The 72,089-nt window shown below is 41.4% G+C and overlaps 2 protein-coding genes across 2 annotated transcripts in view; both read right to left on the bottom strand.

The window, feature by feature from the left end:
• Positions 1-7,949: 7,949 nt before the first annotated feature.
• On the bottom strand, positions 7,950-28,357 carry LOC128122614 (hepatitis A virus cellular receptor 1 homolog). Its single transcript, XM_052758249.1, has 8 exons — positions 28,309-28,357; positions 25,873-26,211; positions 21,670-21,828; positions 18,731-18,799; positions 14,444-14,493; positions 10,961-11,072; positions 9,767-9,803; positions 7,950-8,064 (listed from the first exon to the last, which is right to left on the bottom strand). Exons 1-8 carry the CDS (start codon positions 28,355-28,357, stop codon positions 7,950-7,952), a joined length of 930 nt encoding a protein of 309 aa, XP_052614209.1.
• Positions 28,358-59,044: 30,687 nt separating this feature from the next.
• LOC128122615 (hepatitis A virus cellular receptor 1 homolog) overlaps positions 59,045-72,089 on the bottom strand; it is a 20,325-nt gene continuing 7,280 nt past the window's right edge. Inside the window, exons 3-9 of the mRNA XM_052758250.1 lie at positions 70,171-70,229; positions 69,960-70,059; positions 67,014-67,082; positions 65,724-65,773; positions 63,873-63,984; positions 62,506-62,542; positions 59,045-59,159 (exon numbers count right to left, since the gene is read on the bottom strand). Coding sequence (XP_052614210.1) covers positions 59,045-59,159; positions 62,506-62,542; positions 63,873-63,984; positions 65,724-65,773; positions 67,014-67,082; positions 69,960-70,059; positions 70,171-70,229 — 542 coding nt within the window. The remainder of the gene's footprint in view (positions 59,160-62,505; positions 62,543-63,872; positions 63,985-65,723; positions 65,774-67,013; positions 67,083-69,959; positions 70,060-70,170; positions 70,230-72,089) is intronic.

Consider the following 72,089-nt stretch of genomic DNA (forward strand, 5'->3'; position numbering starts at 1 on the left):
CTGTGTTCATTGCATGAGTTGGCTGTTTGAAACTTGGGGCCTATGCAGGATCGCTTGGCTCGGCCTGGGAGGAGGGGACTGGACCTAACTGGACTGAGTCTACCAGGTTGATCTTAGTCTGCAGGGAAGGCTTTGCCCTGGAGGAGATGGGAATGGGGGGTGGGCTAGGGGGAAGGTAAGTGGGGAGGGAGGGGAAGAACAAGGGAATCCGTGGCTGATATGTGGAACTGAATTGTATTGCAAAATAATAATAATAATAATAATAATAATAATAATAATAAATATTGATTGCTATGGTAATTAAGAGCTAAGTCTTGAGTGGCATGTTTTCATTTCTTTCAAGGAAATACCAAACAGTGAAACTGCTTAGCATTGTGCTCAACTGTGGGATGGTATTTTGTCAAAAACTGTGCCAGATGAAGACAGCTATTCCTATTTTATGGGTAAACTGAAGCACAAGTAAAATGTGATGACTTATTCAGACTTTTCTACTAATAAACTTTGTTATGCTGAAACTGGGATGTAGATCTCCAATGCTCACTTCCCTTTTGGTTTATTATTAATTTTTCTGCTTAAAAACTTTAGTTTTATTCAAGAATATAGGTTGGAGTGGGTGCTGGAAAGATGGCTCAGTGCTTAAGAGCACTGACTGCTCTTCCAGAGGACCCAGGTTCAATTCCCAGTACTTACATGGTGGGTCACAATTGTTTGTAACCTCAGTTCCAGAGGATCTGACTTCCTAATGCAGATATATATGCAGGCAAAACACCAATGTATAGAAAATAAAAATAAATGAATAATTTTTAAAAGAATGTATGTAAGTCATTGTGTAGGGTTAGTTAAGATAGGGTCAACAATGTTCAAGTTATCCTCCTGCTTCAGCTTCTTGACAGGTGTTGTTGCAGGTACATGCTATCAATTTAGAAAACCTTGCTTGGAATATCTACTTAAACCTGAGTCTGTGCATACATGTTCTTTTTACATAAATTGATTAAGATTGTATGTAGTAGTATTTGCTCTGCCCATGACCTTGGGCTACAGGGCCCAAAGGAGGTGGTGCTTCTGGCTGTTTATACATGACCTCTTAAAAGGAAAGGGAGAGTGGTCATGAACCCCTTCTCCCTGCTCCTTCTTCCTGGTGTAATGGAACAGCCAGATGGATTTGCTTCTTGTCAGATCAGAGTAGGACTTCAGCTGTCTGCTCAGTTCTGTATTTGTGAGTGTATTTCCTCAATTTACCCTAATAAATTTCCCTAACACTCCTTAAGCAGACTCCCATGGATTTATCACATTATCTGGCACCCAACCCTGTGGGTCTGAGCCCCACGTGCCCCTATTGGGGCTACTTTCATGACCAAACCTAATGCCCTCAGGCAGCTGCTGGTGAGTTTCTCTGCCTTGCAGAGCCCTCATGCAGCCCAAACCTCCCAGGAACTACCTGATTCCTGTATGCAGGTGACCACCTGCATACAGTGGCTGTGAGGGGAGTCTGTAGGCCAGGTGGCTCACATGGCTACAGTTCTTGTAACCACTGCCAGAAGCACCATGTCAGAGAAAAAGGTGCCTTTCTAGTACTGTGGTTGTAGTGGTCACAGTCCTGCCTTGTTAGAGACTACAAGAGGACTGTTCCTTTATTTATAAAACAGTTTGGTGTAGCTGCTTCCAATTCCAGGACACCCTGGACTACTGCCCTTGAGAGTGTGCCCTCCCTGGAGTCCTGGTCCTAAGCCACCACCACTGCTACCTACGACATTACCTATACATCCGTTGTTTTGTATATTACCTCATTTGTGGTGATCCTGTCAGCTCTGCCCAGTATTCACGGGTAGGGTGTGGAGGCCCACAAAGGTTTCCTAGTGAGATCTGAGCTTGCTTTACCCAGCAGAGATGCATTAGAGGATTGCTTGACCATGTGTGTAGTTACCAAGTATTTGGAAATCCCCTGTGGCAAAAGAACAAGACCTTGACTCAAAAACCTCCTGTGGTAAAAGCAAAAGCAAGAATACAAACCATGTAACAAAAATGGGAGGACAGTGTACCAGAAGAGCGGTATGGGAAATGTAATCTATTCCTAACCATGGCCTGATGTAGACAAAGGCAGTATGGGAAATGTAGGTTTTCAGCTCAAAATGGCAATATTACCCAAAAACCCTGTTAGAAAGCTTAGTCGTACCTCCTGAGTATTAGAAACAGGTGAACAGCTTGCCTCTCAGTAGATAATTAAAGACCTAATACAGTTTGTCAACAAGCTACTTTAAAATGTTTTAGAAAACAAGCGAAAGTGATCCTTACACTGGAAAATTGCTTCAGGTGTGAAAAAAAAACTTACGGGATAGAGTTGTGTTTAAGACACAAGAGGGAAACATTGACAGAATTAAAAAACTCTCATGGTAATCTTAAAAAGCAGCTTTAAAGAATTAAACGGCGCCTTTAATCCCAGCACTCGGGAGGCAGAGGCAGGCGGATCTCTGTGAGTTCGAGGCCAGCCTGGGCTACAGAGTGAGTTCCAGGAGAGGTGCAAAGCTACACAGAGAAACCCTGTCTCGAAAAACCAAAAAAAAAAAAAAAAAAAAAAGAATTAAACGGGGGGGAAAATTGTACCCTTAGTAAAGTTATCCCCTTAGTCACTAAATGAAGCTTGCTGGCTACCCACAGGAGTCTCATATCAAAGCTGACCATGAACTCCGAACTTAAAAATAAAGCAATGTTGAGTTCACTTATAATTTTTACTATGGTAACTTATAATTTGTGTACTTTCTATCTTGTTGAAAGGAAATAAGTTAGTTCTGTTATAAGAGTCTTTCTAGTGTAAATTAGTTCTGTTAAGAGCTTCTTTTTAGATATCCCTAAAATAGTTCTATAGAGTTTCTTCTTGAATATAAATTTGGTAAATAGTTCTTCTAAGGAATCTCTTCTAGATATGTGCTAAAGTCTGTAAAATAGACCTATAGAGTTTCCTTTTGAATATAAAGCCTGTAAAATAGTTCTACAGAGTTTCATTTTGAATATAATTTTGTAAAAAGTATAAATAAATATATGTTGAATGTGGGTTTGTGAAGGATGTAAATGTTGAATGTATGTCTGTGTAAAGTGTCAATGTTGAATATAAATCTGTAAAATGTATAAATGTTAAATGTAAGTTCACACTAGAACTGTTTAAATTTCTCCATCAATTTGTCTATCTGTTTAGACAAATTAGGTAACATTAGTTGTTAAAGGAATGTGTTTCATCTTCAAATATATTTGAACATGTTTTATGATAGGCAAAATACAATTAACAAAGGTGTCATAATTAGGGGAGTTTTTCTGTCTTCTTCCTACAAGTTTCAACTCCTTCTGTTTCTGTTTTGAAAGGGGTAGGCCTCCCACAAAGGGTTAAGCTTCCTACAATCAAGTTAGTTTGTAAAAGTGTCTTATAATTAGCATGGGTTTTGTTTACTTGAGTATTTAAATATTTAATTTAAAATTTTATTTAATTTAAATAGTTAAATATTTCTCACCTCTCCCTCCTCAAGAGTACCCTGGGGTAAAAGTGGGATGGGTCGACATTAGTAGCAGTTGCCTAGGTTAGTGTTTGATTCACAGAGCTTATTCAGGGAGCTGAGTCAGCTCACCAGAGTTGCCTTGAATGCTATACCTGCGACACCTGCTGCATGAATATCACTACTACACTAAAAACCGTCAGGAGAACTGGGACTTCTGAACACCTAAGACTGTTAGGACCAGCTCTCAAGGAGTTTATCTGAGTTAAAATTACTCTATAATTTTACAACTTAAACTAATTACTAAATAAACAAATTAATAAACTTTTTCTTTACAAATTTTGAATATTTCTCAAAAATGGCAGACAATATCACACTCAGGAATTTTAAAACTTTTTTGTTTGTACTATGAATGAAATTTTACATGACATGTAAGAATTTCCTGGGGTGTATACAATGTTTGTCATAATAACAATTAGCATAGTGATCCATCTCATATCAATAAAAAATTGTTTTAATAATGGTAGCAAAAATGAGACACTAATGGGATTGATACAGGCTTTACAAAGTGGTAATGAGGACTTAAATAGAAGGATTCTTTCTATGGAATCTGCTAATTTACCACAAGAACTTTAGTCCGTTAATAATAACTTAACAAGCAGACTGCTACATGTCTATCAGATATCTATAGGAAGACTGAAGTGTGGTGGTATTGTGTTCCCCAAAATATGTGCACCCTAATAAACATATCTGGGGGCAGGGCACAGAACAGCCACTAGATACAGAGGCTAGAAAATGGTGGCACTCACACCTTTAGTCCTAGCACTCCAGAGGCAGAAATCCCTCTGGATCTCTGTGAGTTCAAGGCCACATTGGAAACAGCCAGGCATGGTGACACACGCCTTTAATCCCAAGAAGTGAGCCTTTAATCGCAGGCAGTGATGGCTGAAAGCAGAAAGATATATAAGGCGTGAGGACCAGAAACTAGAAGCATTTGGCTGGTTAAACTTTTAGGCTTTGAGCAGCACAATTCAGCTGAGATTCATTCTGGATGAGGACTGAGAGTCTTCCAGTCTGAGAAAACATGATCAGCTGAGGAACTGGCGAAGTGAGGTAGCTGTGGCTTGTTCTGCTTCTCTGATCTTCCAGCATTCACCCCAATAACTGGCCTCAGGTTTGATTTTATTAATAAGACTCTTTAAGATTCATGCTACACTGAAGAACAGAGCAAGCATCACAATCTCAGAGCCCTGCAGCTACCAGACAAGAATCAGGAAGGAGGCAGGAGAGTGCAGAGGCTGATGGCCCCATCTAGTGGCTTCATCACACTAGAACCCAGGCTGATCTTGACAAATCTTCTAGAAAAGCTACAAATCCAGGCTATCATTGAAAAAGGCCTGGTTTGATGTGTAGTTCCCTCAAATTTAAGAAAAAGAAAATTAAGAAATTACAAAACAATATTGTATACCAAAGAAACTCTGTCTCAAAAAACCAAAAGGAAAAGGAAAAAGGAAAAATCATCATAATGTAAAAACAATCATTTTTAAAGGAGACAAGAGAAGCCCCTTTTGGCAAACCCAGAATGCAACTTCCTACTATCTGACCTCCCCAAGAAATCCTCAATCAGACACATATTCATTTCCTAGAACACTACAGAACAGCAGTGAAATATGGACTGAGATCCAGCATCCTATTCTCCTATGGGCTAAGTGTCTCTAACTGGAGTCAGGGCTTACTCAAACTGAAATAGAAATTAATACCTCTAGAAACTCTGCTTTCTCAACAACCAAACTGGCAATGAATATACCAATATACCAACACAACAGCCCTTAGTAACACTAGCAAAGCCACATACTTCTAGTGACAAACTGATGCACTATGAAAAAAATGCTTTGTGGTAGTCAGAAGTTTTCTCCAGTCCCGCCCAGCCCTGAGATCCCACAGATGCTTATAAAATAACCTCTCACAGGCTTAATATTATTTACAAACTGTATGGTCTATGGCAGGCCTCTTGCTAGCTAGCTCTTATATTTTAAACTAACCCATTTCTATTAATCTATGTTTTGCCACATGTTCCATGGCTTACCAATCTGTTGGCATATTGTTCCTAGGGCAGCAGGCTGGTGTCTCTCTGCCTCTGCCTTTCTTCTTCCTGTCCTTCTCTTGGATTTCCTGCCTGCTATAACCTGACTTGCCATAGGCGACAGTAGCTTCTTTATTAACCAAATAGAGCAACACATATTCACAGCATACAGAAAGATATCCCCCAGGATTTCTATCTAATCAAAATGGAAGGTTTTAGCTTTAACATAGTAAAATCACATATAATAAAACAGTTATCAAGCAAGAATTACAGTTACAATATCTAGTCTATTTGTATTTGGCAAAGTTAATGAAAATATTCTGTCTATACTTATGAATCTAAAGTTTCATATCTAATTTATCTTTTATCATAACCAAGGACAATTATAATTATAACTATCTAATTTTCAACTACATCAAAGACCCCAGACAGACAAAATATTACCTAAGTAAACCGGAAAAGGATTGTAAGCAAATTCCAAAAATCTAGAATGACAGAGGCAGCTGTCTGTCTGGATAGTCACCCAAAGTTCCTCCGCAACACTGGGCATCCATCATCAGCCTATAGGCCTGGAGTCTCTCAGTTGCTTCTCCCTGTGTCCTGTAGAATATCTGGCAGTCTCCTCTGTGAAGCAGGAACCTGAAGGACCATCTTATCTTGTTTTGGCAGAATTTAGTGGTCATTTTTCCATGGGTTCTGCATGTCCAGTCAATACAACATTTTGTCAAACAGTCCAGGCAAGAGTAGTTTCTTGCCCAAATAGCCAGTTCTGCCAAGGAGAAAATAAACTCTATATGGAGTGTCTTCAATGCCCATCTTCCTCTTTGAAGTAAATTGGTGCTGCCAGGAGAAGACGTGTCTAATCATCCAGGAAAGTCTAACTTTTTAAAACATTTAAATGCCATATTCTATAGGTCTTTGAAGTGTTTGAAGATTACTTATCTATCTGAAATGTATCTCTGCATATCTAGAAAACCTAATTAACATGACTGTAAGGTTGATTATCATAAATGATTCATTATTAGTCTGTATTTCTTAATTATACACTATAATTTCAATGAGCTGTACACACATAATACCTGAAACAAGAGTAGAAATATACATACAGTATAACAAAATTAACATTAAATTGGTATCAATAAACTAAAATCCATAGCAATGTAAAACATTTTGAACAAGTTGTTGCTCTTTAAAAGTAGATTCAAGCCGGGCGGTGGTGGCGCACGCCTTTAATCCCAGCACTCAGGAGGCAGAGCCAGGCGGATCTCTGTGAGTTCGAGGCCAGCCTGGACTACCAAGTGAGTTCCAGGAAAGGCGCAAAGCTACACAGAGAAACCCTGTCTCGAAAAACCAAAAAAAAAAAAAAAAAAAAAAAAAAAAAAAAAAAAAAAGTAGATTCAATAATCTATCCTTTTATTCTATCATGTCTATATCACTTTGTCTCTCTGAAATAAATTTAAATGTAAAGATGATCTGGAGACAATTATACGTTTAGAACTCTGAATGAAACCAGTGATAGTCCCAAACCTGGTCAATCCTGGAACAGGACTTCTCTCAGGCAGAAAGCCTGGGTCCTGCTCCCCCCTTTCCCCTTCATTTCTGCATTGTCTCCTTCCAGCACCTAATTCAGAGTCCAGTGGGTGAGGACAGGACACTGAGCACCAAGTCAGACTGCAGTGAAAATGAATTCAATCACTTGGTCCACTAATTTCTTCCCCTGATGTCTGCCTGGTCCATTCTCACCATGGCAACCTCTCCTGACATGAAACACCCATCCTTATCCTAAGATCAACCACATAACAATGCATCATATTTCAAGAGCTATGAGAAAGCATAACCAACTCTAATGGTGATGTTAGAATTCCTTCTATTTATCTATCAGGGAAATTAAAACCTATATGTGCCCATGATTTTACCCTTGGGGAAGGGAGGGAAAGTGACATTTTAAATTACAATAAAAATAGATAAAGCATGATCATAAAATGTTTCTAAATTCAGGATGCCATCCCACCTGTGCTCACTCACTTTTTAAAAAATTTTTTTTAATCCTATTCCTTTCTTAATGATTTTAATAACCAAGGCCAGAGTCTATTTCTGACACTACTGATGATTATGTTGACTAAAGGAAACACAAAATTTAAAAATGTTCATGTTTGAGAGAATGCACTGTAGTATGTGGAGAAACTGAGGCAGTGTGAACATAAGAATTAAGATGATGTTAACAGTGAGTTTGAGTATAAACAGTTGAGGGTCACCCTCTCCACCACTGCTGGATGAACCGACAGAGAAAATAGCCCTGGAGTTGTAAAGGGTGTTTGCACTGTCCAATCTGGTTGTTGTCTTTCCAGTCTCAGGCAGAAGACCCCTCAGAGGGCCACTGGGATTCATTCTGTATGGTAAAGACTGTCTTCAATAATGTAGACATTGTCTTCAGCTCTGGACTTCACATCTGCTGTATTTTGAAAAGTTCCCATCTTAGAGACACGGAATGCTACCAAGCTGCAGAGGGAGAGAGAGAGAGAGAGAGAGAGAGAGAGAGAGAGAGAGAGAGAGAGAGAGAGAGAGAGAGAGAGATTAAAGAAAGAACAAGAGGTCACCTTTCAGGTCTCAGCAGAACTTTCATTTACGATGTATGCTCAGGACTCCAAGAGAACCATTCACAAAAACTCTCACAGTGAACAGCACCACACAGGGCCCTCCTATTAAGTCATAGAAAAGTTTGTTTAATAGGCATCAGACTAAATAAAAATTATTTTTTTTAAAAAGCAGCTTATATTGGAGTCCTTCAAGATAATAATGTAATAAAACACAAAAGTTGGAGACCTAGGGAGACAGATATCTAGGTACCTAATCAGGATGTACATTTGGGAACTGGGCTAGGAACCTGATAACTCATGTGTTTACTTGCACTGTGACACTTTAGAAAGGGTTAGGAGAGCCAGGTAACCTGAGTGTGATTCCTGGAGGCCTTGGAAAGGGAGAAAGAAAGAGCCATGTCCACAGTTCCACAGTGTTGTCCTCTGACCTTCACAGGTGCCACACATTATCACGCTCCCATACACACATCATGTGCACAATAATACATAGTTTTTTTCTTTATTTAAAAAGAAAGGATCTGGAAACCTGCACAGCATATTCATCCTCTGACATTAAGCATGAAGTAGAAAAACATTTAAACAACAAAGCAGTGTCTTTGTACTGGATCTGGTGGTTTGTGGCCCAATTTCAAAGACTGCTGTATGACCCACATTCACAGATGCCACATTAACACAAACATCACGAACTGGACTGAAAGCAGAGAGCACTGCAGATGTTCACAACTGGCCCATCCCAACAGATGTGGAAGGGGCTTCACTTGGAGAGCTCATTCTTTGCCCATGTAAATCAGGGTAGGCATAGTGGGCTGACATTTGAGCTTCTAGAACTCATGGAGGAGCAAACCAGAGAAGAAAACAGAGGATCTCAGGGGTGATGTTTTGATATAGTGAAGGCGACTAGTTTGGAGTGTGGAGACACTGGCCATACTACAATTCTGTTACATGCCGGCAGCCTCAGAAATGATCTTCCTCAAATTCTTCTGCTCTCTTGGGCTTGCCCAAACAGTCCACCACCTAACCCTGTAATCTCACCATACTTGCCTAAAAGCATCTAAAAGGACCTTTCTGCTAGCTTATATGCCTTGTGATACAATTCATCAGGTTTTATTAGAATAGGAACTCAGTGAAAGAAAACACTGAGGAAAACAAGAGTGGATCAAGTCAACTCCTTCAACACCAGCTCCAGGAAGCAAAATGTCGAACTCAGCGACTACCTATAGGAGACGAGGATAAAGGGCCTTTTCTTCCTGTCCTACCAAAAATGCAGGAAATATGGAATGCAGAAAATATCTCTGAGAAATTAGGGAAACAAGAAAAAGACTCACTAAACTTTTATTTGGAATCCAATGTACAGAATGGGGGTCAAGTTGTGGAACACAGTGTAAGCCCAAAACAAAAAAGTCTGAGGCAGGAGGATTGTGAGTTCCAGCCTGGCCTAGGCTACATAGCAAGTTCCAGGCCAGCCCAGCCACATAATAAGACCATGCCTCAAATCAACCAACCAATCAATGAATCCAAATACTAAAGAATGATTTAGTAGGAATAGAGAGACATTCTCAAGACTGTTAGTTCAAAAAGAATCAACACAATCCATGCCAGCTTACCTTAGAGACTCTGACTTCTTTTTCATAAGGATGTACCCTAAATTGGGGTGGAAGGTGGTGAGAGAAATTGAAAGGAAAATTGAACATGTCATCAGAAACACTCATGATATTTTCTCCTAATCAAGGATATTGCGCCAGTTTTTGATTGGTAACTTTGGGTAATTCCTTCCTGTACCCTGCAGGAAGGAGATTCTTTCCATTCATTGTCTGTAATATTCATCCACATCTATCTAATCTGATAAATGAACTTGGTAAATTATTGTTCACTGAGACAAACAAAAAGTCTAGATTCTTTTCTAATGGGCTTCTAGAGAACAAGCCAGTAAAGGAAGGATAAACAACTTTGGACTAAGGAAGGGAACACATTTGTGGAATTTTACTCAATTTCTATATAATTCTCCCTTTTAGACATGCTCTGATATGTAGCCCAGGCTAGCCACAGACTTGTAGAATGCTGGTATTATAAACACATGACACTAGATCCACCTTAAACAATCACTTTGAATGGACACCTTTGAAATAATTAGAGGGAAACATCTGAAATCTAACAGGCATATTCTTATTCCCTATTTCCTGTGAAACAGATGAGTAATGATCTCTTGCATGGTGTTTTGTAAAGTCCATGGCTGAAGTTCTTACACAGGGAATGGACCACATGGAGAGAAAGACTGTGTACAGTTGCACAACTCATGGAAAGGGCCATGTAGGCCTGGGTGCCACCTTCAAATTATTTGTTCAGCATCAGTCATGGGGGTTCCCACCAATGTCTCATTTGCCTCTTTACTAACTATGTTCCAGAACATTCAACAGTATCATCATGGAAAACAAGAAAGATCCCATGGGTGGGAAAGGAGAGTACACATCAAAGTCTTACAGTGACCTAAAAAATATCAAGCCTATCCAAAATCTCTTGTGTCATAGTATGTAATTTATTTTATGGAAAATATAATGCTACTCTTATGATGGCAACAACTGAGACACAAAAGACAGGGTTAGGAAAGAACAGTATTGCCAAGATCTGCAGCCTATTCCTTCGAGCCCAGCACTTGGATGCTGGAGGCAGGAGGATCTGGAGTCTTGTATCTGGAGATATAAAACCATGTGAACTTCAAGCCCCTGAGACATGTACACTTGCTAAAGACAGTCAGAGAACCCTGGCTCTCCTTCCCTGGGGGCAGTTGTGAAATTACTTACTGGTGACAGCCAGGGTGCACATAAGTAGCAGCAGCAGCAGGGCATCAATGGAGATGCCGATATAGAAGTCATTAGTCGTGTTCTTCTGCCACTCCTGTGAAAGGATTGAATCCTAAGGAAACAATAAATAAAACAACAGTAGCAATAAATAAACAGCGGTAAACACAGGGGCAGCAAGTGAGAGGAACAGAAAACACGTGCTTCACCTTAACCTAGACTCTAGGTCCTAGAGCTTCATCTTTCCCAGCCTGTGGCTAGTCTGGAATATGAGGAAGACCCAAGGATCTGAGGTGGTATTGGGCAGTGCAACTCCAAGACAGTATGAATTCAGTGTATTTGATGATGATGGAAACGTGTTCTATGTTGATTGAGGTGATTACATGGGTGGATACCTCAGTTAAAATTTTAACCTCACAATTAATGTAGGTTCATACATCATGTATGTGATTATGTCTGCTTTAATAGTCAGTAGGGTATTCCCTAAATTCCAGAAATCATCTTATGATATTAAAAGAGAAAAAAAGAGTAGCCCATCTCTAAGTTCACTTGCTCTCAGTGTGCTCAGCTCCTGGTCTGGTCTTCCATCACAGACGCTACTTGTCATGTAAATGCAACTCAAGATTCCATGTCTTTATAAACATCTAATACCAAAAGGTCAGCGTGGAAACATATACACACAAATAACATACACACTGTGTAGGTCATATTAACATTTTTAGGAAAACATATATTATTAAATATGAATATATATAATATATAACATATCGTATGCAGTTGGTAGGAATATACTAACAATTGTATATTATATGTTAATATATTGCATATTATATAATTATAACTTATATATTATATGTGTTAATATATTAATATATTTATATATTAACAATTAAAGCAACAGAGACCATGAATTAGAAAGAAAACAAGGAGAGGGTATGTGGAAGGATTTGGAGAGGGTTGAAAAAAAAGGGAAACAATACAACTATATTTAATAACTTTCTAAAAATAGTAGGAAGACTCTGTTCCTGGATGCAGTCTGAATAACACCTTGTGACCAGACAAAAATGTAGAATCTCCCCTGATGCCCTGGTGCAGGTGATCAGGGATCACCACATACTGGAATAAGCAGGAGACAGGCTGGGGAGCAGGTGAGGCCCCTCTAATAGCTTAGCACTAATCTACCAACCCTAAACAGAGCCTATGGAATGGGTTTAACTGCAAGGAAGTAGAGAAATAGAGACCAGGTCCTTGTCCCTGTATGAGCCTCGTCTCTAGAGTCACAATCCCTGCTCCTCTGCCTAGTTAGGGAGACCATGGACAAGTTAGTTAACCTCTGTGAGCTCTATCTCTACATCTTCTAACAACCTGTTCAGTAGGGTTCTGAGGAAAGGGATTCTGTGTGGAGAATATAGAAGAAAATAAGGTTTGTTTGTTATTCTAACAGAGTCTCCTGGTCCTAGGCTGGCCTGAATCTCACTACTTGACAATGAACTCGAATCTATGATCCTCCTTTCTACCTTTCCTGAGTGCTTGGAGTGTATGTGTGTCTACTATACCCACATGAACATTTACTTCATAACATTTTCCTGATTATGAATAACAGCAATGCATATCCTCTCTCATTGTTCTTAACAAATTTTGTTCAAGTTTTTCATTAAACAGAATCCAGGTAGTTGATGTATTAGTTCAAGATGTATGCTACAACTGATAGATATGGGTGTGCATACCTTAATACCAGTACCTGAGAAATGGAAGCAGGAGGGTCAGGAATTCCAGAGCCTACTTGGGTACATAGCCCTTTCAAAGACAGCCTGAGTAAAATGGGATTCTGTCTCAAATAAACAAACAAAGAAACACCCTGAAAACAAAGTCATGTGCTGCTGTACATTGCTTTCAATGCACCCAAACATAGCTTGATATCTTAAGAGTCCAGATTCTGCTATGACTTATTTTGAATTTAACTCTAAATTTTTTCTTCGGGCTGCTAAGAATGACTATTACTCAGATAACTGAGGCAAGAACAGCCTGGATATGTAGAACCAGAAGTCTGCTCCCTTAGCAACATATACTTAATGGTTTCTAATATTTAACTAGTATATACAGATTCTTTCCATATCTGCCAGACCACTGGATGCTAATGTCAATTAGATCATTACATTTTAGTATCAACCTGGGCATGTGACAATGGCCTATAACCACAGTACTCAGTAGGCAGGAAGATTGTGAATTCTAGGCCATCCTGAGGTATGAAATAAGATTGTTTCTCAAGGAAGTGGGTCAGTTATGTCCATGCCTATAAATTCAGTTCTTGAAAGACAGAGGCAGAAAGGTCAGGAGTTCAAGGTCATCCTCAGCTATGCAGTGAGTTCAAGGACAGCTGGACTACATGAGACTCTGTCTCAAAAAACAAACAAAAGAAACTTACACTCAGCTTCTACTTGTTATGATCTGACTGTCAATAGGCACAAAAGCCTTAGGTTATTTGGCCCTACGTAGATTTCCACCATATCTTGAGGGTTTTATGGTTGCTGGGTGTTTGGGGCACTCCAAACCAAGGCTTTGTACATGCTAACAAGTGTTCTGCTGCTTCCAACAGCCAAATAATCCTCACAACCCCCTATCTAGATTTTTTCTTACTTCAACCACCATTTCTCCTGCACTACTTACACATACTAAGTCAAACCTTGCTTCTTCCTAGAGCCAAAAGGGAAAAATCCTATTACAGATGATTTCCCTCTGCTATTTGTAGGATAGAACTCTGGCAAGAATCTTGAAAGCAGAGGGCCTTAGATATTTTCTCATTCGGAGTACACAGAAAGTCTAGGAAAAATCATGCAAAATTAATAATGTCTAAGACCTTAATACCTTATGTGGAGGTTTGTGTGTGGAAAAGATATCACCAGTGGGCTCTATAGAGAATAGTCACTGAGTAGAAAAACAATATTAGGAGGCTGTAAATGAACATCTTGAATTCAAACACCCTTTGTAAGCATCAGATTCTTCTATTTAATTTCTTTATTTTTATACATTTATAAGTTCGTTTATCTACAGTTTTAGTGTCAGGGTCTCTCTCTATGTAGCCCAAGTGGCCTAATGTTCCAGGCTGGCCTCAAACTTCTGATATTTGTATTAACTTTCTGAGTCCTAAGAATAAGGAATATACCACTATATCTGACTCTTTTTCTTTTCTTCTTCTGCTTTTTTTTTTTTTTTTTTGGTTTTTCAAGACAGGGTTTCTCTGTGTAGCTTTGCGCCTTTCCTGGAACTCACTTGGTAGTCCAGGCTGGCCTCGAACTCACAGAGATTCGCCTGGCTCTGCCTCCCGAGTGCTGGGATTAAAGGTGTGCGCCACCACCGCCCGGCGCTTCTTCTGCTTTTTTGATGCAAATATCTGTGAACTAATTTTACAAAGTCTTTAAATACAAATTGTTTCCCAGAAGATATACAAGTTAATATGTCTAATAAATTGGGGAGGAATATACTTACAGTGTAATTACTGCAAAAGTCATCTGAGGATGTCACAGTGTAATTCCAATCTGTCCAACAAGAGGAAAAATTAATTACAATTACAAAAATTTAGATCTTATTCTACATCTGTAAATATTACCCACAAGGCCAATGTATCTTATAATATGTGAGGGTTAGGATTAAATATGGCAAGACATTCACTGAAAAGCAAGATTTGAACATTTAGATATTCAAAGTATATTTGAAATGTCTATTTTATAACAAGTAATCTATTGTCTTCATTGTTTCCATGTGTCTATGTATGAAACACAGAATTCTCTTTTTGCAAATATCTGGCATATATGGGTTGTGACATCCTGACAAGGATCCCCTTAAGCACATTTTACAGATGAAGCAGTGAACATCAGAATACTCCATACTTCTAATTTTACCAAATGACAGACATCTTGGTTGGCAACATACACACAGTGCCTGCCCATATAATAAGTTGAAATACTAAAGGTCTATGGGAGTCCCCAACTGCTAAAACTGGCATTTCCCATCATGAATAAAGATGAATGACTCATAGCCTTCCTCATACTCACATTACCATGTTTACATTACTCTCTATGAGAACCCTTACAAGGAGCCAAAGGCAATCGCTATGTTAAGTCAACATCTACAGTCTGGGCTCTGTTTGTGACTTAAGCCCTTAAGTAAAACCTTCCAGGAATAGGAGGAAGTGATTCAGTAAGGTAAAGCAGAATCAGACCAAATTTGAATTCAATGCTGACCATATTCATTAGCAAAGTGACCTTCATCATCAAGGTCCTGCCCATAAGTACTGAGGAATACATGCATGAGCACTCAACACTGTTGGAAACATTTGTGATGTTATTATTGTTATGTGATGGAAGGAACAGGGAGCAGGAGGGTGAATACTGTGGAATTTACTTTAGAAATATCATACTGTTTATCTAATGAGGAGCATTCAACAACTTGTCAAAAGAAGTGTACCTAGAATTGGGGAATAAATTGGAAGGTATGTGTCTCCAAAGAGGAATTAAAGAGTTTCCCCAATCTTGCAGTGACATAAATTGCCAAGAAATAATGAAATGGGATGGCATGTAAGATTCCTGGCAGACACAGCTATCAAAGGCAGAGAGTAGGCCATGTGACATCCAAATCCCATTCAGTCCAAACATTTCTTGCTTTTGCAAAATGTTCATCAAGAAATGGGTGCCATGAGCCAGGAAGGAATCAGCCCAGGAGCCTCAAGTTAAAAGGCCCAAATGTCAGAAGTCTCAAGGAGACCAGGGACACAGGTACTCCAGTCCCTGCTCCACTCTGGAAAGCTCCCCTCTGACCAGGGTTAGATGACATGGCATTACATACACTGAACTCCCTCCTTCCTTCTTCTTCACAGATGAGGACGGTGGCAGACAGCAGCTCCTGCTGCCTTGTGTTTCTATCTGTTTCTTTTTGTTTTTCTACCTGGAAACAGTTCACACTAAGGATTTCCCTCTCAACATCCAAAGGTCACAATTATCTAATCCCTTCTGATTCTGTGGGTTCACTGCATATGACTTTAAATTAACTAATGTCTCAGAAAGCCTAGAAAAATGTAGGCCACACTGGGATGAGAAAAACATAGATAAGCAGCACCTGAGAATATTGAGTCACACACACATACACACAGGCTCCTTCACACACAATCACTCAGGGTTCTGTAAGGCCCAGCCTTGTTTGGATGAGCCTCAAGGACACAGGAACCTGGTTTAAACCACAAAGGCCAGCATGTGGCAATCTCAACTTACCATGATTGATAGTATAGAGCTGGCTGAGAAAGATGGCAGACTTCAGCATCACCATAGTTGATTAAGCAAGACATGCCACTATAGTTTGAAGGATAAGAAGTAGTATAGGACCCAACCAGAGTGTGGAGAGTGGGGCCAAGAGAGAGTGAGAATTAGGGTCTCAGTGCTGCAAGCCTATTTTGGTGCTGCCGTTGGTATGCTCAACCCACCTTGGTCCATTCAGGTTGCTATAACAAAATTACTTAGAGTAAGTAAACTAGAAACAAAAGAAATGCACTGTTCATAGTTCTAAAGGCTGGGAAGTCCTAGATCCAGACACAAGCTGACTGAGTAATTGCCAAGGCTCCTTTGTTCATAGATGATTCTTTTTATGTGTCCCCAAGTGAAGGAAAGGGAAAACCAGCCCCATCAGCCCTCTTACAAAGGATCTAACACTGTGCACAAACTTCTTACTTTTATAATGTACTCACCTTCCTGATGACCTCAGTGCTTAATCTACTGTATTGAGGATTAAGTATTACCAAAGAAATTTATGGGGACACAAACATTCAGACCACAGTGAAACCTCAGACATCCCATGTGACCTGAGATTGACAAGGCAGAAGAGAACACTCTGCTACACTGGAAAAAGTATAAGTATAAGCCTAAAAATACGACTGTTGATAGAGCATTTATTAAGATGATGTTGGTGTATTCGGCTATAACAAGGTTATTGTAGATACCAGGGAGCTGGGTTCACTAGTTTAAGTCCCAAAGAACCAAGTCCAGTGATGAGCTTGGGAATCAAACTGAGTCATTTGCTTTGTAAAAGAGGCAAATGAATGTAGATGTTCCCAAGTCATAGCAGCTACCTGTTGCAGAATATTCCTTGACACTGTGTGAAGATGTGTCACTGTGATTGGTTTAATAAAGAGCAGAATGACCAATAGCGAGGCAGAAAGAAGTCAGATGGGACTTCATGGGACAGAGAGGACTGGAAAAGGAAGAAAAGCAGAGTTGCCAGCCAGACTGAGAGGAAGCAAGATGGGGAGTACAGAGTAGAGGTAACTGAGCCACATTAAAAACAAAAGTAGTTCAAAAGATAGGGGTTAATTTGAGTTATAAGATCTAGTTAGGAACAAGCCTAAGCTAAGGCCAAGCTTTTTTTTTTTTTTTTTTTTTTTTTTGGTTTTTCGAGATAGGGATTCTCTGTGTAGCTTTGTGCCTTTCCTGGATCTTGCTCTGTAGACCAGGCTGGCCTCAAACTCACAGAGATCTGCCTGGCTATGCCTCCCAAGTGCTGGGGTTAATGGCGTGTGCTACCATTGCCCGGCTTAAGGCCAAGCTTTTATGATTAATAAGTCTCTGTGTCATTTTTTTGTGAGCTGGCAGCCCAAAGGAAAATCCATCTACAGCTACTCGCTTCCAGTCCTCCAGGCACTATGCCTAACACTTTAGCTGTCATCATATCTATCACTTACCCCCTTTGCAGATATGACACAAGCCTCTCATCACACTTCTCAACCACAATATTCTGTAGAATTGATTGCAATAAACTGATTTTACATTTAAAAAATCAAGTGGCATTATGTTCATTGAATAAATAATAGAACAAATTCATGAGATTACATATTTCTATGTCACACAACTGTTAGCCAAGTCAGGAACAGGATAGAAAGTTAGGAGTAATCAATGAGCCACAGAATGGAAGCCTGCAGCATGGGGGAAGGAAATGGTTTATTGTTCCAGAATGAATAGGAGGGTGGCTGTATTGTTTATTCTATTGACAAAGTCAAGAAGCTTCAGGGAAACACTGATAAAGGACAGAATTTCATACTGAGGCAGTCAACACTGTTCAAAGACATCACAACCAAAGTTGGCATAAGCAACAGGCAAGTCACATTTGTTGAGGGTCAAAAGATATAGACACTCATGTTTCTAGCCTTTCGTTCCCATTCCTCAATATAAACAAATATCCCTCTGAAATCTACATCACAATAATGTTTATGGAAGAATATTATTTAACTATACGTTTGTTGTAAATTTGGAGCATTATTTCCAAACCAACAGCAGCAGAAGGGATGATGCAATTCCTAGAAACCACCAGAGATCCGACTTGAGAGCTACCACATCACATGTATACTCAGTGTAAAGAAACCTAAGTGCTTTGCATGGAGAAGTCCATACACATGCCTCAGTGTGCCCTATTCCTTTCCCAAGCATCTGTTTTCATGATGAGCAGGTGCTTAGGATCTGAGTTAAATATCTTCAACACTCCATTACATTGACTGTCCCTGAAATTCTTTTCCTCAGAGAAGCCACACAGCCTAGTTTGGCCTTAATGGAGGTGTTTGTGGGGAAGAGAGCAACTGAAAATGCTGGGGGAGAGGGAGTGTAGAATGGAGCTGTGTCTCTGTCCCTGCCACCACTTATAATGTCAGATCTGTATTGTTGCAGAGGTTGCCTATTCTTCACCAGCTTTATCAGGATCTGGACCTTCCAAGGGGATAAGGGAGGAGAACTGAGTTACCTGCAAGAGTATAGGATGGGGTTTCTGTCACCTCAGCTGTTGTCTGATGTGGATAAAATGTAGTGGGTTCTGGAATGAGAACAATGCAAGAACTGTTTCAGCTTTGGAGTTTGGCCCCCCACCAAAAAAAATAGAAACAAAACTTACTGTCACCTCCCCCAGTGCCTCCCCCAGCCTACTCACCAGGAATGGCTCCTTCCCATAAATTCCTGTACTAAGAGTGACTTCCTGTGTTTTCTGACTCATCTTCCATTACTCACCAAAGGCTTCCACATGGAACACTCTAGTGCAGCCTGTGTTTCCCTTTTCTTCTGGAGTCCCTACATTGTTCTCACCCACAGCTCACTTCACCTGCAGGACTGAGCACTTGCCTCTCTGGGATCCTCTAAATGCTTCCCTTTTCACAACAAGGGAGGATCTTGGAGTAAGTTGGTTGTTTCCAGACTGGAATACCTAAACCTGGGCTTCTCATGGCTCCTCAGGGTCTCTCTGGATCCCCTACCTCACTACAACCTGATCCTTACACTTGATCAACACCCTCCTGTTCTGCACTACTGTCCTCTTTTGTCCTGACACTCAAACATGTGAGAGGATGTGACTGTCCTTCTGAACTAATGACAGGACAACACAAATGTCAGACGGTCACACATTACACAATCCAGTTTATGATAAAAGGCATCATGAGATTAATTTCCTTCCCGAGTCTGGGTCACTTTCTCCTGTTCCTACTACATCACATCCTATAGTCCACGAAGAGTGTCTGGGGCAACTAGGATGAGATAAGACACATATGTGAGGATATGTGTCCTTTTTACAGTAGCCAGAGTGTTGCCTTCTCCCTGGACTGGATAGTCAACCCTCAACTGCAATTCTTTAGGAAATCAACAATAGAATTATAAGATTGTATTAAACACCCTCCAGGAGGTTATCTGGGCTCAATGGACCAAAACTTCTCTTCTAAATCTCAGTTGTAGTTTCCATAAAGTCAATAACCTGTCCATGTTCTTCAAACTCAGCCCATGAACCCATCCCCTGACACAGACAAAAACTAAGTATTGAAAAGTTCTGTCAGTCCTGAGAGATCTCACAGTTCTCTAGTGTGTGCAGTGGCCTGGAACAGAGGGTTGTTCTCACAAATCCTGTGCTCTAACATCCCAGTTATAACCTAGAGCTCTCTGAACACTTGGTGTGTAGCCCAGTCCTTTAGGGTCCTCCTGCTTGAAAGTACCGGAAGGCCAATCAGAGGACAGGAAAAAATATTACCCATCAGATTACCCTAAGAACAACAACAACAGAAAGCTGTGTGGCTTCTTCTGCTTGTCAGCATCCAGCCCTCCCTCAGGGGACGGACAGTTTCTAGGAAGCTCGAAAGCCCCTCTCACAGCTATCTTTTCACTCCTAGGTGTACAAGGTTTAAACCCAGACTTGCCTTCAGGATGGCATGCTTCTCCCCATCTGTAAGTTCAGTTCCCTATGTAATAATATTAACTTTACCTGGAGGCAATATGAAGTATGAACTACATGGCTTCATCAAAAGCATGAGCATGTTAAATCACTTCCTAAAGCCTTCTAATAGATGTGTGTTTTTTCATTCCTACAAAGGACTTACACTGTGTTTTCATGTTACATGAATAAATTGAGAGATCCTTAAAGTAAACTTTACAAGTCATTTATTGCCTCTTTAAAAGCGTGGTGTTGCCGGGCGGTGGTGGCGCACGCCTTTAATCCCAGCACTCGGGAGGCAGAGCCAGGCGGATCTCTGTGAGTTCGAGGCCAGCCTGGACTACCAAGTGAGTTCCAGGAAAGGCGCAAAACTACACAGAGAAACCCTGTCTCGAAAAAACCAAAAAAAAAAAAAAAAAGCGTGGTGTTAGGATCTCTTTCCAGTAGCATCCATGTTCATGGCAGAGGTCTGGCCCTGGAGTCAGAAGAACCAGCTTCCAACCCAAGTGAACAGGGGCAGAGTCTGAGCCCCTTTCTGTCTTCATAACTTCCACCATGAACTTTCTGACTCTGTTAGTTCCTTTCACTGTAAAATAGGGACAGGTCACAGCTATATAGGAATCAAGTGTCTGAGAATTAAGCATTACATCATGAAGCGTGTAGCATACTGCCATATGCTCATGAAGTGCTAAATGTTAGCTTCCCTGAACTGTGGCCTCAGCTGGCTGGCTCAATTTCAGAATGGATGTAAAGGGTCAAGTGTCTCCCCATCCTGACCCTAGTTCTCAGTCATTCCTTGGTTTTTTATCAGAAAGTCATGTCTAGCTGGACTGGATTCCCACCATCCTCATCAGCTATCCTAGATCAATAATCCATCTCAGTTGGCTAGTAGTGTGTGGTAATATATTGTGTCGTCGTCGTGTCCCCCCACCCCCTGCGCCCGCCAATATATTGTGCACCCCATTAAAAAGGCCATACTGGGGAACAGAGCCAGGCATGGTAAAACATACCTTTAATCCCAGCAATAAACCATAGATGTCTGGAGTTCTGTACAGACAGAGAGGAACTGATGTAGCTGGGCAGAAAGAGAAAGTGAGATGCAGAACAGAAAGACATATAGACATGGGTATATAGGAAGTAGGTATCTTTGGCTGAGGATTATCAAGTGTTAACAACATGGCTGGCTTCTTTTTGGTCTTCTGATCTCTCAGATAACCTTTATTAGGGTGCACAATATATTGGGGGACACAATATATCACCACAACAGTGAATCCCTAAGGAGTCTGATATGGAGAGACAGGTGTCATCCATCTACAAGCTCTTGTACAGCAGAGGGTGAATGCAACTTAAGACTGGGAAATTATAGACTTTGTGAAGCTGTTGTTGGCTCAGCTAAGAACTCGTCACCTATATTATATTTCTGACTTGACTCAGTGTCCATGTCCTACCGACTCTTATGAGAAGGACTCTGGGTCCTGAACCACATTGGGTTGTACCTGGTGTGTGAGTCTGTGTGTGTGCTGGTGTTGGAGGAGTAGAGGTGGAGACTCGGGGTGATGTAGGTACATGGGTGAGTCTTGTTGAAATAGTTATGGGTCTTCCTGAAGATGTGGGTCTTCCAGTAGTTGTGGGTCTTGCTGTAGTTGTGGGTCTTGCTGTAGTTGTGGGTCTTCCTGTAGTTGTGGGTCTTCCTATAGTTGTGGGTCTTGCTGTAGTTGTGGGTCTTGCTGTAGTTGTGGGTCTTCCTGCAGTTGTAGGTTTTCCTGTAGTTATGGGTCTTGCTATAGTTGTTGGTCTTCCTGTAGTTGTGGGTTTTCTTGCAGTTGTGGAACTTCCTGTAGTTGTGGGTCTTGCTGTAGTTGTGGGTCTTGCTGTAGTTGTGGGTCTTGCTGTAGTTGTGGGTCTTGCTGTAGATGTGGGTCTTGCTGTTGTTGTGGGTCTTCCTGTAGTTGTGGGTCTTCTTGTAGTTGTGGGTCTTGCTGTAGTTGTGGATTTTCTTGTAGTTGTGCGTTTTCTTGTAGTTGTGTGTCTTCGTGTAGTCGTGGGAATTGCTGGATTTGGAAATCAAGATGAAACAAGGATCAGTCAACTAGAAGAGACAAGAACTTCTGCTATGGCACCAGTGAGAAGCTGAACCCTGAGAGACTCCTCTCCTGAACTTCTGTTCTTCGTCACTGACTAGCTGCACTGACAACATGGTTCTGAGAACAGAGTCCATGTTCCTAAGGATATACTGTATAAATGACAGATGTCAGATCCTCAGATCCCCAAGCATCTCTATGAGACTGAGAGGGGGTGGACGCTGGGACTGCTCTCAGTAGTGACTGACTTCACCCACAGCTTCCATGCCCGGCATGGTCACTTCAATCAGTCCTGAGGGGACACAACATACAACTCTGAATCTTAGCATGCAGATCCCACACAAGCTGCAATGCAAACGGGACTTGCACATTGGGGTATAGAGCAGACATTGTCTTCTATGGTTTCTTCCAACCTAAGAGAGACAAGGTCAATATCCCTTATCAAAAAAAATATTTGGTTTCAGAATTTGAATTTTTCTTAACAATTTTGAATAATTGCATATAGAAAATATCTCATGGGTCAAGTTCAAGTATAAACATGGATAGATGTAGCTCTCATTTGCCTGCACTTTACATATACAGCTTTAAAGAAAGTTTATAAAATTTGATAATTCTGCACATGATAATTTCATGGCATTGGATTTTCCAAGTGTATTATCAAGTCTGTGCTCAAAAGTTTCCTGATTGTGAATCACCAAGTCTAGGTACTTTTGGATTAGTCAGGTTCAACCTACAATTCACAAGTCAATAGCATCCAAAGTACTGCAAGCATCCAAGCAGCTACTGGTGGTCTTGGTATGCAGGAACTAAGGCAAAGTGGTGCTGAAACCTAACAGTCAGCCAGGCACTCAGGCTTGTGTGTGTCAGCAGACATACGTTCCCCGTGAGGTAGCTCCCTTGACCTTAAATATGGTAACTATAAAATAAAACCTCAGCCAGGAGGAACAATTTCTTTGAAAACTCTCCTTTATGTGGGATACAGTGTAATTCCTCAATCCAGTGTGGGCTTACCATAAAATGAAGAAAAATCTGTAGTGGGAATAGAGTTTCCCCTTATATTCACTACATTAATTAATTTATTTATTTGTGTGTTTGTGGGATGTCACAAATGTGGATGCCAGGGGATCACCTTTCAGAGTCTGTTCTCTCCTTCTGTAGGGCCTTGACCCCCGTTTTGGGTAGCTGTTGCCTTGCTTGCTGACCTTGACCTATGCCAATCCCCTGCCAGTTTCCTCCCTCCTAAATGCTTAGGGGAAGTTCCTTGCTTGTGTATCCTGCATATTGGGCATTAACAGCTAGGATGCAAGAATGTAAAACATCAGTAGTGATCTTCTACCCTCCGGGGTTCTCCCATTGTGCTGTAAGCCTGTATTTAAGACCTCCTCCCTCCTTCAATAAATGGCATTCGGCATTCTGCTGAGGCAAATGACCCGCAGTCTCTTGTCTCTGCTTTTTGATCCACAGCCCCTCGCTCGGACATGGTGAACAGGTACTGGTAGCGCAGGTGTTACCGCTACATCCTTCTGTCATGTGGGCCCAGGGATTGAACTCAGGTCATTAAGTTTCACAATGGGCACCTTTCCCCACTGAGCCATCTCACTGACCCTCAAGCCCCTTTTATGTAGAGGGTCAGATGAAAGGATTTTTGTCTCAGGGACATAAAAACAGGAGTTCAGGAGCAAGCACTCATGTCAGTCAGTGTGAAAGTCACTGCTGACAACTTAGCAAGGAGTGGGTGTGGCTGTGCTGCAATAAAACTATTCTCAGCAGCAGGGGGTCTCTTTATAATCTGGTCTGGTTAGTTTGCTGATCCAGTCTAATGTGTGGGCAGAGGCCTGAGCACAGTACACACCCTCCCTGGAGAGTGTAAATCTCTAAGGTGGAGAAAAGCAAGCACGTGAACAATCTAGTCAGAAGATCACTGTGAGAACAAAGCCAGGAAAGAATCACCAGCTCAGGAGCTTTGCTTTTCTTGCTTGGGCATTTTTTCTCCCAGGTAGATGGGGAAGTCCAAAGGAGGTCATGAGGGTCCCAGAACAACTGAAGAGGAAGCTCTGTGTGTTTAAACTATGAGAAGATGTGGACTTATGGATATTGTAAGCACTGACCTGCTAAGGAATTTCTAAGCTCCATAAAACCTTCAATTAAAGAACTGAAATTAGTAATTTTATGCTGTGATGCCACACATAGGCCCCTTCTGCTGCTGAGAATCTAGCCCCATGGTTTTAGGCAGGAATGTGTGCTAGACAAGTGACTTCCAAAGCCACAACCACAGCCCTTTCTAGCTTATTGTGTGTTTGCAGTTCTAGGGATGGAGCCCAAGGCTTCAGGCATGCTCGACAAATTTCTAGACATCCCCTAAGGCCTTCTTTACAAAAGATGAAAAGAGATCTTTCTCTTGCTTTCTCTCTCTCCCACATCCCCCTGTGTGTGTGTATATGTGTGTGTGTGTGTGTGTGTGTGTGTGTGTGTGTGTAAGGTTTATTATAATATGAATGGGTACCCTTCGAAGCCACTATCATTGATCTTCAGCTAGGTAAGTAATATAATTTCACACTTGCGACAGGCACTCAGAACCTTATGTCTCTTCCCCAAAGCTGTCTCTATAGATCATTCTTTGCACACTCTATAACCAACTTTTTCTGGCTTCCCTAAGAGGCCTCTCAGGCATAGTTTTGCAAGGCAGTTCCTTGCCCCATCAGAATGGACCTCATCCTAAGGAGGTGGTATTGCACATGTCCATGCTCTCAACACTGGGGAGGCTAAGGCATGGGCAAGAAGTTCCAGGTCAGCCTGATTTACCAAGCAAGACCCAGTCTCAAAATCAATTAATCAATTAATAAACTGCTGCTCATCTGTTAGTACACTGCTGAGTGACAGGGAACAGGTGTTGGAGGGAACCTTCTTCTATATGGACATTTCCAGTGTGACAAGATGAGAGACCTATTTCAAAGGCCCAAAGGCAGGGCAGACAGGCAGCAGAACTCTCCACCTATGATGTGGCCTGTGCTCAGCAAGGTCAGCTGACCATTGTTGAAATCAGCTCACAGAGCAGCAGACCCCTACCCTGTCTGCTTTTCAGGTTGGAGCTGGAGTGGCTTTACAGTGTTGACCATGGGGATTCAACATTCTAAGAGAGACCCACAGAAAAGAGACAGTTCTTAAAGTCACATACTTCCAGCTTAAATAAAGCTCTCCACTGTGTTTCAGGATGGAGAGTGGAGGCAGTATCATGACCAACAAGACTGTCCCAAGTACACTTAGGACCTGGATCCTGACTTAGCTCATGGTCTTGAATTAAGAATGATCTTAGGACTTCATCTAAGCAAATAAAGTCATCCTGTGCCTCAAAAGAGAATATTTAAGGCTGGGTTTGGTGGCACATGCCTGTGTTCCCAACACTGGAGTTAGAGACAGGAGGATCAGGAGAGCATGGTCGTCAGAGGACAGCCTGAGATACAGGAAATTATGTCTTTAAACAACTCAAAAGCAAGTGTTCAATCAAACATGTTTCTAAGAACTTTCTGTTTCCATGTTCTAGGAAAACAACAAATTATTAGCAAACAGAGGACTCAGTTTACTTGAAAGAAATAAACAAAGGAAAGAAAGAAAGCTTACCTGGTCTAACTTCCAAGGAAAAGGTCGATATCTGATCATTGAACCATCCAGGGATCTTCACTCGACAGCAATACACACCACTGTCACTCTGAACAGCATTCTCTATTGTCAAGGACACGTTTCCTCCCGAAATATGCCCCTTTAGCTGGTATCTACTGCTACTCCGATAGGTGACACGGTATCCATTGGTCTGGATAATTATGTTTACACAATTAAAAGCTGAGCATGTTCCTAGACCCCAACAAGTGGTAGTGATTCCTCGGGATGTTGAGTAAGTACATGGCAGTGTGACAGGGTGATCAATCACCCCCTTCACTACTCTATGAGAACTCACAGCACCTGTGATGGAAAAAAGGGGGGAGGGGAAGAAATGTAGAATTAGTACCCAGCATTTTCCTAAAATATTATTGCTTTTGTTGTTGTATTTCAGAAAAATATGGGGAGGGGGGGCTTAAGTGGAACCCCAGCTGCAGACCTTCTTCATTTACTGTTTTGTTTTTGTGTTTTATTGTTTAAGTTTGGGGTTTTTTGTGGGGAAGGCATGAAAGAGAACAGACAGCTTAATGTTTGTTGTTTTCATTTGGCTTCCTGAGCCAGGGTCTCATTTTGTACCCTTGGCTGGCCTTGAACTTTCTGCATAAACCAAGCTGACTTTAAACTCCAAGAGCTCCACTGACTCTACCTCCCCAAACCTAATATTAAATGTCCAGTTTTATAGTTTGAATTTGAAGACTGTAAACAGTTTTCTCTTAGCATATTCTTTCTTAGTGTGATTACTTAAGGCTACATTTGTGAACAAGAGAACTAATTCTGTGGTAGGATATTCACACAGATACTTTTCATTTCTTTTTTCTTCTTCAGTGTGTGTATTTCTTTTGTACACAGGGTCTTGCTATATGCCTCATACTGGCTTAAAGTGACAATCCTCCCATTTCTGCCTCCTGAGTGCGGGGGTAATTAGCAAGTGCCACTGAGACCAGCTCAAATGTTTCATTATTAAACATTTAAAAGTTTATTTCAGAAGCTGGGCCCATAACTAATGCTTGTAAACCCAGAACTCCCTTGTAAACCCAGAGTACACTTGTAAATTCAGAACTCACTTGCATACCCAGAATTCACTAGTATACCCAGAACTTAAGAGGTTGAGTGAGCAAGACAGGCCTAGGATTTGGAGACCCTGTCTCAAACCACCCCCCTCCACAGTGCTTTGACAACAAAATCACTAACTCTTCCCACCTCTCCAATCAAAGAGCAGAGCCAGGGCTTTGAAAAAGCATTTTTGGCTTCAAGGCAGAACCTTAGTAACTTCAAAGTCAATCTTCAGAAAGGGGTTTAGAAAACCACCAGGAGGGGCTGAGCTTTATTCTGAACTTTACGATTAGCACTTTAGGAACCAACAACAAAACATGAAATCAACCAAATCAACAACAAAAAAAAAAAAAAAAAAACACTAAACAGAAGTTTTTTCTTATGAGTTGGTGACATTCCAGAAATTAAGCAAGATCCACTAGCAAAGTAAGACCACACAGTCAGAAAATATGTAACCAACAACTTAATGATGCAATTTAAAAACTGAAATGATTAATATAATTCTTTTGGGGATGATGGAATAAATTTTCTAAGACCAACAGCTTCCACAGCAGCCTTTAAAGGAACTCTGAGGACTGAGGATAGAGCTCCATGATACAATGCTTGGCCAGCCCATGCTAGCCCCTGTGTTGGATCCCAGCACAGGAAACAAACAAATAAACAAACAAAAGCACAAAATAATGAACTGTGAGATTCCTGAACCAATCACCTATATGCAGGACTAGGCTGTGAGGTTAGGACATGATCTAGAAAACACATTAATAATTGCATAAAATAAGTATATTCTCTCTGAGATACTCATTTCTTGATTTTGTCAAATACCTTTTTTAGGATCACAAATAAAAACACGCTATTTTAATTAATTCACAGAAATATATTTTATTTCTCACCAGTGATCTCAACTTTTAGGAGAATCTCAGACCTAGAGGCAGAAGAATCAAAAGTTTGAGGTGATCCTCAGCTAGCTATTAAGTTGGGGGCTAGCCTGGACTAACTTAGACCCTGTCTCTAAGATAATTATGCTATTCGTTCTTTTACACTGCATGGAAGACTCTGATTCTTACTTTTTGTTAACAGTTGACTAACATATACACACACATGCACTCACACTTACTTGTCTATCACATGAATACATGTGTTCTCACTTTTGCCTGACATGTTCTTGGGGATCATGTTTATTTAGCCATGAGTTTTGAAATTCTTACAAGTTAAGAAAGTTCTTTGGAGCTACAATTTATCCTGGTTCTCTGCTCACAACATAAGCCATAATAAAAAAGGCCCGAGGATTGTCATTTCATCTGCCAGCTCTAGCCTCCTCAGCATGCCCCAGCTCACCTACTCACTTACCTGGGAGAAGCAGTATAAGGCCTGAAATGAAGACTTGAGGATGCATCATGGTATTGACCTGAAGGACAACGAGAAGACATTGGTTAGCTGCTGCACTCAGCACACTGTGTCAGGGCATGGATCCACTCTGACTATGAATCACATAGGCCTCTCTGCTAGGGACTGCTGTCCTCCCAAATCCCCTCTTCTTTCCCCGTCCTCCCTCACATACAGCCACCAATCTCACTTCTGGTCATGACATATAAAGGCAGCAAACAGAGTAAACTGAAGGCAGAGACAAGAGTGTGTTCTCTTGGTAGAACTCTAAGCAGAGACCAGCATTCTAATGGCAAAGATGCATTTGCCTCCTGGTGGACACAGAGCTGTTTCTGACCAGTAGATACAGTGGTTAGTCCCTGAATCTCAACTACCTTAATCACTAGCAAGATATCCTGAGCCAAAATAATGCCACACATGGTGTCTGAGACCACATCTTCCTGGGGGATGTCTAGAGATACCTAGAAAAGCACAGGGTAGATCAATACCTTCCATTCACAGAGCTCTTCCATGCCTAGATTTCCTCCTACATAAAATAGCAAAGATGCATTGCTCAGCTCTTTGGAGAATCTGCTATGAAGGAGACAATGTACTGTTTACCCACAGGCAGCAAATCCTTGTGGAACTCCTAAAGCAGCTACTTTTAAGTCCATTTATGATGGACGTTACTTGTCTTCAGACTCCAACATCTGGATTTCAATGTTTGTTTCTTAATTGGTAAACCATAAAAACATGAATAAGTGTGCCTCGTACTTCATTAACTCTACTTCTAGTCAGAAGATTCCATGACTCTTCTCAGAGAGGAAAGTGTGCCTTGTTACCAGTCTTAAAGATAGTAATGGCTTTCATGAAGCCTCCATGAGCTCAGCATCTTCAGGCCTCGTTCCCTGCAATATTCACACTAGCAGCCCCTGTACTGAGAAGACATCAGAAATCTAATGCTGCAAAATGGTGGCCAAACAATGACTTTCGTGGGCATTTTAAACATCTTATTTCTTTATTACAAGACAACTTCAAAACATATAAAACCAACATGACACACAACTGTCCTACTATTTAACATAGTACCAACCATTCTGTCCCTTTAGAGTTCTATTGAGGAAGGGTCATGTACTTGGGCATTCACTGTCTCAGGTTACCTTCTTGACACATGCTCACTATCACTGAGATATCTCACAGGATGTCTTATGGCCTACTTGCTCATAAAATGAAAGGAACAGACAGTGATGGCTAATAACTTTCTAGGTTCCCAAAGAAAACCTTCTCCACATTCTGGAATCCAACTGAGTAACTAGGTGAGGTCTACCATGGAGTAAGCACCTTGCCGGTGGCTTGAAATCCTTTTATTTTCTGTCTCCACTTGATACTTGAGAAGAATACTTGAGTCCTTCTCAACTACTAAAGTTTGAGCTGTAGTTCCCTGTAGAATCCACACTGTGAAGATGCTGCCAGGAAACTGTGAAGGGATGGAAAGTTGAAGTTCAACAGCCAAAAATACTATTATTTCTCTCTGGTCTCCTCAGTAGCCATTTACTACCAACCCCTGCATCTAGGCTAGCATCTTTAAGACAATCAGGAACAACCTCTGGAAGTACTGTTATATTTTCACACAGCTAACCTCAACCAATCCTATAGCTAAGAATTATAGAACATCAGAAATCTATATAAGAGATTTTTGTATTCTGTTGTATCCCATCTGCCCAAGTTCCCACCAGGATACTTGGTAAATGACTTCCTTTTGTCCTGGAACTATAAACTTTTGTATAGCTTCTACCACAATGGAACATGATCTTCATGATAAAATAACCTACATTGTGTTCCTGAGCCTTGGTCACACCAATATAGATCTCAATAATCTCTTGTTTTCTTTGGAATAAGAGCAGGATTGTACCATGAATCTTAAAAGGTCTTATTAATAAAAATAAACCTGGAGCAAGGTATTGGGGTGAATGCTGGAAGTTCGGAGAGGCAGAACGAGCCACAGCTACCTCATCTTGCCAATTCCTCAGCTGATCCTGTTTCCTCAGACTGGAAGTTTCTAGGTCCTCATCCAGAATGAATCTCAGCTGAACTGTTGCTCAAAATCCTAAAAGCTTAACCAGGCTTTAGTTCATGGTCCTCACGCCTTATATACCTTTCTGCTTCCTGCCATCACTTCCTTAGATTAAAGGCGTAAGTCACCATGCCTAGCTGTTTCTAGGATGGCTTTGAACTCACAGAGATCCAGGAGGATATCTGCCTCTGAAATTCTAGGATTAAAAGTATGTGTGCCACCATTTTCTGGCCTCTATATCTAGTGGCTGTTCTACTCTCTGACCCCAGATCAGTTTATTGGGGTGCACAATATTTTGGGGAACACAATATCACCACACAGGATTTTTCTAATTTTAAAATTTTCATTTAAATATTTTTTGTGTCAGGCAATGCATGAGCATACCAGGGGACACATGTGGTCAGAGGATAACTATGGGTAGTTGGTTCTCTCCTTCTATAATGCTGGTTCTGAGCATTGAACTCAGGTCTTCAGGATTGGTGACAAGCACCTTTATCTACTGAGGCATCTCATGGGCTCAAGGACTGCATTTTGTACAGGCAAAAGATAGCAGAAAAAATATTAGTGTGGTTCACACAGAATTAAAACACGCCTTATTCATTTGAAAGGCAACATCTTTCAATACTAGTTTTACTATGACCTAGGATCAGGCCAAATCCCAATGTCCTTAAGAAGGAATTTTGAAAGATTTTTATTTCAATGCAGCTATAATTAATAAACTAAGGATGGTGGAGTATGGTTCAGCACAATAAGGATGTAAAATATCCAGAATTGTGCAAGCAACTTACATAGTAGTGAGCAATTAACAAATAAATTCACAAACAGTGAGACAGATGGTAAATGTGTAATCAGACCATGTCATGTCCCTCTGACAACTCTACCTCAGCTCTCTCAAGGAGCAGGGAACCCAATTCCTTAGCCAGTGTTTTTACAAAGTCCCTGCCTAGGGCTCAGATTTGCTTTCCTGACTCCTGTCCCACAGCCACGTGGGCTCTCTTTCCAATTCATCTCCTAAGGTCTGTCCAGATACTGTTCTGTCTTGGCTCTTCTTCCTTAACCCCACAGACAGATGAAGATTGGAGCTGAGGAGCTGAGCCATTAAATACCCACAAATCCTTAGGGTTCAATATCCTCATACTAGCCCATGGGTTCCCACAAGACCAGCCGTCATGCCCTAATGTTCACAGAGGACATAACCCAGTAGAATTTCTTACTATTTATTTATTACTCTTATAATAAACTCTCTACTACTGTCTGTGAATGTGTGCAGGCCATGGCACTCATGTGAAGGAGAAAACAACTGTCAGAGGTTGTTTCTCCCCTTCCATCATTATTAGAATTCCAGGATCAACTCGTGTATCTGTTCGGCCAAGCACCTTGATCCCTGAGCCTTGTTAGGATGATGAAATTTTTTTTTCGTTAACTTGAGTTTTGCAGTCTTCCTGAGTCACCATATTTTAGGGTCAACTTTGGCATCCTCTGAAGGTTACTCATCACTTGCAGGAGAGTACTGTGTGATGACAGGACTCAGGTATGAGACCAGAATCCCCAGTTCCTTACTTAAAAAGAACTGGATGAGAATTCTGCACTCTCATACCAGTCCCAGCACACAGGAGGCTTTCTGGGGGCTGAGAAACTCCAAGGAATGGCACATGCTGGCCTTCTTCCTGCCCCACCCTATCCTAAGACAGTGGAGCCCATGCTGATAGCTCCTGTGGTGACTGGCCCCCTCCTCTGTGCCCTCCCTTCTTCCCTCCGGGTTTGGTTTGCATAACAACTCCAGAAGGTGGGAGGCTGTTAACTGGCAGGTAATGCCCAGCTTGGGAAGGGCATGAAAATCTCTGGATGTTGGACTGTGACCTGAGCCTGGCAAGGTTCCCAGCACCCCTGCACCGGCCAGGTTAAATGGGGATAGCACACTGCCAAAACCCACCTCAACTGAGCCTCTGCTGCCCTCTCTGAAATAGTTCATCTGTTTGAATTCTCTTCATTTTCACCAAAGCAAGACCCATTGGCCCCCCCTGCACCACTACTAGGTACTCACTGAATCACTCCATTGTACCTCAACCTCACCATTTTATGTTAGGACTCTATCCATAACCAGATTCCTGAAATCCCCTCCACATGGTCTCCTTGTGTCCCATAGCCCTCTGACAACCCTGCTACCATGTAAGCCAGCCATTTCTCTCTCTCTCTCATTTCTCTCTCTCTCTCTCTCTCTCTCTCTCTCTCTCTCTCTCTCTCTCTCTCTCTCTCTCCTCTCTTTTTCGAGACAGGGTTTCTCTGTGTAGCTTTGGGCCTGTCCTGGATCTCCCTCTGTAGACCAGGCTGGCCTCGAACTCATAAAGATCTGCCTGCCTCTGCCTCCCGAGTGCTGGAATTAAAGGCATGCACCACCACTGCCTGGCTAATTTCTCTTAACTTCTGATTCACATTAAAATGCAAATATTTTAGGACTACAGAGATGGCTCATGGTAGAGAAGGTCTGTTGTGGAATATTATGTTAAGGTGTGTTACCTTTGTTTATGCTGTGGAACATTTATTTAACGATGTAAAGATGTGTTGTTGTTGTTGTTTTAATGCTGCATTTGTTTAACTCTGTGAAGCTGTGATTCTTTGCCTGTCTAAAACACCTGATGCTCTAATAAAGAGCTGAATTGTCAATAAAAAGGCAGGAGAAAGGATAGGTGGGGCTGGCAGGTAGAGAGAAGAACTAGGGGGATAAATCTGAAGGCTGGAGAAGGAACAAGAAAGGGAAGAGTAGAGGATGCTAGGGGTAAGCCCCCCAGCCCCCCAGCCACTCAGCCAGCCAGATACCCAGCAACCCAGCGAGCCAAGAAGTAAGACTGAAAGTAAGATACACAGAAGTAAGAAAAGGAAAAATCCCAGAGAAAAAACGTAGACAGGTTAATTTAAGAAAAGCTGGCTAGAAATAAGCCAGGCTAAAGCCTAGCATTAATAATTAAGAATAAGCCTCCCTGTGTGATTTATTTGGGAACTGGGTGGCAGGCCCCTCAAAAGAGTAAAAGAGTATAAAAGAACAACCAACAACAAGGGTCTACTACTCTTGCCTCCCAGCACCAACCTCAGGTGGTCACAGCCACCCTTAACTCCAGCTCCAGAAAATCTGACAGCTGAGAAGCCTGCTGCATTCATATGCACATATCCATATAGTCACACACATACACACATAATTTAAAATAATAATTATAAACTGGAAAGGTAGATAGTTAAAACTATGAGAAATTCATGTTTACTATAGCAAAACTAGTAGAATACTAAAGTTTTACTGATATCACGTTTATTGCATAGATACAATATATTATATATGATTCTATGAATTTTATATATATCAGGGAATCAAAGACTCCTGATCTCATGAAGCTTGTATTTATGTAGAAAGGTAATATGTTAAGAAAAACATTAAAAAATGTAATTCAGCAGATAGCTCAGAGAGGTTAAGGAGTTCACCCTCAGTCACACAGGAGGAGGGCTGCAGACAGACAGCAGTCTTAACCATCTTCCTCTTGGATGAACAAGTGAACAAAGGGGAAAGACACAGACAGCAGACAGCAAGCTGCGGGAGCTTTAGTGTAGGATGGAGGGCTGGGTGCAATTCTAACTTGGTTTGCCAGGCTACATGGACTTTGTAATGCTTTCCCAGAGAAGATGGGATGTGAGCAAAGCTGCAGAAGATGAGGCCAAACAGAGAGAGATGTCACAGGAGAAGACAGAGGGAGGGCAAAGGTCCAGATGCAGGGGAGTGCCTGTGGCAGGGGAGGGGGCAGGGCAGCCTGGACAGGGAGGGACAGCAATGCAGAAGAACAGGTCATGGGGGAGCAGGGAGAGACCTCAGGAATCACTTAGTGAGGACTGTTCTTTTCACAAGGAAATATAGAGTCATTGCTGGGGGGTGGTGTGCCAGGACCTGGTGACCTTTGATGACTCTGTGACTGCTAGGATAAGCAAGGACACCATAGTGCAGGGGTTCTCAAACGCTGGCTCACAACTCTTTTGAGGTCAATAGACCTTTTCACAAGGGTCACATATCAGATATCCTGCATATCAGAAATTTACATTATGATACATAATAGTAGCAAAAATACAGAATCAGCTCAAGGAGCAAGAGCATAAAGACAAGGAGGGCCTGAAAGTCAAGGTCAGACAATTGTAAAAACATTGGCAATGATCCCAAGTCAGTGCTGCAAAGGTCAGGGTAAGGTTGGTCCAGAGGACATTGCACCTGCAATGCCGGTGACCTTCCCATGTTGGCTACAGGAGTGTCGGGTCTTTTTGTCACAGTCACGTAGGCACCATTTATTCAGATCAATCCAACAAGAGTCTATTAAATGGATAATAGGGATTTATTAAGATATAAATTGAGGAAATACACTCACGAATAAAGAGCTGAGTAAACAGCTGAAGTCGTCCTCTCTTCTGACCGGGAGCTAATCCACCTGGCAGTCCGATCATACCAGGAAGAAGGCAGCAAGAAGAAGGGGCTTATGTCCCTTCTCCCTTCCTTTTTAAGAGGTCATGTTCAATGGCCAGAAGCCCCGCCTCCTTTGGGCCCTATAGCCCAAGGTCATGGGCAGAGCAAATACCACTACAGCCAATGTCAAGTTAGAGATGAGTAATGATTTTTATACTGTTACAACTAGAAGTCAATTTTTTATGCTGTCTGATACGTCTTTAAAACAATCATGTTTCCCTTTGATAGAGCTGGTGTTTGTATTTTTGTTATACTATAGAAAAAAAAGTCAGTTTGAAGGATTGATAGAAAGATCCAAGATGAATTTCGTTGATATTCCCACATATAAATCAGTCTTGTTGATTTTATTCAATTTTCTTTTAATCTGGAACATTCAAGATAATATTGATTCTGTTACCTATAACCTGTTGTGAAATAGCTCATTACAATGCTTAACAACTATACTTTTTTATTTTTTACTTTTTTATTTTTTTAGAATAGGGTCTCACTGTGTAGCCCCAGCTTGGGTGGAATCCCTATCTATTTACACAAGGCTGGCCTCGATCTCACAGAGATCCTTTTGCCTCTGCATCCCACGAGCTGGGACTAAAAGTGTGTGGCATCTTCATACCCATCTTGACTATGCATTTAAACTTCATGAAACTTCGCACGTCTTATGAAGCAACAGAACCAGTCCTTCTCTGACAGCTGTGTGCATAAATTTGAGAGTAATGAAGATGGGATATTGGGTAGTTGTCTGACTTCAGCTGTGTGCACTTTCACTATAAAACTGTTGGTTCTTCACTTCAAAAACTGGCTTGCCATTTTTTGTTTCAAGTTCACCAGTTGATTTTCGTCAGACCTCTCTACCTTTCTATGTGTATGCTCACAGTACATGGGTATATTTAGTTAAAATTTTTCCATGATTTAATCAGGCTGGGGCTAGGGTCCATTTCTGAAGTCTAGTTCCTGAGAAGCCGCAGGACAGGAGGGAATAGATGGAAAAGGACATCAATTGTGGTCCCTTAATCTGCTGATTCATTCCAAGGGGAAGATGTCCTGAAAGGACTTGGCTTCCCAATCATGACATTTGGGCCTAGGAAACTGGGATGAGGAATGAGCAGAGACCTCAGAATCTAGTCTCCCCACTGGGAACCAATCACACCCTGTAGTTGTGGCTGCTAGAACTGTCTGCTGAGTGACAGCCTTGCAGGGAATCTCTATGTCAGAGGGGACAGCTTTAGCCCATTCTCAGGACTGTCCCTAGGAAAGAGTGGTATTAGAGATGAAACCCAAGGCATGTGTAGCTGAGGAAATGTCTCCTAAAAGAAATCTACAAAATACAAAGGCCATGGACTGGGGGAAGCTGGAGTATTCAGAGAGGAAACTCTGTCCCCGGAACTAAAGATTCTGTCTGTCTGCCATCAAAGGAGGAAGGAGAATGGAGAGGAGTGAGACTGGAGAGGTGAGCAGAGAGTCTTACAGGAGCTGGATGACAAGGGACCCAGGAGCACGTCTGTTTGAGAGGAGTCTCATTCTCAGAAAACACAGTACTTTAATATATTAAAGATTTATACCTGCTACCTAGTACAGGTTGTATTAGAATATGAGAATTTGCTTCAGCAGCATGATTCTAGGGTAGCTAGCTTGGTTTGAGTAATGGGGCAGTAGGGGAAAGGTAGGTTATTTCATAGCATCTTGTAATAGAGATTATAATAGGTTTTCAGAAAAGCAGGGAAGGAAAACGGTAATCTACAACCTGTGTGGTCATCTAAGCCTAAGAAGGATTCTGAAGAAGACATATAGGATAGAAAACTTGGCCCTAACTACTTTGAGTCCAGTAGGAGCTGATACCAAACTTCCAGCTTTGGAGTGGTGATGCTGTAGGGGTTATAATGGTCTACAACTTGGTTTAAATGTGGTATTGTATTTTGATTTCTGTATGTGTTTGTATTTATGATTCTATTTTATACATTCATGTCACTTTGCTTTTGTGATTAGCTGGAGGACAATGTAGAAGTTTGGGTAAATGTCAAGGGCTCATCAAGACCTGTAGTTTGCAAATTTGACTGCTCAGCTGAGTCACCTGGAGAGTTCAAAAGTGCCCACCAACCCGGTAATTGGATCTCAGATGTCAGCTGCTAGTGTCCTGAGTGTTTCTTTTTTTCTTTCTTTCTTTCTTTCTTTCTTTCTTTCTTTCTTTCTTTCTTTCTTTCTTTCTTTTTTTCAGAGCTGAGAACTGAATCTAGGGCCTTGCGCTTGCTAAGTAAGCACTCTACCACTGAGCTAAATCCGCAACCCTGTCCTGAGTGTTTCAATTTAGATGATTGATGTGTGTGGCTCAGAGAAAACCCACTGATCTAGGAAGCCTGGGAGGGGAGAAGACAGAAAACAGGGTGCTTTCAGGATGTCTCAGTTATGTCCAGAAGAAGAACATAAAATACACAACATGAACAGGACAATATCAACAACAGGTGAGGACAGTATACAACCAAGTAGAGGAAGGACCATGAAGCCTGTGACAGCAGACCTGTCCCATGTCTGACTTTCAGGAGATAGTATTGGGAAAGTCTAAATGTTCCTGTGTCTTTGTGAGGCTTGCCAAGAAGCTGAGGCACAGCTGTTAGCTGACTCCCTCCCTGGGCCTTCAAAGGACTCAACGTCTCCCTCACAACAACTATTAAAAAAAATACAAGAAAGAAATTTCCCATTGTGCTATGGGGAAATGCTTGAAGGTTACCCCGATTCTCCATTGCAGAGTGCTGATACGGACTGGCTGTCTTCCCCAGTTTCTGCACCTGCAGGAGCCTAAAAATACTTTGATGATGACCCAGTCATATTTTTTTAGCAGATTTTGTTTTTTAAGGACATTTTTATGCTCACAGCAAAACTAAATGGAAAGTAGGATTTCCCACAAAACCACCTTCCCCATTCAACACACACACACACACACACACACACACACACACACACTTTACTCAATGACAGAACAAAAGTGTAAGATAAAAAGAGGGAGTTGGGACAGTAAGGAGAGGAAAGAGAAGGAAGAGAGGAGAGAGGGGCCTTCTTTTCCTCATCGTTCTTTTTTGGGGGGTTGATATTTTTAAATTTTTATTTATGTGTATGTGGGTTGTGTGTGTGCCTGCCCAAGGAGTCTAGAAAAAAGTGTAGGATCCCCCTGGAAATGTGAATCACCTCACATGGGTGTTAAGAATAGAATCTGTCTCTTGTGAGAACATCAAGTGCCCTTGACTGCTGAGCCTTTGTCCAGCCCGGGCCTTTTACTGTTTTGACATGGGTTCTTCCTATATAGTAGGCTAGCCTCTACCTTGTGATCCTCCTGCCTCAGAGTCTTCAGTGCCAGGATAACAGGCATGCATGACCATGCCCAGCGCAGCTGACTTTATAGATGAATAGGTTCATTTCATTGTCTGAGTGTACTAAAGCTCATTGATTCATCTGCTGGTGGGAAACAGTTTGGGAGCTTCCAAGTTCTGGAAACTCAGATAAGCTGCTCTAAAGATTCAGGGGCAGGGTTTTTGCTTGTTTGTTGTTTGGTTGGTTTTCAACTGTTTTAAGTAAGCATCAAGGAGTGGAGGGACTTCCGGGTTAGAAGGTCAACCAGAGGCTGCATCCTTGTGATCCTATGAAGAAGTTAATTACAATAAGAAAAAACAAAATTTATCTCAAAGAAGGAAATACATGGCTTCAGAAGTCCACCAGGAAATGGAAAGGTTCCCTCAAAGGAAGAAGGAAAAGGGCATGTGATGTAGAGAAGAACAGAAACCGTGGGTCTCAACTGTGCAGTTTCCAGGTGAGGAAAGGGAGTAGAAACTGCTTCCAAAGGAATGCCAGAGGAGAGATGGGCTGTCCTTCCACAGGACAATCCCATAGCCCTCAGAAGCCTCAAACACAGCTGTAGGTTTTGACTGGACTGATTCCTCTAGCAGATTGCTCTCTGGTAGAAAAAAAAATCCATTTTGCCCACCTTGTGACTTAGAGGCCCTCAGCCAGGAGCCATCTTGAAACACAGGCCTCAGTTTAGCCTTGCAGTCTACAGTGAGGGAAGGCCCAGAGATACAGCTGTGGAAAGCATGAGGACCAGGCAGGCACTGACTGGTACAGACATCAGGAGGCTGGGTTCAGGCTGGAAAGAAAGGAATGAGAGGGAGCCTTGCCTCAGAGTCCTGACAGACCTCATCAACTATCAGTAAGATTGGACTTTGGTACCACTGAGCCTGAGCCAGTGGGTGGAGCAGATTCTGGGGGTATCTATTGTTCATTGTTGGAAAGACTTGGGATTTGGAATTTATGGGATATACGTGATATCCACTCTGAGCATCTCACCTGCCCTCTGAGACTCCTGCTATTTTGTTTTGTTTTGTTTTGTTTTTTTGAGACAGGCTTTCTCTATGTAGCTTTGCACCTTTCCTGGATCTCGCTCTGTAGACAAGGCTGGCCTCGAACTCACAAAGATCCTCCTGTCTCTGCCTCCCGAGTGCTGGGATTAAAGGTGTGCGCCACCATCGCCCAGCTGAGACTCCTGCTTTTGAAAGAGAAAATTCACATTTATTTTGTACCGCCCCTGATCTACCCAACATTTATTAAACCTTCACTTGATTTTTATTTTTTATTTGCCATGCAAAGAAGGGTTTAGATTTTTAAGCAAGATCAAGCATGATCATGAATTTTAATAGTTTTGATTATGAAATAGTTCTTAGCTATAATACTGGAAGCATGGATAACTGAAATAATAGTTATGCTGAACTTTATTAAAATGTGTCACTTTAGTGTGACAAAGGATGCTATCAAGTATGTGGAGAGTGTGGTTTTGTAAACCTTGCCAAGAACCCATGACTGGGGAAGTCCTAGGTCTTTGGGGAGAATCCACAGGTATTCTCCCAAAGGGACTTAGTGTTAAGACGTTGTCTGAACATGATTCCTTATACCGTAGACTAGTGCAGCTCTCCCTTCATCACAGAAGCTCTTTTCGTTGGTGCATGGTGGCTTATACAGAGACTCACACCTGGGTAAAGTGCAGGAAATAAGTGACTGTGCAGCTTAGCCCTCAACTGGACATCTTTATCACACCAATTCTCCCCAAGGCTCAGAGAACATCGTGGAATAGGAGGTAGAAACATTGTAAGACCCAGAGGTTGGGGCAGAGTGCTGCAAAACAGTGTCTTGTAAATGTGATGGAGCTGTTGCGCTTCTCAGACACAGAAACTGTAGTAGACTGACAAGACCTGCATGAGATCAACCCACCATGGATAGGGAGAGACGCCTGGAGCCCATGAACATTTGAGGGAATTGGCATCATTTGAGGGATCCTTAAGGAGGAAAGGTCAATTTTCTTCAGTAATGTAGCACCCAGTAGGTTGGTTGTTCATTCTCCAGTGGATGGCCCTGTGTTCATGTTCAAATGGACAGTAGTAATTAGTCTCTGGGTTAATAAAAATATACATGAAACTGAGTGTTGTGACACACACCTTTAATTCCAGCATTAAGGAGGCAGAGGCAGGCAGGCAGATCTCTGAATTTGAGGCTAGCCTGGTCTTCAGAGCCAATTCCAGGACAGCCTGAGCTACACCAAAAAAACCTTGTGTCAAAATCCAAACCAAACCAAAAACAAACAAACAAACCCCAACTAAGACATGAAATTGGGAGGAGTTTCAGAGATGTGGGAGGAAGGGAAGCAAATAGGATCTCAATATGTTGTATTCAATATGAAATCACCAGAGATTAAATTAAAAAATAAACAAAATATTTGATGTATAAGAAATAGTAAGTGGAAAAAAGAACAAAAATGAATGTTTGAATGAACAAATAAGTAAATAAAATAGAAAGAGCCTGCAGAATGGGTGAACAAATTTATGAAAAATATACAGTAGCCTCCATTTGCAGAGAAATGCTTGTGGACACTTGAGATGCAAGGTCGCACTGGGTGGGACATACATGCCCTGCAATGTTGTAGTAGTCAGTTTTATATCCCATTTGGCATATATACCATGATGATGCTGGGCAAAAGAGTGACTAACATCAATAGCAAGGGCAAAACAGGATGTCTTTTCATTTTCATATTCAGAACACTGTACAAGCAAAAACGTAGGAATTATTGATTCATGGACTAGTTCATTTAATGTTTCCAAATTGTGTTTGACTTTATGGAACAGAAGCCATGAAGAGGAAACCTGTATATAGGGTGACTACTGTGTCATTTAAGAGTGTATCTTTTATTAAAAAAAAAAAAAATCATGATCCCATACCAATACCTTGAATTGTTTCTCTTGTCTTATTTTTGTAGTTTCATGACTGACATTGAGCTCTTGGATCCATTTTCAGGTTGTTCATTTGTTTGGCTGCTTGTTTTTGAATATAGTATGAGGAGCAGAGTGTTTAACCTTTGTTCTTCTGGCAGGTGTCCTATTACTAAACTGTAACCACAGCACTGGGGAAGTAGAGGCACCATCTTCAGCTGCATAGAGAGTTTGAGGCCAGACTGATCTGTGTATGGATACCCCATATCCCCTCTTCTATTTTTTGAAGGTGCTGGCCTTCCTCCATATATGATTTTTGGTACCTTTGTCAACTATCAGTTGACTGTAGATTCACAAAATAGTTTCTTGAAGTTCTATTACATTCAGTTTGCCTGAGTTTTTTATGCTAATACTACCTAGTTTTGTTTACTATAGTATGACTGAAATCAGGAATGGTGATGTTTCCAGCTTTGGTCTGTTCAGAATCTTTTGTGCTTGTATTTGTATTTTAATTTTGTCTGTTTTGTTTTTTTATAGAGGAGTACATTAGAATTTTGATGAGATTACATCAAATTTGTAAAGCACTTTGATAGTGTGGCCATTTTGATGAAAAGAATTTTGAGGGATGCAGGCTGCAAAACAGCTGTGAGGGGCTTCAGCATCCATTGACCAATGAACAGATATCATCCCGAGTCCTCCCCCTCACACCCCAACACCCTCCCACAACCTCACCCTCCACAAATCAACAGAGGGACATCAGAGTTAAACTAGAGTGTCAACCAAATGTAGTTGACATCCAACAGCACTTTCTTTATCACCTATGGGGCAGCAGTATAGTCCTTGGATTAAGTCACAAAACAAGTTTCCATGTGAACAGAAAATTGAATTCCCAGAATGTGTGTCCTTTGCCCATTATACAACAAAACTAAACTTACAAATTGTACAAATACATAAAAACTAAGCAACAGGCTGTTGAATGAATGCTGACTCATTGAAAAAAACTGAAAGGAAAATTTAAGGTATCAACTCACACATTTTTATTCATTTGTTCCAAGAGGCTTTGCAGTCATTTAATCCTTACTTTTTAAAATTACAACTGATATGAAACCTTTGTCAGAAGATTCCAATATTTGATTCCTATCTATCCATAGTTATTGTGTTATTTCCCCAATTTGAATTGTGACTCTCCCGAGTTTTGTTATGGTGATTGGTTATTGGTACAATCCTGAAAAAAATGTATATAATATTCTTAGATTCTGAATTTACTTATTTTTTCCCAGCAGTCAACATGTCTAGAGTGGTGTAGAGGATGCAGGGTGGAGGTGCAGGCTGGAATTGTTGGGAAGCTGTCATCACAGCACGTCAATCTGCCATTTTTCAGACAGCAAGATTAAGTTTAGCTTTCCCATCAGCACAAGGACCATTTTCAGTAGCATTACTACCTAATACTTCCTCATTTGTCCAAGGGTGACATCCTACATGCAAGGGTGGAGGATGAGCCCTCTGACCCTGCCTTCATTCATGAGTGTAGAATTAGCTCCTTGCTCCCTCAGCCTTCATGAAAGGTTTAGAAGGAGCCTCCTGCCCTTCTGCTTTCATGGTGGGTGTGGATCGTATCTCTATCCCCCTGCCTTCATTCATGGATTGGATTAGCTCTCTGCCTGGACTTGAAGGCACCAGGGAATAAGGATAGAAGCAAAGCAAGTTCCATTGGCATCTTGTCTAACCACCTCTATCTTGTATGTATAAGTGAAGTCTCAGCAGCAGTGGGAGCTGCTCATACAGGGGGCAGGGACTGGGTACATTGACTGTCATGTCTTCACTGCTGTCTTATGCCACTTGGCCCTGTTCACATGTCACTTGTTGGGAGGGAGGAGTGGTGACTAGTTCTGCCTCCCCTTTCCTCCTTCTCTTTGAAGACAGAAGCTAAGGAACCCTCTAGGTCCCTCTGAAAGGAAGCAGGTGATGTAAATTAGTGCTGATTAGCCTCCCTGGCCTATGGTTTGTTATGTTGTGAGACTGCTGGTTGGCATACTTGTACCAATGACCATTGGAACTGTGATGGTTTGAGGGAGAATGGCCCCCATAGACTCATACATTTGAAAGCTTGGTCACCAGTTAATGTAACTGTTTGGAAAGGATTAAGAGTTGTGTTGCTCTGGGAGGAGGTGTGTCACTAGGGGAGAGTTTGGAGGTTTTAAAAACCTATGCCATTTTCAATTAGCTCTCTCTGCCTCCTGCTTGTAGATCAGATGTGAGCTCTCAGCTACTGTTGCAGTGCCCTGCCCTCCTGACTGCTGCCATGCCCCAACCATGAGATTCTAACCCTCTGAAACTGTTAGCCCCAAATAAATACTTTGTTCCATAAGTTGCCTTGGTCATGATGTCTCTCTCTTCACAGCATTAGAAAACTAAGGCAGGGAATAACCCTGCTTCTACTGAATAGAAAATGGATGGTCAGCCCCACCATGTCTTCATCAGGAGACTAATGTTCACCCTGTGCTTCGGCTAGGCATTGGGTTTGTGGCCTGCTTCTACAGTATAATGGGATGGGGAGAAGATTAAACTGTTACCTCTACAAGGTTTCCAGCTGTAGGAGCTCTGGTGGGATTCAGTCTACACCATGGTGGTGTGTCTAAAAGTTTCACACTGAGTATTCAATATTTTGGTTTGGTTTTTTAAGACAGGGTTTCTCTGCATAGCCTTGACGGCTCTGGAATTGTGTAGACCAGACTGGCCATGAACTCACAGAGATCTGCCTAACTCTACATTCTGAGTGCTGGGATTAAAGGTGTATGCTACCATTTTCTGCTTAGCATCTTGTGTGGGCAGGGCAGTGGTTGTGCACGTGATTTTGAGTCAAAGAGGTGTGGCCTGGGAGAGTTTGGGAAGCAATCTTTCATCAAAACAATTGCGAAAGGATGAACTGAGATGACTTCTACAGAAATGCAGAACACTAAACCAGTAGTTTCTCTCCCAGGATTATCTTAAGACAAATCATAACTATCACAGGTAAATGTTTAGAGACCATAGTGATTGTCTCTAAAGGGTCCACTTACCTGGAGTACACAGCAGCTAATCATAAAGACCCCATCTCAAACATGGCAGAAGGGAGGACCCACACCGGTAGTTGTCCCCTGACCTCTACTTGTATGCCACGCTTGTGTGTGCCTGTCCATAAGCATACACACGCACACATCATAGATACACAGACACACAAAGATTAAAAAAAAAAAAAAGAATTGGGCCTGAGAGATAGCTTTGCAGTTAAATCTTTGGCGGCTCTTCCAGAGGACCTGGGTTTTATTCTTAGTATTCACGTAGTACCTTAAAACTGTCTGTAGCTCCAGTTCCAGGGCATCTGACACCTTCTGGCCTCTGCAGACATCAGTAACTCAAATGGTACACAGAAATACATGAAGCCAAATGATCCACATAAAGACATACACATAATTTTACACATAATGTAAAAATTAAAGTTAAGAAAATAATCAAAGTAGTATTTTCAGGCAGAGACTAGAAGACATTGAAATGATACTAAACTTCCTTGTCATCTAGATCTGTCATTTAACTTTTGGTTAACTATAATGTTTACTAAACTTGATTCCATTTTTCTGCATAATTGAAAAGCAAGATGTAGTATTTTTTTAGGGACTAGGATTTTTCTTAAGGTGAAGACCATTTCCTTTTTAAGTGTTGGGTTATGTATCTTTAATTATTGTAACACATTTTTACATAATCAATGTTATTGCATCTCACCGAAAGTAGTCATAAAATGATAATATTTTTGTGTGTTTGGTGCTGGGGTTGAACTCACGACTTTGTATATGTCCGCTTACACCTATTTTGATAATTCTTTAATATGAATTATTACTATGATCGTTTTTATTACTATGGAGTGTATGTGTGTGTGTGTGTGTGTGTGTGTGTGTGTGTGTGTGTGTGTGTGAGACTAGGCACATGCGTTGCATGGTATGCATGTGAAAGTCAGAGAACAACTCCCAGGAGTTGGTCTGGGGATTGAACTCTGGTGGAATTCTAGTAATTCTACCCACTGTGCCATCTCACTGGCCCATAGTACGAATCCTTATTGAAATTTCCTGTGTTCTCTCCCCTCTCTGCTTTCCCATCAGATATCTTTTTATAATTCATTCCTCGATGCCAATATGTAAGCAAGACTGATAGATTGTGTTGGGGTGTTTTTTATATGTTTCTTCTCATTTATAACAGTGACACCACCATATTTCTATTGCATTGGCTTGTTGAAGAAGCTAGATGAGTTCTTTAAATGCCTCCCACTGTGGTCTTTTGGGGTGGTTTCATTTCCTATAAACTGGAAATTAGAGCTGAATGTTTGATAAGATTCCATTTTAGTATTTACATGGAGAATTCTTCATAAATGCTATTACTAAAGTACTGCTTCTAATGGTAGAATAATTGCAGGGGCAATCTATCTAGTTAAGCAGACTTATTTAAGTAAAACATCACACACCAGCCGAGTGTGCAACCAATCATAAAGATATTCAAGTGTTCAGTAGAAAAAAGGCTTAAATTAAAGAATATTAAATATAGCTGTGGTACAGGAAATGAAGAAATCTGATGAATAGCAGATGTGTTGACAGATGTGTCTGCTCACACCTGTCGTATCTGCACTTGAGAGGTAGAGGCAGGAGGGTCAGAGGATCAAGACCATCCTGGACTACACAGCAAATTCAAGGCCAGCCTTCATTCTCCTTTCCTCTAAGACATTGGGTTCTCTTGATCAAGAGGCTACCATCCTCCAGTATGACCTCAGCCCAACAAATTACGTCTTCAACAACACACTGCCAAAGAAGGTCATATTCTGAGGTCTTTACAGTTAGGATTCCAGCCTGTCTTTTGAGGTTCACAATTCAACCCACTTTTAAATTGTATGTCTTTGAACACGTTAAGTTAAATATAATTTAACTAGACCCATGCTTGAGACCACCCCCTTTTCCAAGAGCTATAAGAAGAGATCTCCTCATTTCTGCCTCTTGGACTCTGATCTGTTTTTCTATGATGTCAATAACTCTCCTAATAAACTTTTTATCCCCAGCAAACCATCTTAGCATCCCCCTTGAACCCATATCCTAGAACTTTCAGTCACTGATTGCCTGACTGATGTGCATTTACACACACTCAGGGATGGTGTCACACTATAGATTGGAACTGGGATCTGGAACTGTGGCCTCTTCTCCTCAGCAGAAATGGAGGAAGGAGAGCAGAACAACGGTTGTTCATTACCTTATGATAATACTGACAGAGTAATGGTGGAGGGTAGTTGAGAAAACCATCCATGAGACACTAACAGTGATGGTGGTGCACACTCCCATGGCTCTTAGGTTCTTCCACACCTTCTGATTATGCTTGTTACGGAGTGCTTGGTAGCTCATGTTTGTATTCCTAACACTCAGGATGCTGAGGCCTGAGGGTAGCCGTAACGTTGAGGCCAGATTGACTTACATAGTGAGTTTCAGGCTAGCTATGTTGTGTACAGTGTAAAAACAAAAACTCCAAGCATGAATACTAACAAAAAAGAGTGCCCAGTCATTCAGTCAGTGATGGTGGGAGCCATTGCTCCCTCTTGTTAGAAATATTAGAGGCTGGAGAGATGATTCAGCCGTTGAGATCATTGGCTGCTCCCACAGAGATCCTGATTTCAATTCCCAGCAACTACATGGTCGCTCACTACCATCTATAATGGGGTCAAATTCCTCTGGTGTGCAGGCATAAATGCAGACAGAGTGCTCGTATACATAAAATACATAAATAAATAAATCTTTCAAATTAGACAGCACATAGAGATGGGCAGTTAGTGGTAGCACAGGTCCATAATCCCAGTACTTGGAAGGTAGAGGCAGATGAATCTCTGTGAGTTGAAGGCTAGCTTAGTCTACAGAGGGAGTTCTAGAACAGCCAGGGCTACACAGAGAAACCCTATCTCAACCGGGTACACTTGCCAAAAAAAAAAAAAAAAAAAAACGAAACCAAAATTTAAAAAAAACAACCATCCAAATAAACAAACAAATAAACAATCAAAAGAGAGAGAAGAGATGAGAAGAGAAGAGAAGAGGAGAGGAGGGGAGGGGAGAGGAGGGGAGGGGAGAGGAGAGGAGGGGAGGGGAGAGGAGAGGAGAGGAGAGGAGAGGAGAGGAGAGGAGAGGAGAGGAGAGGAGAGGAGAGGAGAGGAGAGGAGAGGAGAGGAGAAGAGAAGAGAAGAGAAGAGAAGAGAAGCGAAGCACAGGAATGTCTCAGGATAACAAGCAGGGCTGCTTGCTGCTCCACCCCACACAGACATTCAGGAAGCCCCAGCATGCTGATTTCCACCCCATGACAGACACACTCAGCAGTCACCCTAGACACAGTCCAGACTATGTCATGTGGCCACCCCTCCCCCATCTGTGGTAAGGAATATCAGAAGCCAGCTGGGCAACAGATGGGAAAGGCGGCCCTGGCTTCTGGCAACTTGCCACTTCTCAGGGTTCCTTCTCATGTGGCCACCACACCTTTACCACTTCTCATTTCTAAAGCACTTCCTCCTCCAGCCTTGCTCGTTATCCCACAGGAGAGTCAAACTACAACCTTCTGTGTCGATGCTGTCTGAGTCAGGAGAGTGTCCCACCCTGACATATCCTAGCACACATCCTCAGGCACATTATTCACAATCCCAACATTCAGTTAATTCAAAATGTCCTTGGTCATGTGAAGGGTAAATCTGAAACATTTCTAAATATTTAATATCTGATGGTTGTGTTGCCAGTCATTTCTGGCAGGATTTCAGGCTAAAACTGAAAAAGTTTTTTTTTTTCCTTTCTCTACTTTTCAACTAAATATTTAGCTGAAGGAAGTATAAAAGTAATTTAGAAGGTGTATATTCTGTACTTCTGGAATGTGATGTGAAATTTAGCATAGCTAAAAGAAATGAAAGGGACAAGAAAAAAGTATGCCTGTGCTTAGTAATGACAAGAGGTTTTGCTGTTAAATAAATGTAACTGGTATTTTCACAGGAAATCCTCCCTTATTTCAGTAATAAGAAATGGGTAGTGTGTGCACATGCTTAAAACTTTAATCTCATTTATGTATTCACTTATGTAATTTTTTGACACAGAGTCCCATATAGTCCACACTGGCCTTAAATTTATGACTGAGGATGACCTTGAACTTTTGATCTCCTTGTCTCCACCTCCAGAATCCTGGGATTACAGATGTGTGCCACTATGCCTAGTTTATGCAGTGCTGGGGGTTAAATTCATGGTTTGGGGGAAGTGGCTCAGAGGTGAAGAGCAGTAGCTGCTCTTGCAGAGGACCTGGGTTTGATCCTTGGAATCCACAGGGTGATTCACAACCCTCTCTAACTCCATTCCCAGAGGATCTGATGCCCTCTTCTGGACTCCTCTGGTACTGCACACACATTGTTCAGTTACATGCCTGTGGGTAAAACACTCAAACACATAATTAAGCAATTCTTTTCTTAAAAAAAAAAAAAAAAATCCAGGGCTTGATGCATGGTAGATAAGTACTCTGTCACTAAGCTAGATCTCAAGTCCTTGAATTTGGTGTGAATATAGTAGTACACAATGTGGTGACTGAAGAGATGGCTCAGAGGTTAAGAGCACTGACTGCTCTTCCAGGGGTTGTGAGTTCAGTTCCTAGCAACCACATGGTGGCTCACAACCGTCTATAATGAGATCTGTTTCCCTCTTCTGGTGTACACGCAAACTTAAAGGAAAAAAAAAAAAAAGCCAGGCAGTGATGGCCCATGCCTTTAATCCCAGCACTTGGGAAGCAGAGGCAGGCAGATCTCTGTGAGTTCGAGGCCTACCTGGGCTATAGAGTGAGTTTCAGGAAAGGTGCAAAGCTACACAGAGAAACCCTCTCTCAAAAAAAAAAGATAAAAAAATAATAGTACACAATTAGTAGTTTTTCCTGTCTGGGTTTTCCATCTGACATGGTGTTTTTGAAAATATAATTATTTTGATTAGCATATAGTATGCACATGTATTGACATATGTGTACATGTATGAGGTATTGTGTGTACCAGCATCTTGTTCTCTTTTATTGGTACATGACTTATTATTATATGGACATTCCGGTCATTTCCGTTTGTGACTAGTTAGAATAACATTGCTATGTTCACTGAGAGCTGAGTCCTGAGGGCATGCTTTCATTTCTCTCAAGGAAATACCAGTCAGTGAAACTGCTTAGCATTGTGCTCAACTGTGGGATGGTATTTTGTCAAAAACTCTGTGCCAGATGAAGACAGCTATTCCTATTTTATGGGTAAACTGAGGCACAAGGAAAATGTGATGACTTATTCAGACTTTTCTACTAATAAACTTTGTCATGCTGAGACTGGGATGTAGATCTCCAATGCTCACTTCTCTTTTGGTTTATTGTGCTTTTCTGCTTAAAAATTTTTGTTTCATTCAAGAATATAAGTTAGGGGGGCTCAGTGGTTAAAAGCACTGATTGCTCTTCTGGAGGTTCAATTCCTAGCACTCATATGGTGGATCACAATTGTTTGTAACTCCAGTTCCAGAGGACCTGACTTCCTAACACAGATATACATACAGGCAAAACACCAATGCCTGTGAAATAAAAATAAATGAATAATTTTTAAAAAGAATGTATGTAAGTTACTGTGTAGGGTTAGTTAAGATAGGGCCTTGGTATGTTTCCCAGCATGGTCAACAATGTTCAAGTTATCCTCCTGCTTCAGCTTCTTGACAGGTGGTACTGCAGGTACATGCTATCAAACTTGGATAACCTTACTTGGAATATCTACTTAGACCTGTGTCTGTGCATACATGTTCTTTTTGCATAAATTGATTAAGATTGTATGTAGTAGTATTTGCTCTGCCCATGACGTTGGGCTACGGGGCCCAAAGGAGGCAGTGCTTCTGGTCGTTATACATAACCTCTTGAAAGGAAAGGGAGAGGGGTCACGAACCCCTTCTCCCTGCTCCTTCTTTCTGGTGTGATCAACAGCCAGGTGGATTCACTCCTTGTCAGTTCAGAGTACGACTTCAGCTGTCTGCTAATTCTGTATTTGTGAGTGTATTTCCTCAATTTACCCCAATAAATTTCCCTAACACTCCTTAAGCTGCCCTCAGGCAGCTGCTGGTGAGTTTCTCCACCCTGCAGAGCCCTCATGCCACCCAAACCTCCCAGGAACTACCTGACCCCTGCTCAGGTGACCACCTGCATACAGTGGCTGTGAGGGGGGCCTGTAGGCCAGGTGGCTCACGTGGCTGCAGTTCTTGTAACCACTGCCAGAAGCACCATGTCAGAGAAAAAGGTGCCTGCGCTAGGCACCATTTTCTAGTTCTGTGGTTGTAGCAGTCATAGTCCTGCCTGGTTAGAGACTACAAGAGGACTGTTCCTCTACTTATAAAACTGTTCCGTGTAAGTGTAGCTGCTTCCAATTCCAGGACACCCTGGGCTGCTGCCCTTGAGAGCACACCCTCCCTGGAGCCAGGCTCCCATGCCACCACTGCTGCTGCCATCCCATTCCCTTCACAGTCGCCTCCATTGTTTGGTGTATTATCTCGTTTGTGGTGATCCTGTCAGCTCCCCCGCCCAGTATTCACGGGTAGGGTGTGGAGGCCCACAAAGGTTTCCTAGTGAGTTCTGAGCTTGCTTTGCCCAGCAGAGGTGCATTAGAGGATTACTTGACCATGTGTGTGGTTATCAAGTATTTGGAAAGTTATACACTTGGCTGTGCTAGGGGAGGTCTTTGGCTCCACCCCTTGGCATTCCTATAAAAAGCTCTTTAAAAGAAACAGAAGGGGCCAATGGAGGAGGATCCAGGCCCTCCTGAGATATCCTTCATTTCTATCTGTCTCTATCCCTTCTATATTTCTACCTAATATTTTCCACTTCTCCCTCCTCAAGAGCACCCTGGGGGAAAAGTGGGAGGAGTCTCCCACAGGTGGTACCATGAACAGGGACCAGGGACTTGGTGAAAGGGGGGTAGAGGGCCCTGTAGGAAGCAGCTGGACATGTAGTTTTGTAGTATAATGAAGACAGGGGTATTCTATTTTCAGGTAAGGTAATGTGGCTGAAAGATAGAATGTCACTTTGGTTGCCAATTGTCACTGTTTATCACGACACGGGTATGTGGGTTCACGTGGATCCATAGGAGAAGAATCAGAGGCATCTTAAGAATGAATTTAGCCTTTAATGGCTGCAAGGGGGTCCAGCCTGAAGGACTGAAGCACTTTCCCTTGCCTAGAGCATTTTTATTTTCTCTCTATAGTTTAGCCAGTTAATTTCCATATGCTCAAAACAACCTGAAAGAAGCTCCCAAAGACACAATGCCAAGTACAAATTCCTTGATTTCTCAGGTACCATGGTTTTCTGGTTTTCCTGAACCAAGTTTTGCATAGGCTTTGTATCCTTAGCAGACTCTCAGACAAGATTTACATAGGGCAGCTAGAGAAACAAAAGGTATTGGTTAAACAAAGGATGGACTAGGGCTAGGTGCTATGCTCTGTAGCCAGGCCAGGTGCAGCTCAACAGAAATGTAGCTGCAGGTGGACATGTCTGGTTTTATAGTATAATGAAGACAGGGGTATTCTATTTTCAGGTAAGATACAGTGGCTGAAAGATGACCAAGTGAAAAAAGAAGCTGCAGCAAATATATTTCTCTCTGTCTAGGTTTATTTCTTTCTCTCTCTTAATTTCCATCTATAAAAATTAGAAAAAAATTAGGGCAAAAAGAAAAAAATTACAAAATAGAATATAAGAATATAGTGTAGGAAGAAATTTAGAATAAGAGTAGAATGTAGAAATATAATTTATGAAAAAACTTAGGATAAGATAAGCGACAAGACAGAAACTATGTTCTTGATTTTCCAACTTTGGTGCTATGAATGCAAAATCCTTGGGAAACATCAGACAAAAATCTATCAAAGATGATAAAAAAAAAAAATGGGCAGAAAAAAGATTCCTGTGGAAGCTTTTGCCTATGGACAGCCTAAATCTAAGTCCTGAGTGGCAGAGGAAAGAATTTTCTCTGAGGTGGATACAGTGAAATAAAACTTTTCACTCCACTGATGCTGCCACTGTATAAAAACATCAAGCCAACAGAATTAGTCTCTGTTTGGCCATGAAGTCTAAAAGTTTAGAGAACAGAAGTTTGGGGGGAAAATTAATAATCTTTCCCTTAAAAACTGAAAGTTTTCTTGAAAAATCTTAGTAATATCTCTCTCTAAAAAAAACTAAAAGCTTTTCAGATGTATTCTTTCTCACATTTTTTTTTTTCTGTTTCTTTAGGGGCAAAAAATTAAATTCACCTGGAAGAAACATCTATCAAAATGGGAGAATTGCTTGTAACTGCCCTAGTATAGAAAAAAAAAAAAAAAAAAACTCATGCAGGATTGCTAATTCTTATTGTTAGTGTTGTATCTCCATTTCTATCCAGCAATTGGAAATCAATTAACTTTCAGGGAGCAAACATATCTGAGTTTGAATGCATTCTGGAGATAGTAGGGTTCCTGCAGGTGTCAAGCAGCTTCCTCAAGCATGAAGCTGAGGTAGAGACATGCAGGACCCAGAGAAAACTGCTAGCAGAAAAAAGCAGTTTTTTGGCTATAAAAACAAAGCTGGCAGTAACAGCAACAGTTGCCTGCTCAACTGTAAGCCCTGAGTCAGTAGGTGGGGCTACACAGCACCATGGCTGTGAAAAAACCTCTTTGAAAAGCCCTTTTTTCTATCAGGAAAAGACCTTTCTGAAAAAGTTTTTAGTTCAAGTGCTTTCATTTTCTTTCACTGACCCAGAAAGGCAGGGGTTTTTGCTTCTGGAACCAAAGCACCTGTCTGAATGCATGCAGGCAGACAGACTTGGCTGCTCTGGGAATAGTGTCAGGTGAAGGAAATATATCTATCAATGCCAGCTCAGGGAGACAGAATTCTCCTGTGGTAAAAGAACAAAATCTTGACTTAAAAACCTCCTGTGGTAAAAGCAAAAGCATGAATACAAACCGTGTAAACAAAAACAGTAGGACAGTGTACCAGAAGAGCAGTATAGGAAATGTAGTATGTCCTAACCACAGAACGATAAAGAGAAAGGCAGTATGGGAAATGTAGTTTTTCAGCTCAAAATGGCAATACTATCCAAAAACTCTCTTAGAGAGCTTAGTCTTACCTCCTGAGTACTAGAAACAGGTGAACAGCTTGCCTCTCAGTAGATAATTAAAGTCCTAATACAGTTTGTTTTAGAAAACAAGGGAAGGTGATAATTACACTAGGAAATTGCTTCAGGTGTGAAAAAAAAAAAACTTATGGGATTGAGTTGTGCCTAAGATAGAACAGGGAAACATTGACATCATTAAAAAAAACTCTCACGGTAATCTTAAAAAGCAGCTTTAAAGAATTAAAAGAGGGGGGGAATTGTACCCTTAGGAAAATTATCCCCTTAGTGTAGCTGGAGAATTTTTCTCCAGCTCCCACCGCCAAGTCCCGCCAGTTCCGGAGCCCACTTATAAAATAAACACACTGACTCTTACATTATTTAAACTGCTTGACCATTAGCTCAGGCCTATCATTGTCTAGCTCTCACTCTTATATTCAGCCCATTTTTATTAATCTTTACTTTGCCACGTGGCTCGTGGCTTACCGGTACTTTACATCTTCCTTGTCCTGGCGGCGGCTCCAGCCGGTCCCTCTTTTCTTCCTTTTTTCTCCATTCTCCTCTCTCCTTGTCCCACCTATACTTCCTGCCTGGTTACTGGCCAATCAGTGCTTTATTTATATAGAGCGATATCCACAGCACCTTAGTCACCAAATGAAGCTTGCTGGCTACCCACAGGAGTCTCATATCAAAGTTGACCATTAACTCCGAACTTAAAAATAAAGCAATGTTGAGTTCACTTATAATTTTTACCAAGGTAACTTATAATTTGTGTACTTTTTATCTTGCTGAAAGGAAATAAGTTAGTTCTGTTATGAGAGTCTTTCTAGTGTAAGTTAGTTCTGTTAAGAGATTCTTTTTAGATATCCCTAAAATAGTTCTATAGAGTTTCTTCTTGAATATAAATTTGGTAAATAGTTTTTCTAAGGAATCCCTTCTAGATATGTGCTAAAGTCTGTAAAATAGACCTATAGAGTTTCCTTTTCAATATAAGTTTGTAAAAAGTATAAATAAATATATGTTGAATGTGGGTTTGTGAAGGATGTAAATGTTGAATGTAGGTCTGTGTAAAGTGTCAATGTTGAATATAAGTCTGTAAAATGTATAAATGTTAAATGTAAGTTCACACTAGAACTGTTTAAATTTCTCCATCAATTTGTCTATCTGTCTAGAGAAATTTGTAACATTAATTGTTAAAGGAATGTGTTTCATCTTCAGATATATTTGAACACTTTTTATGATAGCCCAAAATACAATTAACAAAGGTGTCATAATTAGGGGAGTTTTTCTGTCTTCTTCCTACAAGTTTCAACTCCTTCTGTTTCTGTTTTGAAAGGGGTAGGCCTCCCACAAAGGGGTAAGCTTCCTACAATCTGGTTAGTTTGTAAAAGTGTCTTATAATTAGCATGGGTTTTGTTTATTGAGTATTTAAATATTTAATTTAAAATTTTATTTAATTTATTTAATTTAAATAGTTAAATATTTCTCACCTCTCCCTCCTCAAGAGTACCCTGGGGGAAAAGTGGGAGGGGATTGACCTTAGTAGCAGTTGCCTGGGTTAGTGTTTGATTCACAGAGCTTATTCAGGGAGCTGAGTCAGCTCACACCAGAGTTGCCTTGTATGCTATACCTTCGACATCTGCTGGATGAATATCACTACTACACTAAAAACTGACAGGAGAACTGAGACTTCTGGAACACCTAAGACTGTTAGGACCAGCTCTCAAGGAGTTCATCTGAGTTAAAATTACACGATAATTTTATACCTTAAACTGATTAATAAATAAACAAATTAATAAACTATTTCTTTGCAAATTTTGAATATTCCTAAAAAATGGCAGACAATATCACCACTCAGGAATTTTAAAACTTTTTTGTTTGTACTATGAATGAAATTTTACATGACATGTAAGAATTTCCTGGGATGTATACAATGTTTGTCATAATAACAATTAGCATAGTGATCCATCTCATATCACTGAAAAATTGGCTTAATAATGGCAGGAAAAATGAGACACTAATGGGATTGATACAGGCTTTACAAAGTGGTAATGAGGACTTAAATAGAAGGATTCTTTCTATGGAATCTGCTAATTTACCACAAGAACTTTAGTCCGTTAATAATAACTTAACAACCAGACTGCTACATGTCTATCAGACATCTATAGGAAGACTGAAGTGTGATGGTATTGTGTTCCCCAAAATATTTTGCACCCTAATAAACTTATCTGGGGTCAGGGCACAGAACAGTCACTAGATACAGAGGCTAGAAAATGGTGGCACTCACACCTTTAGTCCTAGCACTCCAGAGGCAGAAATCCCTCTGGATCTCTGTGAGTTCAAGGCCACATTAGAAACATCCAGGCTTGGTGACACACACCTTTAATCCCAAGAAGTGAGCCTTTAATCCCAGGCAGTGATGGCTGAAAGCAGAAAGATATATAAGGCGTGAGGACCAGAAACTAGAAGCATTTGGCTGGTTAAGCTTTTAGGCTTTGAGCAGCACAATTCAGCTGAAATTCATTCTGGATGAAGACTGAGAGGCTTCCAGTCTGAGAAAACAGGATCAGCTAAGGAACTGGCGAAATGAGGTAGCTGTGGCTTGTTCTGCTTCTCTGATCTTCCAGTATTCACCCCAATAACTGGCCTCAGGTTTGATTTTATTAATAAGACTCTTTAAGATTCATGCTACACTGAAGAACAGAGCAAGCATCACAATCTCAGAGTCCTGCAGCTACTAGACAAGAATCAGGAAGAAGGAGGCAGGAGAGTGCAGGGGCTGATGGCCCCATCTAGTGGCTTCATCACTCTAGAACCCAGGTTGATCTTGACAAATCTTGTAGAAAAGCTACAAATCCAGGCTATCATTGAAAAAGGCCTGGTTTGATGTGTAGTTCCCTCAAATTTAAGAAAAAGAAAATTAAGAAATTACAAAACAACATTGTATACCAAAGAAACTCTGTCTCAAAAAACCAAAAGGAAAAGGAAAAAAGAAAAATCATTATAATGTAAAAACAATCATTTTTAAAGGAGACAAGGGAAGCCCCTTTTGGCAAACCCAGAATGCAACTTCCTACAATCTGACCTCCCCAAGAAATCCTCAATCAGACACATATTCATTTCCTAGAACACTACAGAACAACAGTGAAATGTGCATTGAGATCCAACATCCTATTCTCCTACGGGCTGAGTGTCTCTAACTGGAGTCAGGGTTTACTCAAACTGAAATAGAAATCAATACCTCTAGAAACTCTGCTTTCTCAACAACCAAACTGGCAATGAATATACCAATATACCAACACAACAGCCTTTATTAACACTAGCAAAGCCAAATACTTCTTGTGACAAACTGATGCACTATGAAAAAAATGCTTTGTGGTAGTCAGAAGTTTTCTCCAGTCCCGCCCAGCCCTGAGATCCCACAGATGCTTACAAAATAAACTCTCACAGGCTTAATATTATTTACAAACTGTATGGTCTATGGCAGGCCTCTTGCTAGCTAGCTCTTATATTTTAAACTAACCCATTTCTATTAATCTATGCTTTGCCACATGTTCCATGGCTTACCGATATGTTGGCATATTGTTCCTAGGGCAGCAGGCTGGTGTCTCTCTGCCTCTGCCTTTCTTCTTCCTGTCCTTCTCTTGAATTTCCTGCCTGCTATAACCTGACTTGCCATAGGCGACAGTAGCTTCTTTATTAATCAATTAGAGCAACACATATTCACAGCATACAGAAAGATATCCCCCAGCATTTCCCCTTTTCTATCTAATCAAAATGGAAGGTTTTAGCTTTAACATAGTAAAATTACATATAATAAAACAGTTATCAAGCAAGAATTACAGTTACAATATCTAGTCTATTTGTATTTGGCAAAGTTAATGAAAATATTGTCATCTATACTATGCTTGTGAATCTAAAGTTTCATATCTAATTTATCTTTTATCATAACCAAGGACAATTATAACTATCTAATCTTCAACTACATCAAAGACCCCAGACGGATATAATATTACCTAAGTAAACAGGAAAAGCATTGTAAGCAAATTCCAAAAATCTAGAATGACAGAGGCAGCTGTCTGTCTGGATAGTCACCCAAAGTTCCTCTGCAACACTGCGGCATCCATCATCAGCCTATAGGCCTGGAGTCTCTCAGTTGCTTCTCCCTTGTCCTGTAGAATATCTGGCAGTCTCCTCTGTGAAGCAGGAACCTGAAGGACCATCTTATCTTGTTTTGGCAGAATTTAGTGGTCATTTTTCCATGGGTCCTGCATGTCCAGTCAATACAACATTTTGCCAAGCAGTCCAGGCAAGAGTAGTTTCTTGCCCAAATAGCCAGTTCTGCCAAGGAGAAGATAAACTCTATATGGAGTGTCTTCAATGCCCATCTTCCTCTTTGAAGTAAATTGGTGCTGCCAGGAGAAGATGTGTCTAATTGTCCAGGAAAGTCTAACTTTTTAAAACATTTAAATGCCATATTCTATAGGTCTTTGAAGTGTTTGAAGATTACCTATCTATCTGAAATGTATCTCTGCATATCTAGAAAACCTAATTAACATGACTGTAAGGTTGATTATCATAAATGATTCATTATTAATCTGTATTTCTTAATTATACATTATAATTTCAATGAGCTGTACACATATAATACCTGAAACAAGAGTAGAAATATACATACAGTATAACAAAATTAACATTAAATTGGTATCAATAAACTAAAATCCATAGCAATGTAAAACATTTTGAACAAGTTGTTGCTCTTTAAAAGTAGATTCAATAATCTGTCCTTTTATCCTATCATATCTATATCACTTTGTCTCTCTGAAATAAATTTAAATGTAAAGATGATCTGGAGACAATTATATGTTTAGAACTCTGAATGAAACAGTGATAGTCCCAAACTCAGTCATTCCTGGAACAGGACTTCTCTCAGGCAGAGATCCTGGGTCCTGCTCCCCACTTTCCCCTCATTTCTGCATTGTCTCCTTCCAGCACCTAATTCAGAGTCCAGTGGGTGAGGAGAGGACACCGAGCACCAAGTCAGGCTGCAGTGGAAACAGCACTAATGAACTCAGTCCTTGGTCCACTATTTTCTTCCCTGATGTCTGCCTGGTCCATTCTCACCATGGCAGCCTCTCCTGACATGAAACACCCATCCTTATCTTAGATCAACCACATAATAATGCATCATATTTCCAGAGCTATGAGAAAGCATAACCAACTCTAATAGTGACATTAGAGTGCCTTCTATTTATCTATTAGGGAAATTAAAGCCTGCATGTTCCCATGAGTTTACCCTTGGGGATGGGAGGGAAAGTGACATTTCAAATTACAATAAAATAGATAAATCATGATCATGAAATACTTGTAAATTCAGGATGCCCCTCCCACCTGTGCTCACTCACTTTTTTTTTAAAAATCTTTTCAATCCTATTCCTTTCTTAATGATTTTAATAACCAAGGCCAGAGTCTATTTCCGACACCACCGATGATTATGTTGACTAAAGGAAACACAACATTCTAAAATGTTCATGTTTGAGAGAATGCACTGCAGTGTGTGGAGAGACTGAGGCAGTGTGAATATTAGAATTATGATGCTGTTAACAGTGAGTTTGAGTATAAACAGCTGAGGGTCACCCTCTCCACCACTGCTGGATGAACTGACATAGAAAATAGCCCTGGAGCTGTAAAGGGTGTTTGCACTTTCCAATCTGGTCGCTGTCTTTCTAGTCTCAGGACGAAGCCCCTCAGAGGGCCACTGGGATTCAATCTGTATGGTAAAGACTGTCTTCAATAATGTAGACATTGTCTTCAGCTCTGGACTTCACATTCGCTGTGTTTTGAAAAGCTCCCATCTTAGAGACACGGAATGCTACCAAGCTGCAGAGGGAGAGATGTTGAAGAAAGAACAAGAGGTCACTATTCAGGTCTCAGTAGAACTTTCATTTATGATGTATGCTCAGGACTCCAGGAGCCCCATTCACAAAAATGTAACAGTAAACAGCACCACACAGGGTCCTCCAATGAAGTCATAGAAAAGTTTGTTTAACAGGCATCAGAGAAACTAAAAACTATTTTTTTTTTAAAAAAAAGCAGCTCATATTGAAGTCCTTCAAGATACTAATGTAATAAAACACAAAAGTGGAAGACCTAAAGAGAGAGATATCTAGACATCAAACTGAGGTGCCTAATCAGGAAGTACACTTGGAAACTGGGCTAGGAACCTGATAACTCATGTGTTTACTTGCACTGTGACACTTTAGAAAGGGCTAGGGAGCCTGTGACCTGAGTGAGATCCCTGGAGCCCTTGGAAAGGCAGAAGGAAAGAGCCAGCTCCACAGTGTTGTCCTCTGACCTCCACAGGTGCCGTGGAACCTGCACACACACACACACACACACACACACACACACACACACACACACACCATGCACACAATAACACAACGTTTTATTTATTGAAAAGAAAGGGTCTTGAAACCTGCACAGCATCTTCATCCTCTGACGTTAAACATGGAGTAGAAAAACATTCAAACAACACAGCAGTGTCTTTGCACTGGAGCCAGTGGTCTGTGCCACAGTTTCAAAGATTACTGTATGACACACATTCACAGATGTCACATTAACACAAACATCAGGTACTGGACTGAAAGGAATTTGGGGAGAGCACTGCAGGTGTTCATAGCTGGCCCATCCCAATAGCTGTGGGAGGGGTGTCACTTGCAGAGCTCATCCTGTGCCCCTGTTCATCAGGGCAGGCACAGTGGACTGACATTTGAGCTTCTAGAACTCATGGAGGGGCAAACCAGGGAAGAAAACAGAAGATCTCTGGGATGATGTTTTGATATAGTGGAATTTTACCATTTGTACACAGCAGCCATTTCTACTACTGAAATGCAGAATCAAAATGAGCATCTCCAGTAGGCCACATAAGGAACATGCCTGTGCTGAGAATTACACAGAACAAGAGAGATCCACCTCCACTCTGCCTGGGACAGTCACACATGTAGGGAAACAGTGTAGGGTCAGGACACTCCTGAGTCAGTGTGATATAACTGACAGAGAAAGTCATAAAAGAATGCCCAGATTGTGTCATGTAGTGGTTAGTTTGGTTTTGTGGCTTTCTTTATTGCATTTATTTATTTATTTACTTACTATTTATACTTTATTTATTCATTCATTCGTTCATTTGTTCATTCATTCAATCATTTGGTTTTTGTCAGGGTCTCACTGTGTTTCCCTGGCTATCCTGTAAAATCCTACATAAACCAGACTGGCTTGGACTTACAGAGACCCACCCGCCTCTACCTGCTGAGTTGGAAATAAAGGCCTTATTCACTTATTTTTAGACACACTGTTGCTAGAAGGCTGGGCTGGATATTAACTTACAGTACTCCTGCATTTACTTACTGAGTGTTGAGATAACAGGTGTGTGCCACCTCCCCCAACTTCTCCCCCTCTTCTTTATGTGTTGTGTTTTCTCCAATATTTTCTTTTATATTAAGTGATTAAAAAGTAACTTTGGGGTCTGGAGAGATGACTCAGCAGTTAAGCATGGTCCTTGCACAAACAGGAGAACCAGAGTTCAGATGCAGGCCCCCAGGTAACAGGTAGAACATCGCCTGCATCCCTGTAAGCCAGCACTGAGGGAGACAGAGGCAGGAGGATCACTGGGGCTTCTTGGCCTTTGCAAAGTAAACCGTGTGAACTGCAGGTCCAAGGGAGACTCTGCCTCAAAGGACAACGTGAGGATAGAGAAGGATACTCCCTGTCTTCCTCTGGCCTCCAGGCAGGTGTACTTGAACACACTCATGCCTGTCCTCTCACGTACTGTCCCTGTCACTGTTTCTGCCCCCACCTCTGCATATCCCTATCCCTATTTTTCTCCCTCACATGCAAAGATAAAAAGTTTAAATTTAACATTTTTTTAAATGCCTTACCAATACAGGAACAAAAATTATGGACCAAAATGATGCTGTGTTCTTCCAACTCTAAGGAATAGTTCTTTTCCATGCCCAGAAACAGCCTGTTTGCTTTACATTATTTTACTTACCAGTTAGATCTCCAAACATGGGCTCCTGGGGTCGAGGCCAGTGTAGTGTGACCTCATATTTATGAACCTATTTTTGATCTATAGGATGACACTAATAGCAGTCCCTACCTTATAGATTTATTACTGTGAAGGGAAGGTGTGACAGACACTTAATAAGAACTACCTGTGTCAGGCACTTTAATGCCCTGACACTGGTCAAGACCCAGTCTATGGCTTCGTTCTTGTGCTTAACACAGACACAGGTAAGTCTATGGAGGCAGCCTGAAGGACATGGAATTAGACTTAGTTAAAGACACAGTCCTGTGGACAGGCAATCTTCAGTCGATTGAAGAATATTAGATGGCTGTAGAGGAGGGCAGATAACACTGGAGAGAGTAAAGGAGCTTCCAAGTGCAGTAAACAGGACAAGTGCAGGAAAGAGCCTGTGAGGCGGACACCAGTGCAGTGAGTTCAGGGGACACGTGTGGAGTGTGGGGACACTGGCCACACCACATCCCGTTACACTCCCGGGGTCTCAGAAATGATCTTCCTCTAAATCCTCTGCTCCCTTGGGGCTTCCTGGAGTAGCCCACCTTCTAAACCTGTCATCCCCATCATATTTGCCTAAAAGGACCTAAAAGGACCTGTCTACTAGCTTACACACCTTGTGATACACTTCATCAGTTTTTAATAGAATAGGAAGTCAATGAAAGAAAACACTGAGGAAACAAGAGTGGATCAAGTCAACTCCTTCAATACCAGCTCCAGAGGGCAAAACTAACACCTCAGTGTCTACCTATAAGAGATGAAGATCAAGGGCCTTCTGTTCCTGTCCTACCATAAATGCGGGAAATACGGAATGAAGAATATATCTCTGAGAAATGAGGGCAACAAGAAAGGGACTCATTAAACTTTATTTGGGATCCAACATACAGCATGGATGCCGAGCAAATTGTGGAACACACTGTAATCCTAGAACGAAAGAGTCTGAGGCGGGAGAACTGTGAGTTCCAGTCTGGTCTAGGCTACATAGCAAGTTTGAGGCCAGTCTAGACCACATAATAAGACTTGCCTCAAATCAACCAACCAATCAATGAATCAAATAGTAAAGAATGATTTAGTAGTAAAAGAGAACATAGAGAGACATTCTCAAGACTGTTATTACAAAAAGAATCAACATAATCCATGTCAACTTACCTTAAAGACCCCGACTTCTTTTTCATAAGAATGTACCCTAAATTGGAATGGGTAGAGGTGGGATAAATTGAAAGGATAATTGAACATGTCATCAGAAACACTCATGATATTTTCCCCTAATCAAGGATATTGCTTCTGTTTTTTGATTGAACCATCCCCTGGTAACTATGGGTAATTCCTTTCTGTACCCCACAGGAAGGATATTCTTTTCATTCATTGTCTGGGATATTCATCCATATGACCTAATTTGATAGAATGAGATTGGTAAATTATTGTTCACTGAAACAAACAAAGAGTCTGGATTTTTTTCTAATGAGCTGCTAGAGAACAAACCTGTAAGGGAAGAATAAACAACTTTGAACTAAGGAAGGGGCAACATTTGTGGATTTTTACTCAATTTCTATGTAATTCTCCTTTCAGACATGATATGATATGTAGCCTAGGCTAGCCACAGACTTGTAGAATGCTGGTATTATAAACACATGACACTAGATCCACCTTAAATAATGATTTAGGATGAACAGCTTTAAATAATTAAGGGAAATATCTGAAATCTGACAGGCATATTCTTATTCCCCACTTCTTGTGAAACAGGTCAGTAATGGTCTCATGCATGGTGTTTTGTAAAGTCCATGGCTGAAGTTCTTACACAGGGAATGGACTACACAGAAAGAAACACTGTGTGCAGATGAACAACTCATGGAAAGGGCCATGTAGGCCTGGGTGCCGCCTTCAAATAGTCTGTTCAGCATTAGGGGGATTCCCACCAATGTCTCAATTGCCTCTTCTACTATGTTCCAGAACATTTAACAGTATCATATTGAGAAAGAAGTAAGATCCCAAGGGCAGGAAAAGAGAGAACACATCAAAGGTCACCTAAAATATTTCAAGCCTATCCATAAACTCATGTCATGGTATTTAATTTATTTTACAGAAAATATAATGTTTCCCTTTTGATGGCAACAGCTGAAAGACACAGAACAGAGTTGGGAACAGGAGTGCAGCCAAGCACTGCGGCCTATCCCCGAGAGCCCAGCACTTGGATGCTGGAGGCAGGAGGATCTGGAGTTGAAGGTCATTCTCAGCTACTTTGTAAGGTCGGTACCAGTATGGACAACATGAGTTTTACAGAGTAGGAATCTTTGGAGACATAGCAGCAATGGTTCAAGATCACTGAACAGAGCACTCACCAGGTACCAGAAATCACCTGAAGAGTTTTGTGGGTCCTAACACATCCCTTGGGGAGTAGATGTTTACCAAGTGTGTCTTATATCTGGGGCTATAGAAACCATGTGAACTCAAAGCCCCTGTGACATGTGCACTTGCTAAGGCTCTCCTTCCCTGGGGACAGTTGTGAAATTACTTACTGGTGACAGCCACGGTGCACACAAACAGCAGCAGCAGCAGGGCAGCCATGGAGATGCCCACATAGAAGCCATAAGTCGTGTTCTTCTGCCGCTCCTGTGAAAGGATCGATTCCTAGGGAAACAATAAATAAACACAACAGTAGCAATAAATAAACAGCAGTAAACACAGGGGCAGCAAGTGAGAGGAACAGAAAACACATGCTTGACCTTAACCTAGACTCTAGTTCCTAGAACATTATCTCTCCTGGCCTGTGGCTAGTCTGGAATATGAGGAAGACCCAAGGAACTGAGGTGGTAACGGGCAGTGGAACTCCAAGACAGTGTGAATTCAGTGTCTTTGATGATGTTGGAAACATATTCTATGTTGAGGTGATTACATGGGTGGATACCTCAGTCAAAATTCTAACCTCATGCTTAATGCAGGTTCATACATCATGTATGTGATTATGTCTGCTTTAATAGTCAGTAGGGTATTCCCTAAATTCCAGAAATCATCTTATGATATTAAAAGAGAAAAAAAGAGTAGCCCATCTCTAAGTTCACTTGCTCTCAGTGTGCTCGGCTCCTGGTCTGGTCTTCCATCACAGACACCACTTGTCATGTAAATGCAACTCAAGATTCCATGTCTTTATAAACATCTAATACCAAATAGTCAGCTTGGAAACATATACACACAAATAACATACAGACTGCACAGGTTATATGAACAATTTTAGGATATATGTATTAAATATGAATTTATGTAATATATAATACATATCATACACAGTTGATATGTATATATTAACAATTATATACCACAAATTAATATGTTGCATATTATAATTATAATTTATATATTACATGTATTAATATATTAATATATTTATATATATTAACAAAGGAACAGAGAACATGAATTAGAAAGAAAACAAGGAGGGAGTATGTAGAAGGGTTTGAAAGGGGTTGAGGAAAAAAAATAATACAATTATATCTAGTAACTTTCTAAAAATAGTAGGAAGACTCTGTTCCTAGATGCAGCCTGATTAACACTATGTGATCAGACAGAAATGCAGAATCTCCCCTAGTGCCCTGGTGCAGGTGACCAGGGATCACCACATGCTGGAATAAGCAGGAGACAGGCTGGGCAGCAGGTGAGGCCCCTCTAATGGCTTAGCACTCATCTACCAACCCTAAACAGAGCCCATGGGATAGGTTTAACTGCAGGGAAAGGGAGGACCAGAGACCAGGTCTTTGCACCTGTATGAGCCTCATCTCTGGCTGGAGTCACAATCCTGGCTCCTCTGCCCAGTCAGGGAAACCATGGACAAGTTAGTTAAGCTCTGCCCTCAAACAATGTGTTCAGTAGGTTCTCAGGAAAGTCTAGGAAAAAAAAATCATGCAAAAGTGAGAATGTTTAGGACATTAATACCTTATGTGGAGTTATGTGTGGGAAAAAAAATATCACCAGTGGCCACTACATCGAATTGTCAGTGGGTAGAAAAATAGTATTATGGAACCCTAAATGAACATCTTGAATTCAAACATCCTTTGTAAGTAACAAACGCTTAATTTCTTTGTTTTTATATATTTACTAATTTATTTATCTACAGTTTTTGAGACAAAGTTTCACTATGTAGCCCAAGTTGCCTAATGGTCCAGGCTGGTCTCAAACTTCTGATATTTGTATTAACTTCCTGAGTCCTAAGAATAAGGAATATACCACTATATCTGACTAATTTTCTTTTCTCTTTCATTTTTAATGTAAATATCTGTGAACTAATCTTACAGACAAAAATCTTTAAATACAGATTGTTTCCCACAAGATATACAAGTGAACATGGCTAATAAATTGGGGAGGAATATACTTACAGTGTAATTATCACAAAAGTCGTCTGAGGATGTCACAGTGTAATTCCAATCTACTCAACAAGAGGAAAAAATAAATTAAAATTAGGAATTTATATATTTTTCTACATCTGTATATAATACCCACTAGGCCAATGATTCTTATGCCATGTGAGGGTTAATACTGAATATGGCAGGAGACACCCTGGACAGCATGTTTTGAACATCATATATTTGAAGTCCATTTGAAATGTCTATTTTATAACAAGGAATCTATTGTTTTCATTGTTTCTCTGTGTCTATGTATGAAACACAGAATCCTATGTCAGACATACATAAGGTTTGTAACATTCTGACAAGGAGCCCCTTCACTTCATTTTACAGACGAAGCAGCAGACATCAGATGACTCCATATTTCTAATTTTAGCAAATGACAGACATCTCTGCTGGCAATGTACACACAGTGCCACACAGAGTGGGAACACTACAGGTCTATGGGAGTCCCCAACTACTGCTAAAACTGGCCTGCCCAGCAGAATAATGTTAGATGACTCACAGCCCTCCTCGTTTTCACATTACTGTGCTTACATTTTACTCACTATGAGAGCTCTTCCAAGGAGCCAAAGACAATGACTAGGTTTAGGCAACATCTACATCCTAGGCTCTATTTGTGACTTAGGCCCTTAAGTAAGACTTTCCAGAAATAATGATGCGGAACCTGGCACTTAGAGCCCTTCTCTCCCATTCCTGAATGTAAAAAATATTGTTCAGAAATCTACATCACAATATTGTTTGTGGAAGAAAATTATTCAAATATGTTTGCTGTAAACTACATCTTGGAGCATTGTTTCAAAACTTACAGCCGCAGGGGATGGGGTACTTCTTAACCATCTCCAGAGACCCGGCTTGAGAGCCACCACATCACATTTATACTCAATGTAAAGAAACCTAAGTGCTCTGCATAGAGAAGTCCATACACATGCCTCAGTGAGCCCTATTCCTTTCCTAAGCCTCTCTCTTTGTAATGACCAGGTGCTTAGGACCTAAATTAAATATCTTCAACACTCCATGCCATTGACTGTCCCTGATACTCTTTTCTTCTGAGAAGTCACACAACTTAGTTTGGCCTGAATGAAGGTGTTTGTGGGGAAAGGACAAATTGAGGATGCTGTGGGGAGGTGGAATGGAGCTGTGTCTCTGTCCCTGCCACCACTTACAATGTCAGATCTGTATTGTTGCAGAGGGTGCCTATTCTTCACCAGCTTCATCAAGATCTGGACCTTCCAAGGGGATAAGGGAGGAGAACTTAGTTACCTGCAAGAGTGTAGGATGGGGTTTCTGTCACCTCAGCTGTTGTCTGATGTCGATAAAATGTAGTGGGTTCTGGAATGAGAACAATGCAAGAATTGTCTCAGCTTTGGAGTGTGTCCCCACCAAGGAAATAGAAACAAAACTTACCTTCACCCTCCCCAGTGCCTCCCCCAGCCTCCTAAGCAGGAATGGCTCCTTTGCATACATCTGCCTCGGCTGAATCCTCTGAGAAATGTATCCAAAGATGGGCACTGTCTGAGCAAGTGATCTGTGTCCTAATGTTCTGGACAGCTTTATCAGGATTCAGAACTGTCTCACACTTTCCATTCTAGACTCCTGAACTCCTCTGACACATAGGTGACATTAACACAGGAGAATAGGACACTAAGTTAAGATTCCGGTTTATCAAGAATAGGGTCATTTCACCTTCTAGGAGAGGGACCTGGAAGTTTCTCACTACCCTCTTCACTGCAGGTCTTATTCAAGCCCCAGATAATCCACACTTCTTTCCATGGAGATGAGCGCACTGAACAACACGGAATAGACGGACCATTTCATCACTGAGTTCTCAAGGTAGCAGCATCATTCTGGGGATGACTCTTACTCTGCAGCCTGCCTTGTGCTATGGAATCCCTCTCTCTTTCCTCTTTGTCTCTGTTTCTCTCTCTCTCTCCCCCTCTCCCTCTCTCATATTTGGTTGATTGATTGGTTGGTTGAGTGACAGACAGACTGAGACAAGGTCTCCTGTCCTCCACTCATTCCTGTACTAAGAGTGACTTCCTGTGTTTTCTGACTCATCTTCCATTGCTCACCAAAGGCTTCCACATGGAACACTCTAGTGCAGCCTGTGTTTCCCTTTTCTTCTGGAGTCCCTACATTGTTCTCACCCACAGCTCACTTCACCTACAGAGATGAGCACTTGCCTCTCTGGGATCCTCTAAATACTTCCCTTTTCAGAACAAGGAAGGATCTTGGAGTAAGTTGGTTGTGGCCAGACTGGAATACCTAAACCTGGGCTTCTCATAGCTCCTCAGGGTCTCTCTGGATCCCCTACCTCACTACAACCTGATCCTTACACTTGATCAACACCCTCCTGTTCTGCACTACTGTCCTCTTTTGTCCTGACACTCAAACATGTGAGAGGATGTGACTGTCCTTCTGAACTAATGATATGATAGGACAACACAAATGTCAGATGGTCACACATTACCCAATTCAGTTCTTGATAAAAGGCATCAAGAGCTTAAATTCCTTCCCTAGCCTGGGTCACTTTCTCCCTTTTCTTACAACCTCACATCTGATATTCCATGAATAGTATCTGGGACAACCAGGATGAGCACATGAGGTACATGTGAGGATATGTGTTCTTTTTACAGTAGCCAGAATATTTGCCTTCTGCCTGGACAGGACAGTCAACTCTTAACTGCAATTCTTTAGGAAACTAACAATGGAAATATAAGATTATATTAAACACCTTCCAAGAGGTCATCTGGGCTCATGATTCAATGCTTCTCTTCTAAATCTCAGTTTCTAGTGAAGTGAAAAACCTATCTATGTTCTTCAAACTCAGCCCATGAACCCATCCCCTGACACAGACAAAAACTGAGTATTGAAAAGTTCTGTCAGTCCTGAGAGATCTCACAGTTCTCTAGTGTGTGCAGCAGCCTGGAACAGAGGGTTGTTCTCACAAATCCTGTGCTCTAACATCCCAGTTATAACCTAGAGCTCTCTGCATACTTGGTGTGTAGCCCAGTCCTTCAGGGTCCTCCTGCTTGAAAGTGCTGGGTGACCAGTCAGAGGACAGGGAAAAAATATCACCCATCATATTACCCTAAGAACAACGACAACAGAAAGCTGTGTGGCTTCTGCTTGTCAGCATCCAGCCCTCCCTCAGGGGATGGACAGTTTCTAGGAAGCTCGAGAGCCCCTCTCACAGCTATCTTTTCACTCCTAGGTGTACAAGGTTTGAACCCAGACTTGCCTTCAGGATGACATGCTTCTCTCCATCTATAAGTCAAGTTCCTATGTATTAATATTAATTTTACTTGTAGGCAATTAGAAGTATGAACATGCCCTCATTCAAAAGCATTTCCTAAAGCACATTCGATGTGCGTTTTTTTCATGCCTACAAAGGACTTACATTGACTTTTCATCTACATGAATAAATTGAGAGATCCTTAAAGTAAACTTTACAAGTCATTCATTGACTCTTTAAAAGGGTGGTGTTAGGATGCCTTTCCAGTGAGGATGTAGAAACAATACAAACCCTCCAAACACCCATGCTCATGGCAGAGGTCTGACCCTGGACTCAGAAGAACCAGCTTCCAACCCAAGTGAACAGGGACAGAGTCTGAGCCACTTTCTGTCCTCATAACTTCCACCATGAACTTTCTGAGTCCGTCAGTTCCTGTCACTATAAAATAGGGACAGGTCACAGCTATATAGGAATCAAGTGTCTGAGAATTAAACTCTGCATCATAAAGCACGTATCATGCTGCCTGGTGCTCAGGAAATGCTAAATGTTAGCCTTCCTGAACTATGGCCTCAGCTGGATGGCCCAATTTCAGAATGGATGTAAGTGGTCAAGAGTCTTCCCACCCTGACCCTAGTTCTCAGTCATTTTTTAGTTTTTCATCAGATAGTCAGGTCCAGCTGGACCAGATTCTGACCATCCTCATCATCTATCCTAGATCAATGATCCACCTAAGTCTGGCTAGTAGTGAATCCCCTGGAAATCTGATATAGAGAGGTGACTATCCTCCATGTTCAAGCTCTTGCACAGCAGAGGGTGAATGTAACTTATGACTGGGAAATTACAGACTTTGTGAAGCTGTTGTTAGCCCAGCTAAGCACTCTTTACCTATATTATACTTCTGACATGATTCAGTGTCTATGTCATACCAACTCTTATAAGAAGGACTCTAGGTCCTGAACCACATTGGGTTGTACCCGGTGTGTGAGTCTGTGTGTATGTTGGTGTTGTAGAAGTAGAGGTGGAGATTCTGGGTAATGTTGGTACATGGGTGGGTCTTGCTGAAATAGTCGTAGGACTTCCTGTAGTTGTGGGTCTTGCTGTAGATGTGGGTCTTGTTGTAGTTGTGGGTCTTGCTGTAGTTGTGGGTCTTGCTGTAGTTGTGGGTCTTGCTGTAGTTGTGGGTCTTCTTGTAGTTGTGGGTTTCCGTGTAGTTGTAGGTCTTGTTGGAGGACTTGTGGGAATTTCTGGATTTGAAAATAAAGATGAAACAAGGATCAGTCAACAAGAAGAGACAATAACTTTTGCTATGGCACCAGTGAGAAGCTAAACCCTGAGAGGCTCCTCTCCTGAACTTCTGTTCTTTGTCACTGACTAGCTGCACTGACAACATGGAGCTGAGCACAGAGTCCTTGTTCCTAAGGACACACTGTATAAATGACAGGTATCAGATGTGGTGATATTGTATTCTCCAATATATCATGCACCCTAATAAATTTATTTGGGGTCAGAGAACAGAACAGCCATAATATTAAACATAGGGGTTAGGCAGTGGTAACACACACCTTTAATCCTAGCATTCCAGAGGCAGAGATCCGTCTGGATCTCTGTGAGTTCAAAGGCACACTGGAAACAGCTAGGCATGGTAACAAGAGCTTTTAATCCCAGGAAGTGATAGCAGGAAGCAGAAAGGTATTTAAGGCATGGGGACCAGGAACTAGAGTTGGTTAAGCTTTCAGGCTTTGAGAAGCAGTTCAGCTGACATTCATTTTGGATGAGGACACAGAAGCTTCTAGTCTGAGGAAGCAGGATCAGCTGAGGAATTGGTGAGGTCAGGAAGCTGTGGCTTGTTCTGCTTCTCTGATCTTCCAGCATTCACCCCAATAACTGGCCTTGGGTTTGTTTTTATTAATAAGACTCTTTAAAGTTCATGCTACAGTCAGATCCTCCGATCTCTAAGCATCTCTGTGAGACTGAGAGGGTGTGGAAGCTGGGACTGCTCTCAGTGGTGACTGACTTCACCACAGCTTCCATGCCCAGCATGGTCATTTCAGTCAGTCCTGAGAGGACACAACATACAACTCTACATCTTAGCATACAGACCCCTCACAAGCTGCAACATAAATGGGATTTGTACATTGGGGTAGAGAGTGGACATTGTCTATAGTTCCTTCCAACTGAAGAGAGACAAGGTCAATATCCCTTATCCAAAAATGTTTGGTTTCAGAATTTAAATCTTTCTTAACGATTTGGAATATTTGCATATAGAAAATATCTTATGGGTCAGGCTCAGGTATAAACATGGATTGATGTAGCACTCATTTGCCTGCACTTTACATATACAGCTTTAAAGAAAGTTTATAAACTTTTGATAATTCTGCACATGATAATTTCATGGAGTTGAATTTTTCAAGTGTATTATCAACTCTGTGCTCAAAAGGCCCAGATTTTTAATCACAGAAGACTAGGTATTTTTGGATTAGTCAGGTTCAACCTGCAATTCACAAATTAACAACATCCAAAGTGCTGTAAGCATCCAAGCAGCTGCTGATGGTCTCAGTGTAAGGATTATGTCCTTATTATGTCACCAGCCTGCAACAGCGTCCCAGCCTAAAAAGTGGAGGTGCCCTTCCACAGGTCTCTCTCTCTCCCCGTTTTCCCTCTGTCCTCTGCACGCCGCCCCCACCCCCATAAAGCTCTAAAAGGTAACCATGGGTCGTGATTCTTCCGCCACCACAACATCCAGCGCTGTCTTCTGTTGGCATGGCTGCCATAGGCCAGCCATGAGCGCTGCTTAACCAACATCTGGTGCCCTTCAGACTCGGAGAGACCATCAAGGACCTGCTGTAACCGCTGCAGCTTGCCGCCTCCTCCCGCCTCTTCAGCAAGACCGCGAGATCACGAGACCACGAGCACGTGTCCCTCGCCTCTGCTGGACCCCCACACCACTACCGCTGCCACTACCGCCGTCTGTTTATAACCTGGTCTGGTTAGTTTGCTGATCCAGTCTAATGTGCAGCCAGAGGCCTGAGCATAGTACACACCTTCCCTGGAGAGCATAAATCTCTGAGGTGGAGAAAAGCAAGCATGCGAACAATCTAGTCAGA

This window comes from Peromyscus californicus, unplaced genomic scaffold (genome assembly GCF_007827085.1).
Source record: "Peromyscus californicus insignis strain IS unplaced genomic scaffold, ASM782708v3 Scaffold_3__1_contigs__length_106647218, whole genome shotgun sequence".
NCBI lineage: Eukaryota > Metazoa > Chordata > Mammalia > Rodentia > Cricetidae > Peromyscus > Peromyscus californicus.

Excerpts from the sequence above, each read along its gene's own strand:
- LOC128122614 (XM_052758249.1), bottom strand. The coding sequence starts at position 28,357 with ATGATGCATCCTCAAGTCTTCATTTCAGGCCTTATACTGCTTCTCCCA. Across the intron at positions 26,212-28,308 it reads CCTTATACTGCTTCTCCCAG|GTGCTGTGAGTTCTCATAGA; the intron begins GTAAGTGAGTAG and ends TTTCCATCACAG. Across the intron at positions 8,065-9,766 it reads AAGAAGTCAGAGTCTCTAAG|CTTGGTAGCATTCCGTGTCT; the intron begins GTAAGCTGGCAT and ends CTCCCTCTGCAG.